Genomic DNA, 72,089 nt, shown 5'->3' with positions numbered 1-72,089 from the left:
CACACAAGTAACTGTGGTCAAATATTTTGATCAAGCTTGTCAACCAGTGTAAAAATGTACAAATACTAAAGCAAACTTATACAACTCATGATGAAGTGGATTTAGACAAGATGAATGATGAAACATATAAAGTTTGCTTAGATCACAAAGAGAAAGGTTTGCTTGTTTAATGTCAATGGGTAGGAATGCAGTAGATGAACTTTATTTTGAATTCTATCGTTTATTGTTGACCATAAGTTGAGGTGACCGTCTATATTTCCTTTAGTATTATAATCTTAGTTGTATAAAATTGAATAAACATAGATCCATAATTGTTTTATGGTATTTTGTTTAATTTGTTTCTACAATTTACGTCTTTATCTGATTTTGTAATAACTATCACAACCCAACACATGGAGTTGCTAACATGGTTTTAGAAACTTGTCGGATCGAGCTGCTATCCTTAGGGTTTTAGAATCAACTCTTCTTTTAGGTGGTCGTGTTTAGGATGCATGTGAGTTAGGGATAATAGGGTTATATGTTGGTAATCGACTCCAAAAAAGAAATAACAAGGAATATGTCAAACTTAAGTTTACTTTGGAGGAAAAAAAAAGTTATAGGCTTAAAATGGGAACAAATGTAAGGTTTTACATGTTGGTAACCAGCTCAAGTAACGAAATAATTAGGAATAGATAAAGTTTTGGTTTTAGTTTAGGGAAAATGACGCAACAGCCCTACTATGTTTTGCGACTTTGGGCATTCAATTGCTAAAATTATTTTCTTGCCTTTAAGGGAATAAAGTTGTTTTCGTTGAGTTCAAAAGATCCCTTTTGAAATTTTGAAGGGATAAACCGGTTACCCATTTGCCATGTTACTAGATGAAATGCCAAATAAGAGCCTTTCTTATTAAATGAGGGTCCACCCCCCCCCCCTCTCTCGCACACACACACACACATAGAGAGAGAAAAAGAAACACGAGGATGATAGCAGGGTAAAGATCTTTGGGAGAAGTAATAGGTTATCGGATAATGAGGTTTTTCGGATAATGGGATTTCGATTTTGAGTGGGTATGTTGGTAAGTACTTGAAAGACAATGATTTCTAAGATTCGTTAAGGAACAAATGTCAATCGTGTTTGGTGAGGAGAAGCAATTTGTTATCGGATAATGGGGTTTTCGCTAATATGGAATTAGGGACCGAGAGTATTAAGAAGTTAATTGATAATCCAGGGACGATTAAGGAATTGAAGATGAAAGCATTGACGAATTCAATTGGGCTTTTAATGATCATTGTTGCTTTCAATTTGAAAGAAGCGAGACATGGCACAACATGTGGAACTCCAAATTCACATCTCTCTGCTTGTGCTCAACTTTATCTATTAATCATTTACGAGCTTGAGAAGAACGATGGAATCTTTGGAAGACATGCACTCCAAGTGTTTTTTGATTCGCCTCAGTTAGCTCGAACTCACTTGCTACCAGATTTTTGGAAGCATTTTTGTCTTCCACATCTCCTCCATATCAAAATTAGGTACCATAAACAAATTGAAAACCTTTCTGATGATTGCTCAAATGATCAAGAAAAACAAATTAACAATTTGAGCAGGCTTTATGAAAGATCATATGGATATAGGTACGATTCAGTTTGCTCTCTACTATAAAGAATGGCATAAAACCGGTGGTCAACCTCCTACTACACTTCTTTGTGTGGCTTTTCCTTTAATCAATTCATTATCTTCTTCCTCCATTTAAAGAAGAACAAGTTCATCCTTTGGTAACTTTTTGTAAGTCTTGAAACCCTCTCCCTCCGGTGGAGGTTTTCTCGCTTGAAACCGAAGAAGACAAAGCAAGGACAACAACAACATCACAACGAATTCAGGGGGCGTTTTAATGGTCCAACCTATAGGGACGGAAGAAAGGGATGAGGTTGTTGCCTCTTTGATCTCACCGGAAAAACAACCACCTCTGGTGGTGTTTCTTTGCAGCAAATCGGAGAGAGAGGTAGAGAGAGAGAGAGAGAGAATGAGAGAAAGATAGAGAGAGAGAGAGAGATATGGGTGGGCCCCAAGTTTTATTATTCTTTTTTTTAACTAAAAAAATGTCAAATCATATAGAGAGTAAAGCCACATCAACTTTAAATGCTTATGTGGCTTAATTAATCTGGTATATTAGATCGTAATGACTAGTGACCAAAAAAACAGATCGACATCAACTTTATTCCCTTAGAAGAAAAGAAAATAACTTTAGGGTATGAATGCGCAAAGTTACAAAACATAGTAGGACCATTGCATTATTTTCCCATTTCAATAAAAAAAATTAAAATAATAATAATAATAATAATAATAATAATAATAATAATAATAATAATAATAATAATAATAATAATAATAATAATAGGTAAATAGCACAAAAGACACTAAGTTTATATCAAAAATTTTAATTTGATATTGTGTTATTTTTTTGTCTTAAATTTGACACTGTGTTTTCCAATTTATTACAATTCTGACCACTTGACTGGTCAACACGATTACTTGCTGATGTGGCATGATGGCGCGGTAGGTTTGATGACGTGACATGCTGACATAACATGCTGACGTGTCAAAAATTGATATTTTTTTTTCCACAAAAGACACTATGTTATTATTATTATTTTGACACTAAGGTTTTTTTTTCAATTTTGATACTCTATTTTTTTTTTTTTTTTAAATCAAACATTATTTTTTCAGTTTTATTCACTGCTGACCATTTTCCTTCTAAAACCATATAAATATTTTTTATTACATTTTAAACCATATAAATATATTTTTTTCATTTAAAACTCATATTTTTATATAAATACAAAGTTTTTTTACATTCAAAGCATATGTTATGTATAAATAATTTTAGTTATATCATGAGAACCAAACTACCCATAAACTTCGAAGAAAAAAACAAAATTTTATCAATTACCACTTATGAAATATTATTTATTTTATTTTTTATTGTAGATTTTACACATATTTTTATTTACGATTAAATAATTATATTAGGTTTATATATTGATGTCGCATCTAACGTTCAGTTGAAGCATTAAAGAAGAGGTGTGAAATATAGAACAAATACCAAAATTTAATGTGAATACTAAAATAGATGTAATAATGGCGATATTTATCCTTCATAAATATTTTTGAAAAAATTAAGCTGAAAATATGATTTAATGGGAGTTACACCATGAGATTCAAGATGTTCCTAATAATATTATCAATATTATATTAGATGTAAAAATTTCCTAATAATATTATGAATATTATATTAGATGTAAAAATTTTCCTGGTTGCAAACCTAACATCTGAGCCTTAGTTAACTACACGCCTCCAAACCTCCAAAATAATGTTAAACTTGTGTAATTAATATAAAATATGGTTTTTTTTATAACTAATACATATTTATATATACCATTATGGTTTGAATGTAATAATAATAATAACCTTATATTTACAAAAAAAAATATGGCTTTTAAAAAAAATTATTTATAAGGTTTAAAATGTATTAAAAATATTTATAAGGTTCAAATAGAAAATGAATAAAAAGAGTGTCAAAATTGAGAATAAATAAATAAATAAGTTTAATGTCAAAAAAAAAAAAAAAAAAAAAAAAAAAAAAAAAAAAAAAAAACTAGTATCTTTTGTGGAAAAAAATCAATTTTGACACGTTAGCATATCATGTCAGGATATCACGTCATCAAAACTAATACATCATCATATCGCATTAGCAAGTAAGCTAATTGACCGGTCAAATTGTTAGAATTGTAACAAATTGAAAAAATACGGTGTCAAATTTGAAATAAAAAATAATACATTGTCAAATTAAAATATTTATATACACTTAATGTCGTTTGTTTTATTTACACTGTAATCTTGGTTAAAAAAACGGAACAAAAGATTGAATGAAAATGAGTTCCCCTAAACTAACACCAAAAAATTAAAGAAAAAAAAAACATACATTATCTTGTAAAATTAATTTGTTTTACCGTACATTATCTCGTAAAATTAATTTGTTTTAATTTAAAATAATACAATTAAATAACGGCAGTAATTTATTGTATAAACTTAAATTGATTAGTGTAAAAAGACTGGTTCCTATATTAGAGTTAACAACATTTTATGCAAACCTTTTTCCTAATATATCATTTTAACACCAGATTCGATTTAAAATTTAATACATACATTAAAGTTATTTTTATAAGAGCTTGCATAACAGAAGCTTCTAAAAAAGATTTAGAAAAGAAAGATGATTTATACACAACAATTTTTTTCCATACATAACAATTAATTTTTTAAATTATTATACTATACAACTCTATAATGCATAAATTGTTGTGTACGGTAAAAAATGTTGTACACGAATCACTTCCCTTTAAAAAATAGTCATTTTTTTAATGATAAGACCATTTTTATTAATAAAAAAAAAGGGATGGTATAGAATTTCATGGGATTGCAAATTTACAATATGTGCCTATGTGGGAGTTGAGTGAGTACGTAAAAAATAGTCATTTTATGGGAATGATATTGTTCCATGTAATAATCATGTTCATTTGGTCCGTTATTTTAAATGTTTGACAAAAATTAGTTAGATTTGAAAATTTGGTAGTTCTTGTCTTCTTGATAGTTCAAAGCAGGAAAATGTAAGTTTGATTTGTATGGTACTTTTTTACAAAAATAATTGTAAACTGACAGATATAAAAGTTCAAATCTTAAAAGAAAAGGAAAAAAAAAAATCAAAACTACTTAAAATACTCATTTAGATTTAAGAAAAAAAAAATTATTAAATTAAGTCATTAACTTTTTTTGTTTATTCCCAATTAAGTTAGATAATAAAAAACAGTAACGTTTAAAATTTTGATATTCATTCCATTAAATGATGTTTTTATTTTTGGTTATTTTGGTATAATTAATTACTCGTTCAATTAGTCCAGCTCAATTCAAACAAGAATAATACGATCAATGTAGATCTGAAAAATATAAATATATTCTTTATAATTTATTTCAATTGAAAATAACTATATTATTATTAAACTTGATTCCTCTAATGTACTATTATTCCGAAAACGTGTAAAAACTGCCACCATATGTATGACTTTAGCGGATAATCAATATGATGTCATGTATACAGTTTATGTATACATTGAACCTAAAGTACGTAAGAACAAGCGTTAAGGCAAAAAGTACAATAAAACATCATGTATAAAAACACATGTTTCTTGCTAATCATGTTGAATCTCCATGATCAATATGATACTTTCAGATCATTTCAATTTTCTTTTTTTACGAAAAAACGTCTTACATAATATTAAACATGTTAAACACCAAACCGGTTGTTATTTTGTCCTCTTTTGGTGGTTGGAAGTAAATACATGTTTCCCACAACCAAGCAGATTCAATTATTAACAAGTCCCGCAGCAACCAAACACGAAACTCGTTTATGTATAGTCATTTTACAAAAATTAAAACTTAATATTTTTGTAAAAAATATTATATGCAAAAATTATATGTAGTTCTTAATATGTAAGCATATTATTGTTGTCATTTCACTCTCTCTCTCTCTCTCTCTCTCTCTCTCTCTCACACACACACACACACACACACACACACATATATATATATATATATATATATATATATATATATATATATATATATATATATATATATATATATATATATATTCTAAAAAACTCGTCATGGCTCCAAAGTTTGTACTTGCCGTTAAGCTTTACTAAAACGTCGCATTAACTCATAAATGTGTATAAAAATAGATAATAGTTGAAGATACATAAAAAAATATTAATTATATACAAATTTGTCGTCTTATGTCACGCCTTACAAACAACGTGGCCCCAAATCACGTCTTACATTATTTAGAACCTTGATGATGTTGAACACGACTCTTTTATATGGGAAACAACAAAACTTTTATTAAGACACTTAAGAAGACCTTACACTTTGTGAGACTACTACACACTTTTCTCTCTTTGAGGCTTTCTTGGATGGTTTGGAGCAAATGAGCTCCATACCTATTTATAGGCCTCTTAGGAAGGTTCTAGATACTAGTATACACTTACTACATACTAGATAACTCTAGAACTATCTAACATACTCTATATGCTTCCATATGTTTCTAGAATATTCTACCATGTTCTGGAGAGGTCTAGGTTGCTCCAGTGTCTTCTAGAATGATCCATATCCTTCCAGGGTCTTCCATGTCGTTCTAGAGTATTCTAGACTCTTCTGGTATATTCCAGAGTCTTCCATAGTCTTCCATAATGTTCTAGAATCTTCTAGAGCATTCTAGAACAAGCTAAAGTCTTCTAAATAATATTTGTTTTATTGGGCTAGTGATGATCTTTAACACTTCCCCTCAACACTAGCCCTCATTCTTCGTACCATGTTAAGCTGACAGCGAAAACCTTCACATTTTCCAGTACTCAGCCCTTTGGTGAACAAGTCTGCTATTTGATTATCGGTCTTGATCTGCCGCATCTCAATTTCTTCCATCAAGACTTTCTCTCTGATAAAGTGATAATGCACTTCCACATGCTTTGTTCTAGCATGAAATACTGGATTTTCTGCCAGCCGAATTTCAGACTGGTTGTCACAGTGAAGTGGTACTGCATAGTCAACTTTTTGATGTAAGTCCTCCATTAGGAGTACCAACCATGTACTTTCTTGAGCTGCTACGGCCGATGCTTTGTACTCCGCTTCTATGGTTGACAACGATATGGTTGGTTGTCTTTTACTACACCATGATATTGGCCTCGACCCAAGCTTGAACACATACCCAGTGGTTGATCTTCAGGTATCATGGTCTCCTGCATAGTCAACATCACAATATCCAACCAACTTGCAGTCTTCTCCTCTTTTATACAAGAGACCATAGTCAATTGTACCTTTGACATATCTCAAGATCCGTCGGGCAGCATCCAAATGAGATTTCTTCAGACTTTGCATGTATCGACTCATAACTCCAACTGCATAAGCAATGTTAGGCCGAGATAAAGTTAGGTAGATAAGACTACCTACTAGTTGTCGATACATCGTTCCATCATCCAACTCTTTTCCTTCATGAGCACATATCTTGGCATTTTGCTCTATTGGTGTTGATATTGGCTTACAGTCCAACATGCCAAACTTTTAAAGTATATCTCTTGTATACTTTTGTTGGCAGAGAAACAACCCTTCTTTTGTACGATCAACTTCTAACCCCAAGAAGTGTTTAAGCTCCCCTAGCTCTTTCATTTGGAATCGTACCGATAGATTTTCTCTTGTTTGATGGATTTCTCTTTCGTCATCCCCGGTGATGATCAAGTCATCCACATAAACCAACACAATTGCCAACTTCCCTTCTTTTTCTTTGATGAACAGGCTTGAGTCTGCATGTGCAACTGAATAACCACTTCGGGTAAGAAATTCAGCAATCTTACCATACCAGGCTCTTGGTGCTTGCTTCAATCCGTAAAGAGCTTTTCTCAGCTTGCACACATGAGTGGGATTAACTGCATCCTCAAATCCCTTTGGTTGGTTCATGTAGATCTCCCGATCTAATTCTCCATGCAAGAAAGTATTCTTCACATCCATCTGCCATAATTTCCAGTCTTTACTAGCCGCAAGAGCTAGCAGCACCCGTACAGTAGTTATCTTCGCCACTGGACTAAATGTTTCATCATAGTCCAGTCCGTATTGTTGTGAGAATCCTCGAGCCACCAAACGAGCCTTGTATCTTTCAATTGATCCATCTGTGCGTCGTTTTAATTTATAAACCCACTTGCAGGAAATCGGTTTTATATCTCTTGGTCTTGGTACCAGTTCCCACGTTTGATTCTGCTTTAAGGTTGTAACTTCTTCTTCCATTGCCTTCTGCCAAGCTTTATTCTTAACTGCTTCTTCATACGTCTCCGGCTCTTTAACACCGTCTTCTAAAATGGCCGCATTAGCATACTTGGGATTAGGCTTTTGGATTCTTTCCGTCCTTCGAAGTTGTGGAGGCGACGTCTCCCTTTCACCGGCATCACTTATTTGAGTTACTTCTTGCTCAATGACATCAGTGTCACTCGGATCTTCAGGTGTATCAACACTTGACCAAATTTGTGCAGTTTGCTCCCCCATCTTTTGTTTTAAAACTTCTTCAATATTTTCCGAGTCTGATAATACTTTCTTCTCTGATGACCACCATGAAGATGCTTCATCGAACACTACATCTCTTGAAGTGTAGCATCTTCCGCTTGTTGGATCACAACACATCCATCCTTTTCTTTGATTGCCACATCCAACAAATATACACCTGACTGCTTTATTGTCAAACATGCTACGTAAATGGCTTGGTACAAATACGTAGCAGACGCAACTAAGTACTCGAAAGTAGCTAACAGTAGGTTTCATGTTCCATAGTGTCTCAAATGGTGAGATGAAACCTAACCTTGGTTGGGGAAGTTTATTGATCACATGGGCAGCAGTTCGCATTGCTTCAGCCCAAAATCTTCCTGGGACATTCTTCGCGTGTAGCATGCTTCGACAAATTTCTGCAAGATGTCGATTCTTTCTCTCAACTACACCATTTTGTTGAGGTGTGTTGGCACATGTGAATTGGTGACGTATACCACATTCTTTCAGATGGCGATTGAATTCTTCCGATGTGTATTCTCTTCCATTGTCTGAGCGTTTACACCGAATCTTCTTTGTCACTTCTCCTTCGACCGTTGTCTTGAATTCTAGAAACTTTGAGAATGTTTCAGATTTTTCTTTCATGAAGAAAACCCACACATACCTCGAATAATCATCAATGAACATCACCATGTACCACATCCCGCTAACTGATGTCTACTTGACTGGACCGAACACATCCAAGTGAATTAACTCTAGTGGCTTCTTTGCTCTAAAATTTGACTCCTTGTATGGTAATTGATAAGCTTTACCATGCTGGCATCCAGCACAAACAATATCTGTTTTGACTTCAAGTTGAGGTAAGCCTTTAAGCATGGATTTCTCCATTATTACCTTCAACTTGTGATAGCTAACATGTCCCAATCGTGCATTCCATAGATCAGATGTCTCGTTCTTTCGAGTCTTGTCTACATATGCAGACTCCGCTGAGAGCACATAAACGGACTCCACTCTCCGTCCTTCCATTGTTGGCTTTTCTGATATTTTAAGATCTCGATAGACCTTCACATCTTGTGGACCAAACAAGACATAGTTGCCTGACGATGTTAGTTGCGATACCGAAAACAAGTTCTTCTTCATACCTAGCACGTGATAGACATTATGTAGTGACACCATGTCAGATTTATTACCAGGCATGATCGTTGTTTTTCCAATCTGAGCAATTGGAAGTCGTGCATTGTTGGTTGTAAGTACCATGCGACTCCCTTTGTACTCCTTCACGTCTTGTAGTTTGTTCTGATCACCAGTCATGTGATTGGAGCATCCTAAATCAATGATCCAGTCATTCTCATAGTTGATACGCTCTCCCATCATTGCCATGAGTGCCAACTCGTTTTTTTCTATGGCACATAATGCCTCAGCATCCCATTCATCCTCTATTTCCTTTTTGGAAGTTACAACATTGCTTTCCACAGACTTTTTCTTTGACCAACAATCCTTGGACATGTGGCCCCACTTTGCACATTTGTTGCAGTTGCCTTCGAACCTCCTCCCCCGAGAACTCTTATTGTCGGTCTTTTGAGATCTCCATGGTTGTGAGGTTCCTGGCTGACTCTTCCCTTTGTCAGCATTTTTGTATCCTTCTTTAGAAGGTGGCTTGAAATTCCTCCGACTTTTACTTGTGTAGAGTGCTTCTTCTTCACTCTTCAGCGTGATGCCTCCCATTTGCTTAGCCATAGCTTCTTGGCTGGCCAACAAATTCTCAAACTCTACAAGTGATGGTTGAACGGGTCATCCTTGTACAACAGTAACAAAGCTTCTATATTCCGGCCTCAGTCCATGGATAATGATCCTCTTCATTCGAGCTTCTGCAATGATGGATTGCGGATCTAGTTCAGTAATCTCCCGACATATCGACTTGACCTTGTGGAAATATTGAGCAATCGTCATGTCACGTTATGAGATGGATAATAGCTCGTTCTCCAAAAGTTGTAGTCTCGTATCATTCTTCTTTGAGAAAAGCGTCACAAACGTATCCCAAGCTTCTTTCGGGGTGTTCTCATCCCGAATATGCTCCAACATCTCTTCTTCGATTGTGGTCTTCAAGGCAAACATTGCTTTGCCTGCTTTGATTTTCCATTTACGTAAAGCGCCATTAACGTCTTCCTCTGGTGGCGTAGTTTCGCTTCCACCAACGACCTCCCATAGATCTTGTCCTTGTAAGTAGGACTTCATACATGTTTCCCACGTTTTGTAGTTGTTGTTGTTGAGTTTCTTGATTCCTCCGATGACTTGGAGATCACCCATCGTGTTGGCAGTACCTCGGTAATACCAAACAAGCTAGTTTCGATACTAAACTTGCAGAGTCACAAACTACTCACGATACAACAAGAATCACTCGTTCTCACTATCAAGAAACCTTGCTCTGATACCAGATTGTTGAACACGACTCTTTTATATGGGAAACAACAAGACTTTTATTAAGACACTTAAGAAGACCTTACACTTTGTGAGACTACTACACACTTTTCTCTCTTTGAGGCGTTCTTGGATGGTTTGGAGCAAATGAGCTCCATACCTATTTATAGGCCTCTTAGGAAGGTTCTAGATACTAGTATACACTTACTACATACTAGATAACTCTAGAACTATCTAACATACTCTATATGCTTCCATATGTTTCTAGAATATTCTACCATGTTCTGGAGAGGTCTAGGTTGCTCCAGTGTCTTCTAGAATGATCCATATCCTTCCAGGGTCTTCCATGTCGTTCTAGAGTATTCTAGACTCTTCCGGTATATTCCAGAGTCTTCCATAGTCTTCCATAATGTTCTAGAATCTTCTAGAGCATTCTAGAACAAGCTAAAGTCTTCTAAATAATATTTGTTTTATTGGGCTACTGATGATCTTTAACAGATGATATATATATATATATATATATATATATATATATATATATATATATATATATATATATATATAAATTAATTCAAAATATTTTTAGTAACACTTTTTATTATCACATAAGTTAACAAAAATCTTGTACAAAAGACAAATCTCCTATAATAAAAGAAGGTTTTTTTTTTGCCAAATATCATCTTCTCATTCATTTGGACACATTGCATTTTCTAGAATTTTTAAAATTTCTATTTTCCACTTGTCATTTTATTGTAGTTTTTATTTTTTTAAATTAAAATTCCACATTTAATGTGTAAGGTAATATATATATATATATATATATATATATATATATATATATATATATATATATATATATATATATATATATATATATAAAGTATTTATTAGAAAGAGTTTATATATGTAATGTATTCGATACATTAAAGTCTCATTAATTTTAATAATTCAATTTTTTTTTCATTTTTCTTTTCAATTCAAACTTGTCAAATTGTTAAAATTTTATATTTGTTTTTTTTAATTAAACACATGTAATACATGGGTTTCACACCTAGTGCTTATTAAGTTAAACAATCCGTTGAGAATGTTGTATATTATTCAAACATAATTATTATAAACACATTCTTATTCTTGAGGGTTATATATGAAATTTTTTGTTAGATTAATTTTGTTATGTAATTTGTTCATAAGGGCCAAAAGTGCAAATTTTTATACTTGTGGACCGCGGCTCGTTTTTTCTCCTTCTTATATTGCAGATGACGTCCGGATTACATTTCGATTGGATATTATTTGGATCCGATATGTATTTGATTGAGTGTGTGTTTATATTCTCATAACTGAGAAATAACACACACACATACACACACACACATAGCTCACTTTTTTTATCGTCGTCTTCATGTTAGGGTTTTGAGTAGGGCTGGCAAAATTGTACCTTGGAAAACCAACCAACATGTTATCAACTGAATCAAGAAACTTGGTAGCCAATATATTTGGTAGCCAACATGTTTGGTTGGTAGTGCCGTACCAATTGATCAATGTTAGTACGGTAATAGTACAAAAATTGGAATACCATGGTAATACAGTACCAACCAATTCATTATATATATATATATATATATATATTAACTTTTAATTGTATTTAGTGTTTACAGTTTTAATAACATTATATTAGTCATTTGGTTGTATTAGTCAATTGTTATTACCACGTTAAAGCACAATATTAAAACGTTACTTTAGTGTTATTTCAATAGAATTCTTTTTTAAACTAAAAGAACTACGTAACTAATTTATATACTACACATCAAAAAATCCCAATGTCTTTGCTTATTTTTAAATCTTACAATAGAAAATTAAAAGAAGTTGGTATATACCATTACCAATTTGTACCAACCAAACTTGTTGGTAGCCAAATAAATTGGTACCAAGTATACTTGATACGGTACCGGTAACAATTTTTGTATACCAATTATAGTTGGTACGGTACACGGTTTAGAGAAAAATGAATTGGTACCCTACCAATTCCACCCCTAGTTTTGAGTATGTGTGTCTAGTAATTTCATAGATTTCTTCTTTGTTGTTCGAATAGGGGAGTCTATTGTAGGGAGTGGCTTGTAGTGAGGATTGTTGTAGAATGTGAGTGATTTTTTGTAGATAGTTTTCATTTGTAAGTTCTTTGAAGCCATCTGGTTCTTCGTTTATAATAAAAGAATTGTTGATGTTGGGAATTTCTCTGTGTTTTTAGTTAGTATCAGAGCCATGTTCACTTGTTTTTGTTTAAGGTTTGGTGTTATTCTCCGAATTTCTAGTTTAGGGTTTCAGATTTAGGTGTCTAGGCAGCTCTAGGGTTTCTATGTCTTAGTCCACTTATATTGGACATGCCCGCTCTGAATTTTCTCTTGATATGTGGAATGAATTATGTGATACTTACTTCTGTTTTCAATATACTTCAACACGTCAATTTTGTTACTCAAAGTGGTTTGTCTGATTACTATAACAAACTTGATGGTCTTTGGAAGGAGTTTGATGGGTTGACTAATTGTACTGAGTGTGCCTGTGAAGTTGTTATATAAACATTATAAACTCGTGAAGTTAATGCAATTCTTAAGTGGTCTTGATAAGTCTTTTACTTAGGTTGTAAAGATTGAGTCAGTATTTTGAATAAATCTTTATGTTCTAATCAACATGAATACTTGTGTGACAAAATGGGTTTGATGGATGGTTTCCATAAAGAATAAATATATTTCTAAGAGTAAATTACACGAATGGATCCTATAGTTTAGGGTTATTTGCACGTTTGGTTCCTAACTTATTTTTTTACTCGGAATGTCCTTACAGTTTGTTTTTGTTATGCGCTTAGTTCATATCTTACCTAAAAAGACTATTTTTCCCTTGATTTTTTAATTTAATTAAATAAGGTATGGTAGGTAAGATAAGGTAATGTGAGGTTGGGGGTGTGTGTATTTAAATAAATTAAAAAATCAAGGATAAATTAGGGGTCGTTTGATAGTTGCTGATTGGGTTAGAGCTGACTGAGTTAGGAGCTGACTGGGTTAGAAATGCTGACTGAGTCCACATCTGATTGAATTTATGCTGTTTGATTATTTATCTGACTGATTGTGCTGAATGATTAAAATGACCATATTATCCTTATGTTGTTCTTTTGTGCTGGATAAAATAATTATACAAATAAAAATTATCACATAAAATCCAAATTAAACATACATAATTAAAAATCCAAATACGAAGTGTAATACAAAACCCAAATACACATTGTCATACATAATAAAAAAAATATATCATTTAACGTGAACCATTTGAAAGTAACTGATTAGCAATCTGGTCACGCAAAGTAGTCATATACTCAACGGCTTCCGAACCCCATTCCATGCCTTGTAAGTTTTGGACCTCACTTCCTCCACCTCCCACATTAGGAGTAAAAATAGTGTTTTGTTCAAAGTTCGTAAATAGGTCATCTTGAATATCGTATTTCTTTATAAAATTATGGACCGCGACACAGGCAATGACTATGTCTCTTTGCACTGGAAAAGGATAAGGAGCCATACGTTTTAAAATTGGAAATCTCGTTTTCAATACACCATAAACACGTTCAATGTAATTTCTAAGTTGTGCATGAGCATGATTGAACCTTTCTTCCTTAGTTAAAGCTCTGTTTCTTCGAAAATCAGCTAACCAATACCTAGTATTGCGGTAAGGAGCCATAAATCCACGGGTGTTGGTGTATGCGGCATCACAAAGGTAATATTTATCTGTAAATGGGTGACAAATTAATCATATTAATAATATAGATAATAAAACTTATAGAAAAATGACAAACCTGGTGGAGGGAATGGAAATCCAGAAGTCGGATTAAATGCAACTTCTTTCAAAACTTTAGAATCATGTGCTATGCCCTCCCATCCCGCCCATACAAAGGTGAATATCATATCAAAATCACAAATTCCTATTACATTTTGATAACATTCACCTTTTCCTCTTCCCCTATAGCGAGTTTGTTCATCAACGGGCACAACTGCATGTACAAGTGTTCCGTCTAGTGCACCTAATGCTCCAGGAAATATGTTTTTTTAGCCGTCTATAAGTTTTCGAGGTATTTCTTGTTGTATTAGAAGATGTTGGTACAATAATTTCTCTTGCAAAGCACATCATTGCTTATAGCACATCATGAAAACATTGATGAATCGTTTGTATGGAGTGGTGAAATCTTTCTTTAACAGCTCGAAAACGTTCATTATGTCCTATAACATGTAAAAATATAGCCATCTTCTCTTCAACGCTTATTGTCCTACTATGTTGCAACCAATTTCTTTGAGTAAAATGATTGCATAATAATACAAATGCATCTTGTGTAAGACATATCATATCAAAACATTGTATAGGATCTCCGTGTATCAAATCTTGTGTATATGCATGCCCAGTTTCTTCCGATTCGTTAGCTTTTATTCTTTCAATTCTTTTTTTTCTTTTTTGAACCAACATCAACCAATAGCATGAGAGTATAAGGAAACCTAAAAACTCACCTTCCTTATCCATATGTAACCTGTTACATGTTAATACAAATCACATAAATTTTATAACATAAACCATAAAATTAATCAATAACATTAAAATGGATGACATATAACTTCATAAAATAAAAATCCATAACAAAAAAGTCAATACCAATTAACAATCCTAAACATAACACATAAACAACCTAAACTTAAAAATCCTAAACATAACACAGAACAACCCTACACGTAAAAATCCATAACATGTACCATAATATAAATCCATAAAGCATAAAGACAAAAACATCCTAAAGTCATACTAAAGTCAACCAAGTAATCCAAAATTCTTTCCCGCACTTTTCACCCACAACTCACAAGTCGAAGACTCAAGGCGTAACCAAATCTTCCTGTTACCAGCATTTTCAGCGAACAACATAAGTGTAGTGATGTACTTCGGATCAGAATTTCTCCACTCGAAGCCTTTCAATTTTTCAATACATTCATCCATCTCCTTGTCAAGATTATTAGTTTGCGCGAACGCCTAAGCCGCCTTCATAATTTCCTTGCCAACCTCTCTTATGTCATCATCCAGTGTGTCTGTGGGTGCATTTCGTTTTCCTCTTTTATTTTTAGACCGAGCAGACGAATCTCCACTTGCATGTGACGCACTTGTAAGTGGGGGTACTGTTGAAGCTGAGGCTGGGATATCCATTTGAGGTGGAGTATCTACCATGTCAATATCATCATAATCTTGTGTAGTAAAGACTTCTGCAGGATGAGGGAGTGTCGAAGATGGTCCCCAACTAGCAGCACCGGTCGAGGTTGCACCGTCAAACAACTGGGCACATAGATCAGGGTAAAGGAGGGGTGCATTTCTTAATTTCTCAACCATCTTGTTCGACTGTTTGAAAAAATGATTTTATTATTAAACTTTTTTAAAAAATAATAATGTGTTTTAAATTAAAAGATTACCTTCGCCTCCGCTTTCCACTCTTCATCCGTCATTTGAAACGTGTTTGTAACAGGATTATAGAGATTCCCAGTTTTGTTTCTTAATTTCAACCAAACTGCATACTTGCTTTTCAAGTAGTCATAATGATATTTCATTTGTTTTTTCTCAACAACAAAGTCGTATTCTTTTTTTAGTTTCTCAGCTATTGTATTCCATGAGGTACCTTTGAGACCACTACCCTCCCTACCATTACTTGTTAGTTCTTGCATACATGCATCTAGAAAAGTTTTGTTCACAAAATCTGAAGACCAACTAGCTCTATTTCTCTTTTCTGCCATGTCTAAGGAATAAATGAATGATAAACAGGTTACACACAATTTTGCACACATATATACAAATATATATACATATACACGTTTAGTTTTTTAGTATAAAAATTTAAGAAGTAAATTAATGTCTTGTTAATTTTTATAACGAATAAAATTTTCAAAGAATACGAAAATATAATAAATATGAAAAAAAAAAAATTATCAAATTTATAATTTTGCTAAACTTTACAATATTGTTATTACTAAAACAAAAAACAAACATGATTATATGTTTCAATGTACAAATTCAACCATAACAGTCATATATATTAATCACTAAAGATTGCTTACAATATTCATTCTTAACTTTTTACTCTATAAAGACAATAATTTGCTTATACTAACATTAATGACATAATTTTTAGCATAGAGTAGGGTACAGCAAGAAAAAGAAACATGCTTGTTCAATCAAGTAAAGATGAATTGTCAGGTTTAAAATGGAACCCATAACTCTTAGATACACGGTTTTCACTACCAAATGATATAATTAAAAAAAGATGAAAGTCACACATCTTCAAGATTTCATGAAAACTTGACATTCACATAAGTTGACTGTGAGTTTCGTTGACAGCTTTAAGAAGATAGAATACCACAAAAATATATGGACAGTTCTGGACTATTTTGCCCCTGATTATGGGGTATTGATAGAAATAACATGCAGATTTTTTTTTCAAGTTCTGGACAGTTTTGTCCCTCACTATGAATACAGAAAAGCAACGTTAAAAGATTATAAACAAACCTGTTATGTGTTGTATTTGATCACGGACTGTTGCTCAGAATGACGATTGTTGCAAGGCTTTTGATCGATAAGGGAAACAAGAGGCTGCGTCGATCAGAGGTTAACGGGGTCAGCAACGATTTTTTTTTTGGATCGATAGGGCAGCAGTAATGAATTGTTAATTAGCAGCAGCAGCAATGTTTTTTTTCCTTATGTGTTTCTCGGTCCATCAAGTTGAAATCAAGGACCGAGTCCTATGTTTTTATTGGACCGAGTCCACATCTTGGTCCGAGTCCTATCCCTATCAAACATGCCAATTGATATTTTACGGACCCAATCCCTCTTTGGACCCAGTTAGATACGCTATCAAACGACCCCTTAGTCTTTTAGGTAAGACGGAGATCAAACACGTAACAAAAACAAACAGTAGGGACCTTCCGAGTTAAAAAAGAAAAAGAAGAAGTTAAGGACTAAACGTACAAATTAACCCAAATCATAGGGGCCATTCGTGTAATTTACTCTAATTCTAATAATTTGTTTGAGATAGGGTGTAGAGAATGTCATATATTATTCAAACATAACTATTATAAATACATTCTTATTCTTCAGGATTATATACAAAATATTTGTTGGATTAATTTTATTATGCAATCTATTCATAAGGGCTAAAAGTCCATTTGTTTTAAAGTGTGGATTACGATTCATTTTTTTCTCTTTCTTATATTGCAGATGGACGCACGAGTTATGTTTCAGTTGAATATTACTTGGATCCGATATGTATTTTATCCGGGTTTTTCTCCGAAGTATATATTGATTGAGTGTGTGTTTATTTCTCATAACTGATAAATATCACACACAACTCACGGTTTTCCCTCATTCTCTCATCGTCATCCTCATGTTAGGGCTCTAAGTCTATAAGTCTTGTAATTTCATAGGTTTCTTCTTCATTGTTAAATTAGGTGAGTATACTATAGGGAGTAGCTTGGAGTGATGATTGTTGCAGAGTGTGAGTATTTTTTGTAAAAAATTTCCACTTGTAAGTTCTTTGAAACCAAATGGTTCTCCCTATATAATAAAATAAATGTTGATGTTGGAAATTTTTTTGTGTATTTAGCTATGATTAAAAAAATATTTTTTAATAACATTTTTTATTGTCACATAAGTTAATAAAAATCTTGTACAGAATACAAATGCTTATTAAGTTTAACGATCAATCCTAAATTTTAGGATGATAATGATGACACGACACAACAAAAATATATATGACGTGAAATGAAATTTGGACGAAATTGAAAATGAGTTTGTATCCGTGTCAATTGTAATAAAACAAGACGTCATGATGTGTCGTGTTTAAAATTCTGACAAAAAAATTGACACAATTTAGCTTGTGTTTGTTGTATTTTTCGTGTTATATATAATTAAGAATAAATTAAATAGACTAATAATTGTATTATTTTATCTTTATCGTGTTTATCCTGTTTTAATCGACTTCTTTCGTATTAATTAAGATAAACATGACATTATATATTGTTGTATTAATGTTACATAAAATTATGCCTTATCACGAAAAAAAGAAAAAAAGAACACGATACGATTGCCAAGTTTAACATTCCTACCAAATAACCTCTCCTACCATCCAAAACAATAGGAGTTTATTACTAAACATTGTGGGTTAAATAAGTTTTTCAAAATCAAACAAATTATTTTGAAACTTTTACAAAACATAGTTTTTTTAGTCTTTTCAATTAAGATAAATATTTTAGGGGACATTAGAAAACAATCATAACCACATATATTTCATATGTCAAAAAAAAAAAAAATAATAATAATAATAATAATAATAATAATAATAATAAAGAAGATTGTGGGTGATTTTCCTATTTTTATTTAAAAATCTTAGAATTTGATTTTTTTTTTAAATCAACATTCTAAAAAATATCCTAATAGGATATTATATAGAAATGTAATATATAAAATATTATATCATAATTATTTTTTATTTTATTTTTTAAATAATATGTGATCAAAATCACCAATAAATATCACAGTTTTTTTTTTTATAAAAATATCAATAAGATATCTAAATGATGTCTTATTACCAGCACCTTTATTATAATTATGAATAAATCATAAGATAATCATCGTCTCCTAAAATCATGATATAATTACCCGGTTAAACATAAACATAGAAATGAAATAAAATCACGTACTATCATTCTAATTTGGAGATAAGAGATTACATAAATAGAGAAATAATACGATTATACAACCAATATGGAAGCATTTTATTATTAAATTTTTCAAAGAAGATCTAAATTAGGGATTCTAGACAAATAAAAAAGAGGAGGTTTTTTTATTAAAAAGTTGGAGTAAGTTGAAAATTGCAATGAAAATGAAATTTGAACAATCAATAATAAAAACATTTGTTTCTAAGTCTATTTCATCTATTGTTATATATTAAACTTAGACATATTGCCATATTGGATTCAAAATATTGTTTACTTTAGTACAAAAGAATATTAACAAGCTCTAATGTCCTTATATTTGTCAAAATGTTTAGCTAAAACAAATTCTTTATTAATCTTACTAATCAAATTTAAAGAATATCTTAAAATTCAACTGAAAGAGTTAATGCTTATACAAGTTTTTACCGTAAATGTTGAGTCATTTTTCACAAGCTCGGAGAGCTTAAACATGCCATAGAAGGATAATCGTCATAATATAGTTGGACTTTAACGATAAACGAAGAACCAGTTAAGAATAAAATATTTTCTTTGATGAATCTCAGATTATTAATAATGTTAATAATATAATTATGAAACTCTAAATAGTCCTAGCTAGAGAAAATATTTTATTGATATACTTGCTAAAATATAAAAACCAATAGTTTATTAAATGCGGAATGTGTCTTTTTCAATATTACTATTATTATTTTCTCGGCCGTTACGTGAAAAAAACCGGTCTTTGAAATTTCAAAATGAGTTGGCACAGCCCACGTGCTGTCTCATTGAAACGATGACGTCATCCATGACAAATATTGCAGTCCTTTCTGCGCCTTATCCGCTAACTTTTCAGCTGGTATGACACGTGGCAGCGCGTCGATTTGTTGGATGGGCCCATTCAACAGGTTAGTAGAACTCTCTACAAATAAGCATATTCGGTATATACGTAGTTACAAAAACCTGTTTGTTTCTTTTGGGAGAACTGCAGTAACAACCCACTACTTTGGATTTATTACAAAATATACCCTTACAATTTTCGATATGATCGCCAACTGCCACAATTCAGACAAGAAAATTCACCGTTGTATCCAAGAGGCCTCTTTGCAACATGTTATTTGATATTTGGTATTATTTTTATAGTAAAGTTTACAATAGCGATGTATATTAAAATAATAAATAATATTAAATGACACATAGGTTTAACTTTTGTCCTGGCATAGAACATCTATTGAAACAAATATCAATTGCTAATTGGTATAAAATTTAGGTTCTGTTTAATTGAACTTGTCAAAAGCTAATTTATAATTATAAACTATTTTATCGTCTTATCAAACAATAAATTACAGTAAGTTAAAAAGATAAACTAGAATTACAAGCTAATTTATAAGCGTCAAACAAAACCATAAGAATGGTGAATCACATAATTATAATGTGAGTAATTTTTTTATAACAATTAACATGTATATTGCGTTGAGTAATATCTTTTTTTTGGAACCGGCAAATAATATAGAAGATAAAAAAAACCAATTAGCAAGAAACTATAGGCCAAAAGTACAAAAAGTTGACAAGAAGGCGTTGAGTAATATCTAATCGTTATGTTTGTCATTTTCATATACTTGTATGACAAGAGTATTTCTATGGTAATTAATAGCTTCTACTCGTACAACTAGGATAAAGTCCAATGTAACAAACTATCATTGTCGATACATATAATAACACCCTAAATAAATAGATTCCTAATGACACCTTAATTAATGCATGAAATGGTGTAACGAAAATGATACATCATGCAAATTGCTGTGTGTGTATGTGTGTGTGTGTGTGTGTATATATATATATATATATATATATATATATATATATATATATATATATATATATGGGCTGCAGCCAAATCAGTTATGGTTGATGTGATAACGAGTGTTGTGATAACCCGAAATTTCCATTCTGAACAAACAATTTGAAGCCAATAGAAGTAGAACAGTTACAGTGAAAATTCAGACTTCAAGTATAAGTTTGACAGTTTTTCAGGATTTACACTTAAGGAGATATCAGGAGAGTGGATGCACTAGGGTTTTGTGGAACACTGTTATTCCAATACTCTAGGATATTAGAGTTCGTTCCGAGAATAAAAATATTTTCTGCCAAAAATATCTCAGGACTATAAATAGAATTCTGAACCAAATAGTTCATTAGTTACATTTCCAATTAGAGAAAAGCCAAAATTCTCTCTCACGGATCTTCGGGTTTTTATCCCAAATTGTGAGTACTTCAATCTAGTTATGTTATATAGCTTAGATTGTGTTTAGAAACATCAATTACATATCAAATCTGTGAGATTTGGGAGTTTACCGCCCAAGAACGTTCTTGGGGAGTAAACTCCATTTTAAGGTCCTAAGGTGTCCCAAAGTCCCTCAAAGCCATGGAACTCGAACTAGAACCCACCATTGCATGTTTAGGACACCAAAACAATTAAAATTCAAGGGGGGGGGGGGGGGGGGAAGAGAGTTCATGGCCAAGGAAGTTCTTGGGCTGTGAACTCCATGTTTTTGTGCCAAAATGCCCTAAAAGCCCTTCTTAAGCCAAGGTACTAATTTGGACAAGTACCCTAATGGGTTTATAGCCTAGAAATCATAAGGAAACACAAGGAAAAAGGAGTTTACGGCCAAGACAAGTTCTTGGGTCGTAAACCCCTATAAATAGGGCAAATGACACCCTACCTCCTTCCTTATGCCTAGAACCCAACTTGGATGATATCCTTGAAATGTTAAGGAGCTAAAGCAACCAAGAAACCATGTTCCCATAGAGTTTATGGCCGTAAACTCATAAGGATTGGTCCTTAGGCCGAAAACTCTATAAAGGGGTGATATTGTGCCCCTAATGCTTCCACATGGCTAGAACTTATCATAGAACAAATCACCAATGAGTTAGGAACCTCAAAACAACATAAACATTCTCCCAAAGGAGATTACAGCCGTAATCTCCATGGGATATGGTCCCAGGGCCATAAACTCCTCAAAGGAGTTAATAGGAAGCCCAAACACTTGATTTAGCCTTGAAACAATTCACCAAACTAGTTGTATAAATGATAGGCTTCATTTAGAGACTTTGTTGTGAGTTTACGGCCAGGAGTTTACTCCCCTGGGCCGTAAACTCCAAAGCATATGGTCATTGGACCATAAACTACCATTAGAGGCTTTGCACTCCTTTGTTGCAACCCATTAGCCTCCTAGCACTTGACCAAAAGTGTTTTCCTCACGTTAAAATGTTTATACTTGTATAATTAGTGTTTTAATCACTAATTATTTATATACATATGTCTTCATATGTAATTAGGATCATTGTGTGTGTCTAAAGTCTTCACTTGACACCAAGCACTTTTCCGATCCTTCCTTACGATAACAGTCCGTTCAATTTCAGTCACTTACTACAGGTGAGTTCATACCCCCTTAATCAATGTTTTAACAGTTTTTTAATGTTTTATTGGGGGGGGGGGGGGATACAAGTAGAATCATGCTAGTTATTATATCAATTACATGTGATTAATAAGTAGAATTATGCTAGTTATTACATCAATCACATGTGATTAATATGCAGCATTCAAATGATTTACTACACTTTAGCCGTTTTACCAAACAGTTTCCTTCAAATGATTTTTATAAACATTTTATATGTTTTAAACTCCTTATTACACTGTACATTTTACTCGGTATGTTTTATTTCAAACTTAGTTACAATTGTGTTTCAAACAAAAGTTTCCTTATACTAAATTGTTTTATCAAACGCATGCCTTCAAACCCTTTTATAGATTGACATCAAGTTGATCTTTTCTTAAGATAATAATTATGTTCAAAGGTTTTACAAAACTTACTTTATGCTTTTATATTATAAATTGCATGCCTATATATGTATATTTATATGAGTAATGTTTAAAAGACTCAGGAAGGCTATCCACCCTATTTCCTTTTCGCGCTTGAGATGTGGTCTGGTGGGATATCGGGTACCCGTCCGAAGGTCGTTTAAATATCAGTTATATATCATGTGTACATATGTAGTCATAAAGGTTCTTCCACTTCAATCAATACCCTTGGGTAGCAAGGGTATACATCCATGTCCATATGTACAAGTTAGATTACTAGTAAACTACCATAGGGGTAGTTTAGGAAGATACTAGAACTATTACTAGAACACAATATCATACTATGAGTCAGTTCATTCATGAGTCAATACTTACTACTATGAGAACATATACAACTATACTAGAGAAGAATATATACAACTATACTAGAGAAGAACATATACAACTATACTAGGAAGAGAACATATACAACGATACTAGAACAAGTAACATTACATTACATATACATGAATACATTAAAAATTGTGATCCACTATATCGGAGCATGCCTTAAATGTCATGGCCCGAGTTGTAGCCAGAATTCTCTTGGAGGGAGAGTGTGAGTTTGCGTATAGATCTATACTGGATTGACTATCCTACACCTTGCTGCTAGCTACAGCCGGACTTGTAGGTCTGCGGGTGCCAAACATCATTCCGTTTTACGACCATTCGTATGTCGTTGTTACTAGTCAATAGTATGGTGCAATTAATCACATGATGCCTTAATATAAATCCAGTTTAAGGTAGTTAGTACAGCAGTAGTTCCTATAATACAACACTACAGTACTACATTTATTTTCCCTTTACATATATTTGGTGATCTTTTCACGTAAACATTTAATGTAAAAACTATATTTTGATAATGATAGTTACACTTGGGAAAATTACACTCTTTTATAAGAAACGAACATTAAGAACAGCTAAGTCTTGGTAGAAGACTCCTTTTGTTACTAGTAGGAATCATAGGGATTTCTAGGGTTTTTCAAACGTTTACAGTCGTTTTACAAACATTTTCACACTTACAGTTCATTTACATTTTCAATACTTACAATTCGTATACATACAAATACTTACATTTCAAATACATACAAGTATTTACATACAAATTAAGACACTAAAATACTTATGATCTCACCAGCTTTAAAGCTGATACTCGCTTTCAAAATTACTTGTATCCTCAGGTCATCATAGACAGGTACCGATGCAAGGAGAAAGGAAGACGGAGCTTATCCAAGACTCATCTTTCATTTTGATTTATGCTTTAGTGTTTATCAAAATTTGACAGAACACTTGTATAATAATTATATTATTAATGCAATTGATGATGTTGTTGCTTGTTTACTAATTTTCATTGTTGTGATACTGTACATGACGTCCTCCACCCCAGAACGTTTCCGCCGTTCTTGGTTTTGGGGTGTGACAAGTGTGCACAATCTAAGGTCGAAACTTGATGAATGTTACTCAGCAAAGTCACTACCGGGGGTATGCAATAACATAGCAGGAATTGAAAATATTCTAAGGAAAAAGGATATCCAAGTCAACACAGTGTTAGATAAGAAACCGGTCAACAACGGACTTACTTGGAGATGTGGGCTTACCCCGAATGGATCTTTCACTGTGAATGCTCTCAGACTAAGGTGGGACTACCGGCCTCCATTGACTAATACAAACTTCCAATGGATAAAAAAAAATCCCATTAAAAGTCTCCTACTTCATTTGGAGAACAAATTTGGACAGAATTCCAATAGCTATGGAGTTAGTAAAAAGAGGGGTGAATATTGATACTTTAATATGCCAGATGTGTAATGAAAAAGAAGAAAGTGATGATCATGTTCATGTAGATTGTTCTTACGCAAAGATGGTCATGAAAGGAATAATGAGGTGGTGTCAGGTGAATATAAACATGGAAGATCTTCAAACGGTGTCGGATGTTTTGAACTTTGCCAACCGATGGAGAACATGCATAAAAAAGCGAAAGATATTCCTGGCAATTTGCTACTCTACACATTGGAGAACATGGACAACAAGGAATGATATTGTTTATAAAAATAAAAAAAAAACCCGGCTACCACCGGATAAAATCATCGATTATTTTAAATCTATGACTTTTATTTGGGTGCAGAAGAGGGGTATCAAGATGGAGTTGATTTGGGCAAAATTATCTCAATGTCCTTTTTTCTATTAATTTGTATGTTTTTTTATCTTGTTTTCTGTTTTGACAATCTCTATTGCCACTAATGTGTGGCTATAACTCTTTTCTCCTGTTTTCCTTCTTATATATGTATTTGCTGGTTCATCTATATATATATATATATATATATATATATATATATATATATATATATATATATATATATATATATATATATATAGGATAGGGAATATACATTACAGCCCCACCTAAGCTTAGGTACTAAACCTCTAAAATATATCGTTTTAACATGCTAAATGTGCTCGGTTTGGCTTCACTTGGTAAATATATCATCCTCCATAACATTTCTTTCTTTCATTATTGTTTTACCATCTCTGTTTTCTTTCTTCAATTATCATTTATTACTTCACCCAAGTGAACATTACTAAACCCTAAACCTAAACCCCAAACCCTAAATTTAAACCCTAAACCATAAGCCTAAACCCTAAACCCTAAATCTAAACCCTAAACCCTAAACCTTAAACCCTAAACCCTAAACCCTAAATCTAAACCCTAAACCCTAAACCCTAAACCATATTGTATCGATCTTGAATTTACATCTTGAAGTATTAACCGTGAATCCATTAACCGTAATCTTTATATAATAAAACAATGTATTTTCAAGAGGTTTAGTACCTAAGGTTAGGTGGAGCTATAATGTATATTTCTTTTTCCCATATATATATATATATATATATATATATATATATATATATATATATATATATATATATATATATATATATATATATATATATATATATATATGCATTATAACAATAATGGATGCAGTCTATCACACAACACCAATATGATCACAAGCATGCATCATGCTACAACCATGACTTTGTACACCAAAAGATACCTTTCGAAACCGCTCACCCTATACTCCAATAACATTGATGAATATGAAATAAGGATATAAAAGATTGTACTTAAAAGTTTAGGTTAAACACTTTTCTTATAAAAAACGGCTCGATGTATTATAGGCGTATTAACAAAACTAAACATATTTTAAATTATTATTAAAGAAAATAACTCATATATATATATATATATATATATATATATATATATATATATATATATATATATATATATATATATGACCAAGAAATTCGGAATGGGTATTTCGGATTAAATGTAATTTTTTGACAAAATATATTTCGGACCGATATTCAGAAGTCATGACTAAAATGTCGTATTTAAAAGTAACCTTCGAATTTCAAGAACAACTCTTAAATTTTGAGAAATAATAATTCGTTTTTTTAATTAGAAAAAAAAAAAAAGACATAGTAAACGGAGGTATGTAAGAAACAATGCATAGGGGTTGAGATGGGACAAAGTGGGCAGCTGTACAAAGCCTAACTTGTTTATATATATATATATATATATATATATATATATATATATATATATATATATATATATATATATATATATATATAGAGAGAGAGAGAGAGAGAGAAGTGAGTTCAATTGAGAAAATAAAAAATATTGAGAACGAGGGAATCATTCTCAGTCACTCATTGAATTAGTCTCTAAACATAAAGGACACGGTGACAAACTTGTAAATATGATATAATAACCTTCACTCACAAATACGTAAGTGTAGAGAATTAGATAACAGCTGGAATTCATTCTAATCGATCGTTTATCATCCAAATTTCTCTTCCAACCTTCAACAATCATCCAGATTTCTTCAATTAAATCATCGATCAACGTCATCATGTGTTAATCAATCATCGATATTCGTTAATAGCACGTGTTGACAACAAAAATTCGTTTTTTGCTCTTTCAATCCAACCTTCAATTCTGCTTGAATACGAAAATATCTTCAACATCTACGATTAATTACCCAGCATCATTAGAACAACATCATCGATAATCAACAAAAAATTCAATTCGTATCGTTCATTCAACATCGATCATCAAATAAAACATCGAAATTAAGGTTATAAAAAGATCAAATCATTTTTGTTTGAAAATTTTCATATATTTCTCTACCAATCTACTATTTTGTAAGATTTAAATAGTCAAAGTATCATATTTATCACATTTTTAAAAAAGTTAACTTGTATGAACTCCAACTGTTTGATGAAATGCATAAGCTAAATTACCACGTTATATTCACATATGAATATGTTTTCTCACCTGAATCAATATGTAATTATTAAAACACAAAACAAATATGCAAATCTGTATGTTATTCATATGTGAATAACATATAAAAGTTATATATTTCTGAAAACACCTTCTAATATTCATATATGAATATACTGTGCAATATTCACATATGAATATACCAACTATTATTCATAAGTGAATATACGATCTAATATTCACAAATGAATATACTATGTACTATTCTCTTGTAATATACCATGTAATACTATATAATATTCACATATGAAAATATCATCTAATATTCATAAGTGAATATATCATCTAACATTCACAAATGAATATATTATGTAATATTCACAAGTGAATGCATCGTCTAATATTTAAATATGAATATACTATGTTTATTATATGTTATATTCACATATAAATGATACTAAAAAAAATCATACTTTTTATTCATAAGTGAATAACGATGTACTGTAGTATAAAACTGATTCTTTTTTATTGACTTATGAATAACGAAAACTGAAACTATGAAAAAAAAATTATTTTATCTTAAAACTATATCAATATAGATATCTATTTATAGAGAATAAAAAATTATGAATTTTAATATATTTATAATTATTTTTCGATAAAAATAATTCCTTAAAAAATAAAAAATAAAAACTATGTTTTTATACATATTAAGGTAATTATTAGCATAGTTTAAGAAACGTGTTTTGTTGGAAAATACATGTGCATTCATTTCCCATTAGGCTTTTACGGCAAAAATAAATGATTGGCTGAGAATGATTTCTCCATTCTCAACCTTTTTTTTTCTCAATTGAACTTATCTCTCTCTCTCTCTCTCTCTCTATATATATATATATATATATATATATATATATATATATATATATATATATATATCTTGAAAGGTTCTAGACGATCCAGAAAAAATACCTTTTTATTATTATAAATTTTTATTTTTAATATATATATATATATATATATATATATATATATAAAGGCATTTTTTCTGGATCGTTTAGAACCTTTCAGGATATTTAATTTCTCAACATTGGCTCTGAAACAATGTTTTTAAATTATCTATTTGATTGAAAAATCATTATACTAGACTTTTCGAAATGAGATTTCAGACAATAGTAAAAAAAGTGTTTTCAAAACAAAATTTTGTAATAAAATAAATAAATAAATAAATAACATGATTTCAAAAATATATCTGAAGTGAAAAGAGTGTTTCAAGTATCTTTTAAAAAAGTGTTTTTATTTTTAGTTAACATCCATATATTATAATACCAAACATGCATAACATAAGAACAATCCTATTTTAGTTAAAAGACTTAATTTTGATATATAGATAGTTTTCAAATCCATGAACTCACATGATATTCCAAATGTAGGTCTAACACTAAATCATTCGCCAGACTCTCAGTTGATCATTTGATCTCTTTATGTGTATTTAAATGAGAGACATGCGAAATCCATTTATAACTAAAATCCGATTTCGTAAGACGAGTCAGTATCGGTCCAACGAGAAGCAACGGGGGTGAGGTGGCACCCCTCAACGCCGTTATGACACGGGGAACACCCCCCCCCCCCCCCCCCCCCCCCCCCGCTCGTTGCTTCTCGTTGGGGTGGCGACGGGAAGAAACGAAGAAAAATTAAAAAAAATGACCGTTTGATTTGCAACGGTTTGAATAAAAAAAAAAAAGTTAATTATTAAAAAAAAACATTTTATCCTATAAATACTCTCATTTTATTTAAAATTTTCACACACTTTCTCTTATCCTCTCTATATACTTTCAATTATCTTCAAAAAAAATATGGATCCTTTCGACTTGTCCGATGATTCAGATGACGATATTTTCTTTAGGATGATGTATCATTTAACACTACCGACTTGCTACAACCAGATCCAGCCCCGCTACTAACAAGACGTGCTATGTTAAACATAAATCGCGAGGAAGGACACGAACATCTATATCGTGATTACTTTGTGGATAATTATGCATACGGGGCGAAGGACTTCAAAAGAAGATTTCGTTTGAGTAAGGATGTGTTCTTACGAATCGTCAACGCCTTGGAAAGCCGGTATCATTTCTTTACTTTATTTTTATAAAAAATAAATAAAAATGTACTACATGTTTCTTTAATTTTACAACATATGCAATATAATTTGTCAACTGTAGTTAATTTATGTTTAGGTACGAATTTTTTCAATTAAGATATGATGCTAGAGGTAGACGCGGGTTTACAACGTTGCAGAAATGTGTTGCGGCCATTCGTTTGATGGCTATGGGGGAGTCACCCGACACCATGGACGACTATATGAGAATGTCCAAAAGAACCGCAAGAGAGAGTTTGTATACGTTGTCAAGGGGTGTTGTTGAAACTTTTGGTGACGTGTATTTGCGGAAACCTTCGTTGCATGATTTGCAAGAATTGTATGCGGCGCATGAAGAACGCCATGGGTTTCCCGGAATGATCGGAAGCATTGATTGCACACACTGGAAATGGAAAAATTGTCCGGTAGCATGGAAAGGGCAATACGCAAGTGGTCATCACGGATCACCTTCTTTGGTGTTAGAGGCTGTCGCTTCTCAAGATTTATGGATTTGACATGCATTTTTTGGGGTTGCGGGTTCCAACAACAACGTCAACGTTCTTGATCAGTCGCCAATATTCGACGATCTTTTGAATGGAAAAGCCTTGGATGCTCCTTTCACGGTGAATAGAAACGAATACAAATATGGGTATTACCTTACAGATGGAATATATCCTCAGTATTCCACATTCGTGAAGGCATTCCGCCACCCAGTTGAAGAACGAGACAAATTTTTTAAGAGAAGGCAAGAAGGAGCACGTAAGGATGTGGAACGTGCTTTTGGAGTGCTGAAGGCGAAGTGGCATATAGTCGAACATGCAGCACGACCATTGGATTTAGAAACTTTACGATATATCATGTATGCATGTATCATAATGCATAACATGGTAGTAGAAGATAAAAGGCGAAATATTGCACACTATATCCCAACGGAGCCCAGACACGTTCAGTTTCAACCAGGAACAACAGATTATTTGCATCGCATTGTTGACATTCAGGACGCAAATAAACACAGACAACTTCGAGAGAACTTGACCGATCATATCTTCTATGGTAACAATAACGATAACGAAAAGCGTTGTAATTTTTTTTTTTTTTTTGAATTTGGATGTTATTTCATTTTTTTTTTGGATATTATGTGTAATTTAGCCTTTATGTTAATTTTAATCTTTAAAAAAATTTAATTTTTTTTATAATTTTTAAACATTATGTTTTATTTATTATTTATATTTAAAAAATATTTGTATCAATTTAAAAAAAATCGAAATAAATAAAAAATAAATTATAAAATGAAAAAAAAAAGTATCAAAAAAACGAAATAGTAAAAAAAAAATTATTTTCAAAAAGTTGGTGTTGCATCTTGTTGCCCATTTCCTCACTTGGTGTTATAACACCACTTGCTTATGTGGCATGTGAGGTGGTGTTGCACCTTGTTGCCCACACCCAATGCTCTAATATTTTCATCCCATTGACTACTACATCCCCCACACAAGCCATAATGTTGGTCCAACCATTCTCTCGAGTATTTAATTACAAGAAACAATATATTCACCAAGGTTCTAAATAATGTAAGACGTAATTTTGCGGCAATGTCAAGCCTCAAACTTTTTTAAGTCATAGCGAGCCATATCGTTTGTAAAGTGTGACTTAAGGCAACAATTTTGTATATAATTAATAATTTTATATGTATTTTCTACTAGTATTAATTTGTATATACATATGCGTCATTTTGTCAAAGCTTGGCGATAAGTACAAACTTTAAAGTCATGACGCGCCATGACGGAGTTGTGGCGAGCTTTTTAGAACATTGATATTCACAAAAGTGACCACGTACTTTCAGAGATTAGAAATAGTTAAAATTAAGTATCGCATTTTCTGATTTTCCCAATAAAATACGATTAATTGTTATTGTTAAAAGGTCAAAAAAGTCAAATACCCTATTGATCCATTTGAACCGCAAAACAGTGGTGCCTTAAGTCACGCTTTAGGTACCAGGTACCTGGTGGTTTGTCGGTTTCAGAACCAAAAAAAGATCATTGCTTTGGGTTCCAATACTCAATTTTCCAGAACAGTTGCATGATAGATACCAGCCGGGACCGATTTCAGATCTAGTTACATGGTACCGAAACCACCAGGTACCTGTTATTTTATTAATTGAAACAAATAATTTTAGTTTTCTAGTATATTGAAATTTGTTTCTATGTTTTTTATATGAGAAATTAAAAAATCCTCCTATATTTTATTCTTGTTATCCTCATACTCACATTAAATTGTAACAAATTGACTAAATATTATCAACTAGTTGTGAGACTCATGTATTATATGAGTTAATTTAAAAATATAATACATATAAATGTCAAAATAATTGAGAATTTTGAATTTATAAAAAAATAAGAAAAATATTGAATTATTATAATAGAAATGTTTTTATCTTTTAAATTTAAACAAATACTAATTTAAATAAATAAAAAAACTAATATGCTTTAATTTTGAAAATTTTGAAATTAAAAAGTAATTTCATTAATGAAATTAATATCCATTTATTACTACTTTTATTGTAATTATTATATTAAAATATTATGTTGAATTTAATAAATTAGAAAAACTTATAAAATGACATGTGGAAAACAAATTAATTCATAATAAAAACAAAATTGACGTTTAGCGAATCGAATGAGAGTGTGACAAATGACAAAGAAACATTTATTTATTCGAGAGGATATTATGTGAAATTTAATAAAATAAAAAAACTCATAAAATGAGATGTATAAAAAATTAATTCAAAATAAATACAAATTTGACATTTGGCAAATTGAATGAGAATGTAACAAGTGGAAAAAAAATCATTTATTAGAGAGGAATGTATCATTAAATATTATATATGCAAACATTTGATAAAATAGGAGGATAGTATATTTTATTTTAGATTTCCGTTTCCTTTCATAATATATTTTGTTTATCTTAAATATTTGACATCCTTCCCCTTAATATCTCATTAAACTTGTTTATATAGTTAAATGGCCTCTATAATGAATTACAAAATCATGAGTTTGAACTCATAACTAAATAGTATCTTGTAAATTACTTACTTAACATTAATAAGGAAGTAAATTTCTTATGGTTTTTCTAGTCTTTTGAGAACATGTTTTGGAGAACATTACGGGGAAGAGACTAGTGTATACTTAAATCTAAATTTTTTAAAACAAATTACATAGAAAAAAATTTAGGATTCATCTTAAATATTTTGAATGACATACCTTAATATTTTTGGGGAAAAAAAAAAGAAAAAAAATGTATAAACTATAAACTATAAACAATAGAAGACATCATATTTTGTGGCATGAATGAGTGTCACATCGACTCCAAAAAAAACGACGTGGGAGTTTCCGGTATACATAAATGTTTTCTCTTTCACACTTTCATACCATAAGTTTGCAAATGTATGGTTCAGACGGGCTTACTCCAAGTATAAGTTGGCTTTAGTCAAAAACAATTAAGGAATGACTGATATGGACTCATTCCTTTAAACACCAATTTTTATATATGTCGAATCGGTAATTTTTTGTATGAACCTGCTTTTCTCTTGAACTAACATGATTAAACTCGATAAGGAAATCATGTGGTTTTCTATTCTAGACTCATCACTGGATAATTATGATGTATGCATTTAAGCATTTGAGAATTTTACTATTGTTTGCGTAATAATTCTTTTTGTAATACATTGTCCGGAATCTGAAGTGGCAGTTCCAAGGTTGGTTCCTAAAATTTAAGAATCAATTATACCAATTTCGGCCCTTCTTCGAACTTTACATAAACCTCCAGAGGTTGGTTCCGGTTTGAGCGAAATTAGACGGATACTCACTTATGCTTACCCCTAGGTTTTGCAACATGTATATGTATAAGTGGAGCAAATAAAAACTTAAAATCTCGATATAACCCATTGGCCAATATTATAGATGTATCACATACAATACAATAAACATATCATGTAGCCTCTAAACTAGAATAATAATTAATCCAATTTTCCTTTCCTTATTTTATACACCCTTGTGTAATAATTATGTGTAATGTCTCAAAAATAATGACAAAAAATTTTCATTTTTAAATTAATAAATTGTTAATAAATATTATTTCCATAAAACGATGGTAATCAAAATTTAGCAAAACAACATCGAATAAGAGTAAATCATAAAATGCGGAAACATGTGGTGTGTGCTCTGCAACCATCCCGAGCTTTTCCATTTGAAAACCAAAGTACCTGAAACATAAATGGAAAACCGTAATCACAAAGCTTAATGAGTTCCCTAAGATACCCCATACCACACATACATAAAATCACATAATGGGCCTCGCCCTTCATCGGGCCTCGCCCGACATCGAACCCCATCCGACATCGAGCCCCGCTCGGCATCGAACCCTACTCGGTAAACAGATTTGCCAGTCATCAGGCCCCATCTGGCATCAGACCCCGCCCGGTAACTGCGGCAATAATGAAGAACTTTACAGCTTCAACTCACTTTCAATCACCTACAGGAAGATACTCGAGTCAATACCCGATCACAGGTCATAGTCACTTGCAACAGTTACTGCTTCTCATGAAATAACGACTAGGGTTAAGTAAGAACACTTAACCCATTAAGAACTTAATACCTAAGGATATGACTGGTTAAGGTTTGACTTAGCCATTCTCAGGTGAAATAATAATCCAATCAACAACCCAATTACGCGCCCGATCTTTATCTAAAATAGAGCTCCTCGATTTTAGGGTTTTTTCACATAGAATGATAACTAGAGTTAGTGTTCCACAATTAACCCCTTAAGGACTTAATCCATTAAGTCCAATATTGCATTAAGTTAATTGTATGGCATTATTAAGTATTACTTAAAGTTTAATTAACATCTTTAACACGGGTCCCGACCAACTCCAAAAACTATGTTTTCTAGATATTAGGGTTTTCTAAACCCTAACTAGGGTTTCCAACTCCATAAGTTAGATCATTAATTAATTAAATAAATATATATTAAATAAATCAGGCACCACTCACTGCCACCTCGGGCAGTGGTGGTCGGCGGCGGACCGCGGCGGCAGCCACCTGCACACGGCGGCGGTTCGAGTGATAATTCCAACAATCCAAACACACATAAAAGTTTTACATCATTCACACACATTAGCACCGAAAATAATATCAAAGTGTCCAATACAGGCACCAAGATGGTGGCAGACGGCGATAGAAGATGGCAGCCACCACCCTACGGTGGTGGTGATGGGTTTTATTTTTTTTCGGCCAAGAAAAGTCCACACAACATCATACCAATAAAATACTCTCTCTCTCTCTCTCTCACACACACACACACACACCATATCACACACATAGCCACCCATCACGGTGACTGGTGGCAGAAAAAGAAGGCAGCATAGCGACAACCACCATGGTTGGTTGCCATGTTGGCCCGCCTTGCTCTTCGGCCAACATAACACCCACACAAACTTCACGGTTTGTAGCAGCAACACACACGAACACGAGTTCTATTATAAAACATGCATCCAAATCAGCCACTTTGTGGTGGCAGGAGACAACCAGAGCACAATAAAAAGGAAGTTGTTCGGAGCTACGATGGCAACAGAATGTGGTCTAAGGTGTAGCGATCGAGGAAAGGAGAAGAAAAGATGCAACTAAGAACAACAACAACAGCAACCACGACGTCGACTTTGCACTTCCGATCTCCAAACTGATGCAACGTCTTCCCGAGGTTCCCTTCAGGCTGCGATATCACCGACAACAAAGGACATCGGTGGACGCTCGGTGGTTCTAAGCAGCAGTCGAAGTTGATGGCGGTGGCTGGAGGTAGGGGAATAAGGTGTTGACTGTAAAATGGCCTTAGGGTTAGGGATAGGTTATGTTCTTAAGGGATGCCAATAGGAGGGTGACGAGTTTTAACCCGTCTTCAATTATCAAACTGTGACAACCCGAAATTTCCATTTGTACGAACACTATCTATTCAATAGGAGCTAGTCCAATTTCTGTAAATTTCAGACTTGTCCGAACAAGTTTGTGTACATTAGGGTTTACGTTTCTGGACGTATCCGGAGAATGGATGCTCTTGTAATCGTGAAACTTGAACATTGTAAGTTTCGCAATGTTATAGTCCGACTTCCGGAATAAAAATATTTTCTGTCAAAATATTCCAGGACTATAAATAGTTTTCTGAACTAAATTAATTCATTATTTACAATTCCAACTAGAGAAAAGCCAATTCTCTCTGACGGATCTTCGGGTTTTCATCCCGGATTGTGAGTCTACTTTCCTAAACATGTTTTAATACTTGTTATATACTTTATAACATCATTTATATGTCCAAAATCAACAAAGTTAGAGGAGTTTACGGCCAAAGAACTCTTGGGCCGTAAACCCCTTTTTAAGGGACAAACATGCCCTAACTTGCCTCCTTGAACCTTAGGACTTTAACCACTAGTACTTGTGCTTGTTTTGGACTTGAAAACATTTCAAAATGATAGACTTTTAGGAGTTTACGGCCAAGGAAAGGATCTTGGGCCGTAAACCCCTCTTTCTTGGGTTAAAAATCATTCCAAGCACACCTTAGGCCTTAAGACAATTTACCTTGCATACTTGGGACTAGAATGGAGAGTAGAACACATCAAAACCACTCCTTGAAAGGAGTTTACGGCCAATGAACATATCTTGGGCCGTAAACTCCAAGTGATGCCCTAAATGTGTGCATCTTGTCCCCATTAGCCTTAGATAAATTCATGGAAGCCATCCTTGATGTTTAAGAGCCTCAAATCAATTAAAATCCAAGAGTTTACGGCCGTAAACTCTAGGGTGAGAGGACTTTAGGCCGAAAACTCCACTATGGAGTATACTAGAGCCTTAAACTACTTCATGTGTTATTCCAACAAAGCTAGGAGTGTTCTAGGATCAAGATAGCACCCTAAAACAACCAAAACCACCCTTTGAGGAGTTCACGGCCATAAACCCATGAGTTTACGGCCGTAAACTCCAAGGTGTGGGGTTTGTTGGGTGGTGAACTCCTATGCAAGGCCATTTGATGTTTCGAACCCCTTTTGCCTTGTCCCGTAGCAACTTAGATGCAACCATTTGAACCTTAAACACTCATAAGAGTGTTTACATGTTCCTAATTGTATTAACTTACTTTGTTAAGTTATTATGTGGCTAATTAGTTATATATATGCTTATTATATGATAACTAGGCTCGAACGTGTGAACAAGTCTCCGTTTGACACTTAGCACGGTACCCGATACCCCAATTCAAACGACTCACCACAAGTGAGTTCATACCCCTTGAATCAACCTTTGAAATGATTTTAAATGTTTTAAATACTTTATGGGGGGGAATACAAGTCAAATACTTATAGTTATTGCTTCAATCACATGTGATTGCATTTAATCACATGTGATTAATAACTAGGAAAACAACGATTTTTACTACTGTTCAAACTGTTTCACTTCAAATGTTTTACAAGCTCTTTCTACTTATCAAATACTTTTATTAAACTTTGTTTTACTTCTTATAAATTGCATGCCCATATATGTATATATATATATATATATATATATATATATATATATATATATATATATAAGTAATGTTTAAAGGGCTTAGGAAGGCCATCCGCCCTATTTCCTTTTCGCGCACTGAGATGTGGTCTGGTGGGACTTCGGGTGACCATCCGAAGGTCGTTTCAACATTAGTTATATATCATATATACATGTATAGACATAAAAGTACTTCCATATTCATATTTATCAGTACATCAATAGTTAGTTACCATCGGGGTAACACAATACATATACATATACTAGAAACAATACATATACATATACTATAAACAATACATATACAATGATGCTAGAAACAATACATATACATATACTAGAAACAATACACATACATATACTAGAAACAATACATATACAATGATGCTAGAAACAATACATATACATATACTAGAAACAATACATATACAATGATGCTAGAAACAATACATATACATATACTAGAAACAATACATATACAATGATGCTAGAAACAATACATATACATATACTAGAACAAGAAACAGTACATATACATGAATACTTTATTATTGTGATATAAATCGGAGCATGACTTAACTGTCATGGCTCGAGTTGTAGCCAGAATTCTCTTGAAGGGAGAGCGTGAGTTTGCGTATAGATCTATACTGGATTGACAATCCTACACCTTGCTGCTAGCTACAGCCGGACCTGCACGTCTGCGGGTGCCAAACGTCATTCCGTTATTACGACCATTCATTTGTCGTTGTTACTAGTCGATAGTATGGTGCAATTTATCACGTAATTCCTTAATATAAATCCGGTTTAAGGTAGTTAGTACCACAGTAGTTCTTATAATACAAGGCTACAGTACTACATTAATTTACCCATTACATATTTTTAGTGATAACCTCACTTAAACGTTTATGTACAAACTATATTTTGTTAAATGATAGTTACATTTGGGAAATTACACACTTTTACATCAAACGAACATACCAAAACAGTTAAGCCTTGGTAGAAGGCTTCTTTAATAGAAAATATAGGTTTTTCTGAGAGATTCAAACTTTTACAAACAATTGCAAACTTTTACATACATTTTACAAACTTATACTTGATACATGTTCAAACATTTTTGAATGACAAATACAGACACTAAAATACTTATGAACTCACCAGCTTAATGCTGATAAACTCTTTCAAAATAACTTGTATTCTCAGGTCATCAGTAGACAGGTACCGAGGCCAGCTTTTGAGAAGATGGAGCGCATTCAAGACTCATCTTATTATTTTGATATACGTTATTTTTTGGTGTCTACAATGTACAGAACACACTTGTATTAAAATTATATATTTAATGCAATGGATGATGTTGTTTGCTTATTTACATTTACTGTGTTGTGATACTTACATGACGTCCTCCGCCCCAGAACGTTTCCGCCGTTCTTGGTTTTGGGGTGTGACAGATTGGTATCAGAGCATTGTTTATAGTGAATCAAGTATATCAACCCATAAAAGATATACTAAACTATAAACCCATTTGGGATTAAAACACTCTGACCAAGAGTCTATACTTAAAATACTAAAATATTTAATTAAGTATACTAGTCTACATTCATACTAAAACCAGTGTCACAATGACAAGAACAGAAGTATTACGATTGTTAAATATCACAGGTAAGCTCGGGGATATATGGTCAGTCCTGGGAATGGCATAGCCTGATCAACTATGCTGGTCCGAGGAGTGATTAGCATATGCCCTAGAATGGTTGTGATGTGTTAACAAGTCTAAAAACTTACCAACAATACCACAAGAAGATTCAATAGAACTTAAACTTAAAATACTATAGGTGTATTTTGTACTACCAACTACTTGTATACTATATCTTTATACCTCTCTTCTCGCGTAGATTTAGATGGCTGGATTCCATCACGGCGACCCGTACTTTCCAAATGAAGGCAACGCAGGATGGCTCGAAGCAGAGTCTGACGATGAACACCCAATTCCATTGGATGATCATCAAGCTGAAGGCTTCTCAGATGGATCAGACTCTGAGCCTGAAGTCAACAACCTACCTCCCGTAGGTCAAGCCCCGAACAACAACCCTCGACCAGCTTTTCTAGGTCCCACTCCCTTGTGGGTAGATAACTTGAATCGCTGGAGTGGCGAATAGGGTCAACCCTTACCATACTTTGGGGACTGAACCTTTTACAACGTCAGCGATGGCAGCTCTGCTGACCGAGCTCTACCTGTCCTTATCCGTAGAATAGCTCGTAATGTCGAGCAAGGTCGAGCAGCCATCGACCGGGTCGTGGAGATTGATGCCAACTCTGGTGTCAACATAGTCCGCATTCGCCGTCTCGAAGAAGATATGGAACGGACCCGGAGAACCAATGAAACTCTGCAGCAACGTCTAGTTGCCTCTCAAGCTGAGGTCATGGAACTTCGAGCTCGTCAAAGGGCTCATGAACGACACCTTCAAGAGGTGGTACGCCAAATGAGAGACCTCAGGGTTCTCCCGAGGAATACTCATCGCCGTTAGATGGTGTCTAGTACATCATTATCTTTTGGGGTTATGGATTAGTCTTTTAACATCTGTGCCCTAAGTAGCACTTATCTGTAAAATATTCCTAACTTTCAGTACTCTAATTAGGAATCTAGGAACTGTCAAACTTTCCGTATGGTATGATGTAAGACCTACTGTTAGGTCAATTTTCATTGAACTCGTTACATCAGTAATACCAGTATTATAGACAACTACCTACTCTGTGGGATAAATCTTTACATTTGGATTTCCCTACACATCTTTCTAGTTGTGAACACAAACACTTATTCAATTGTTGGGCTATGGTTAGTTAGTCCATGTGTCATTCGTACATTACTCACAAATTGATTCTTACCACTTTTCTCATCTTTATAAACTTATAGTTGAAAGATGCCTCCTCGTAAATCTCCCAAGACTAGGAATAATCCTGTACCTCCACCGCCTCCTCCACCTGCGGTCATCGATACTGCAGCTCTGAACGTTGTCGTAGCTGCAGCAGTGGCAACTGTCATGGCTCAGTATCACTCATCAGATGCTAGCAGAGGTGGAACCCCAGTTAACTCCATTCCGGTTGAAACTCCTGTGCACTCGAGAGAGTGCTCTTACAAGGATTTCACCAACTGTAAGCCGAAACCCTTTCATGGGACCGGCGGAGTCATTGCTCTTTCTCAATGGTTCGAGAAGACTGAATCTGTCTTTGAAATTTGTTCTTGCCCTGCTGCGTGCAAAGTCAAATATGCCGCATGCACCTTCGAAGGGAAGGCACTGACGTGGTGGAACAGCCACGTTAAATATCTAACTCTCGTCGTGGCCAACGACATAGGCTGGGATACGATGAAAGACCTCATGATTGAGGAATACTGCCCGAGGGGCGAGATCCAGAAATTGGAACAGGAGCTTTGGAGCCTGACCATGAAGGGCACCAACATTATCGCTTACACTACCCGGTTTAGCGAACTGGTGGCCCTCTGCCCTAACATGGTTCCCACTGAAGGGAAGAAGATTGAAAGGTATGTATGGGGGCTAGTGCCTCCTTACCAGGGGAATGTCTTAGCATCCAACCCTGCTACCTTCGACAGTGCCAAGCGACTGGCACAACGGCTCATTGACCATGGTGTCAAAACCCCTACAACCACAACAACCCTAGCCATCTCAGAACCATCCAAACCCACTGACTCCAAGCGGAAGTTCTGGGATGACAAGAAAAGGCAACGAGCTGCCAAGAAGCAGCAAATTGTGGCTGTACATGCCGCAGTAACCCCTGCTGCTACTGCACCAACGAAGTAGTATGCTGGAAGTTTGCCGAAGTGCAACAAATGCAACTTCCACCACAACGGCCCCTACCGTGAAATGCAGTGCTCAAACTGCAACAGGAAAGGACACACCGTTCGTTTCTGTAAATTCCCGGTGCAACCGATCACGCAAGTCCCTGGCTCTGGCGCGAGCCCAACTTGCTATGGATGTGGCGAAACAGGCCACTATAAGAGGGACTGCCCCAAAGCGAGAAATGCTGGAGGAGCAGGGAGGGTACTAGCTATAGGCCACGGGGAAGCAGTCGCTGACCCGACAGTGGTGACTGGTACGTTCCTCCTCGATAACTCCTATGCATGCATTCTGTTCGATAGTGGAGCGGAGCGAAGCTTCGTAAACCACAAATTTGCTCGCATGCTTAAACCACAACCACACGCACTTAAAGAACAATTCACAGTAGAAATGGCTAACGGCAAAAAATAAAACACTAGTAGCATATACTTAGGATGTATCCTAACCCTAGATAACCATTCATTCCCAATCGACCTCATGCCGGTCTCAATAAAAAGTTTCGACGTCATCATCGGCATGGATTGGTTGAGCCTTCATCGCGCCGACATCATGTGCTTCGAGAAAGCAGTCCGACTAAACCTTCCGTCTAACGAAACTCTTATAGTCTACGGCGACAAACCTGGTGCGAGACTTCGCATTATATCAAGTATTCAAGCACAGAAATGTCTACGCAAAGAATACCACGCATTCCTTGCTCACGTTGTCGACACAAACCTCGAAACGAAAGAACTCAAGAACATTCCAGTAGTGAGCGACTTTCCCGACATTTTCCCAGAAGAACTACCTGGATTACCTCCGCAACGAAAGGTCGAGTTCCGTATCGACTTAGTTCCAGGAGCTACCCCAGTAGCCAAGTCGCACTACCGATTAGCACCAGCAGAGATGCAGGAATTATCTGGTCAACTTAACGAACTACTCAGCAAGGGCTTCATAAGACCAAGCTTCTCACCTTAGGGAGCACCGGTCTTGTTCGTTAAGAAGAAAGACGGATCATTCCGTATGTGTATCGACTACAGAGAACTCAACAAACTGACGGTCAAAAATCGTTATCCTCTACCTCGCATAGACGATCTATTTGACCAACTGCAAGGGGCGAACTATTTCTCCAAAATTGATCTAAGATCCGGATATCACCAGTTACGAGTGCTAGAGGAGGATGTTCCAAAGACAGCCTTCCGAACTCGTTACGGACACTACGAGTTTGTGGTGATGCCATTCGGATTGACCAACGCGCCAGCAGTTTTCATGGACCTGATGAACAGAGTATGCCGACCTTACTTGGATCAGTTCGTCATCGTTTTCATTGACGACATCCTGATCTACTCCCAAAGTAAGGAAGAGCATGGCGATCACCTCCGACTAGTTTTAGGAACTTTACGAATGGAGAAACTCTATGCGAAGTTCTCGAAATGTGAATTTTGGATCCGAAGAGTCGAATTCTTAGGACACGTGGTAAGCGAAGAGGGAATCCACGTGGACCCATCCAAAATTAAAGCCATTGAGAACTGGTCAGCACCGAAGACGCTGACAGAAATTCGTCAATTTCTAGGTCTTGCTGGTTACTACCGCAGATTCATTCAAAACTTCTCCCGAATAGCGAAACCTCTTACAACCCTGACCCAGAAAGGAGTGGCCTTTGACTGGGAAGAGAAACAAGAAAGAGCGTTCCAAACGCTCAAACGAGCCTTGTGCACCGCGCCAATACTATCTCTCCCCGAAGGGATAGAAGACTTCGTAGTCTATTGTGATGCATCGAACCAAGGGCTCGGGTGTGTTCTGATGCAACGAGGTAAGGTCATCGCCTACGCCTCCCGACAGTTGAAGACACACGAAGTTAACTATACGACACACGATCTTGAACTGGGAGCAGTGGTGTTTGCTCTGAAGATCTGGAGACATTACTTGTATGGAACGAAGAGCACTATCTTTACCGACCACAAGAGTTTACAACACATATTCAATCAGAAGGAGCTCAACATGAGACAACGACGGTGGGTCGAGCAACTCAGTGATTACGAGTGCGATATTCGTTATCATCCGGGTAAAGCCAACGTAGTAGCAGACGCCCTTAGTCGAAAAGAATATTCTGGTCGCAAGGTCAAGTCATTATCAATAACCATCCATTCACACTTGTCTAACCAAATTCAGGCGGCCCAACTTGAAGCCATGAAACCTGAAAATGTGACGAGTGAATCCCTTAGAGGAATGGACAAGAGTTTAGAAGCCAAGGGTGACGGAGCCTTATACTTCATGGATTGGATCTGGACACCGAAACACGGTGGTTTCCGAGACTTAGTCATGACCGAGGCGCACAACACTCGGTATTCCGTCCACCCAGGTTCAGATAAGATGTATCTGGATCTTAAAAAGCTATACTGGTGGCCTAATATGAAAGCAGAGATTGCTACCTTCGTAAGTAAATGCCTTACTTGCGCAAAGGTAAAGGTCGAGTACCAGAAGCCCTCTGGTTTACTGCAACAACCAGAGATTCCAGAATGGAAGTGGGAGCGGATCACTATGGATTTCATAACCAAGTTGCCCAAGACAACGGGTGGACTTGATACCATATGGGTCATCGTTGATAGATTGACCAAGTCTGCACACTTCCTGCCTATCAAAGAAACCGACAAGATGGAGAAACTTACGAGAACATACATTAGGGAAATCGTACGACTACATGGTGTACCTATATCCATTATCTCCGATCGAGATAGTAGGTTCACCTCAAGATTTTGGCAATCACTGCAACATTCCCTAGGAACAAGGCTGGACATGAGCACAGCCTACCATCCACAGACTGACGGACAGAGTGAGAGGACGATCCAGACTTTAGAAGATATGTTGCGTGCTTGTGTAATTGACTTTGGAAAAGCGTGGGATACTCATTTACCCCTTGTCGAATTTTCCTACAACAACAGTTATCACACGAGCATAAAAGCAGCACCATTTGAAGCTCTCTACGGCCGAAAGTGCAGATCCCCTCTGTGCTGGGCTGAGGTGGGTGATACCCAATTAGCTAGAGGGCAAGCTTCCGACAGTACTCTCACTGGTCCGGAAATCATTCGGGAAACGACAGAGAAGATCGTTCAGATTCGTGAACGGTTGAAAGCCTCTAGAGACCGACAAAAGAGCTACGCTGATAAACACAGAAAACCTTTGGAATTTCAGGTGGGAGACCGAGTCCTTCTCAAAGTCTCACCCTGGAAAGGCTTGATACGCTTCGGTAAGCGTGGGAAGCTTAATCCTAGGTACATAGGGCCTTTCGAGATTCTCGCAAGAGTCGGCCCCGTAGCTTACAAACTTGATCTACCCGACACACTTCGTAACATACATCCTATATTCCACGTATCTAACTTGAAAAAGTGTCTGCCGACGAGACTCTCGTAATCCCACTCGACGAGATCGAGAACAACGAGAGCCTCAATTTCGTGGAAGAACCTGTAGAGATCATGGACCGTGAGGTCAAGCAAACGAAGCAAAGCCGTATCCCTATCGTGAAGGTTCGCTGGAACGCCAAGCGAGGACCAGAATTCACTTGGGAACGCGAGGATCAGATGAAACTGAAATATCCTCATCTTTTCGCTTAGTTATTTGTAACTTCTTATTTGCTTAAATTCTAATTTCGGGACGAAATTCCTTCTAACGGGAGGATGATGTGACAACCCGAAATTTCCATTTGTACGAACACTATCTATTCAATAGGAGCTAGTCCAATTTCTGTAAATTTCAGACTTGTCCGAACAAGTTTGTGTACATTAGGGTTTACGTTTCTGGACGTATTCGGAGAATGGATGCTCCTGTAATCGTGAAACTTGAACATTGTAAGTTTCGCAATGTTATAGTCCGACTTCCGGAATAAAAATATTTTCTGTCAAAATATTCCACGACTATAAATAGTTTTCTGAACTAAATTAATTCATTATTTACAATTCCAACTAGAGAAAAGCCAATTCTCTCTGACGGATCTTCGGGTTTTCATCCCGGATTGTGAGTCTACTTTCCTAAACATGTTTTAATACTTGTTATATACTTTATAACATCATTTATATGTCCAAAATCAACAAAGTTAGAGGAGTTTACGGCCAAAGAACTCTTGGGCCGTAAACCCCTTTTTAAGGGACAAACATGCCCTAACTTGCCTCCTTGAACCTTAGGACTTTAACCACTAGTACTTGTGCTTGTTTTGGACTTGAAAACACTTCAAAATGATAGACTTTTAGGAGTTTACGGCCAAGGAAAGGATCTTGGGCCGTAAACCCCTCTTTCTTGGGTTAAAAATCATTCCAAGCACACCTTAGGCCTTAAGACAATTTACCTTGCATACTTGGGACTAGAATGGAGAGTAGAACACATCAAAACCACTCCTTGAAAGGAGTTTACGGCCAATGAACATATCTTGGGCCGTAAACTCCAAGTGATGCCCTAAATGTGTGCATCTTGTCCCCATTAGCCTTAGATAAATTCATGGAAGCCATCCTTGATGTTTAAGAGCCTCAAATCAATTAAAATCCAAGAGTTTACGGCCGTAAACTCTAGGGTGAGAGGACTTTAGGCCGAAAACTCCACTATGGAGTATACTAGAGCCTTAAACTACTTCATGTGTTATTCCAACAAAGCTAGGAGTGTTCTAGGATCAAGATAGCACCCTAAAACAACCAAAACCACCCTTTGAGGAGTTCACGGCCATAAACCCATGAGTTTACGGCCGTAAACTCCAAGGTGTGGGGTTTGTTGGGTGGTGAACTCCTATGCAAGGCCATTTGATGTTTCGAACCCCTTTTGCCTTGTCCCGTAGCAACTTAGATGCAACCATTTGAACCTTAAACACTCATAAGAGTGTTTACATGTTCCTAATTGTATTAACTTACTTTGTTAAGTTATTATGTGGCTAATTAGTTATATATATGCTTATTATATGATAACTAGGCTCGAACGTGTGAACAAGTCTCCGTTTGACACTTAGCACGATACCCGATACCTCAATTCAAACGACTCACCACAAGTGAGTTCATACCCCTTGAATCAACCTTTGAAATGATTTTAAATGTTTTAAATACTTTATGGGGGGAATACAAGTCAAATACTTATAGTTATTGCTTCAATCACATGTGATTGCATTTAATCACATGTGATTAATAACTAGGAAAACAACGATTTTTACTACTGTTCAAACTGTTTCACTTCAAATGTTTTACAAACTCTTTCTACTTATCAAATACTTTTATTAAACTTTGTTTTACTTCTTATAAATTGCATGCCCATATATGTGTATATATATATATATATATATATATATATATATATATATATATATATATATATATATATATAAGTAATGTTTAAAGGGCTTAGGAAGGCCATCCGCCCTATTTCCTTTTCGCGCACTGAGATGTGGTCTGGTGGGACTTCGGGTGACCATCCGAAGGTCGTTTCAACATTAGTTATATATCATATATACATGTATAGACATAAAAGTACTTCCATATTCATATTTATCAGTACATCAATAGTTAGTTACCATCGGGGTAACACAATACATATACATATACTAGAAACAATACATATACATATACTATAAACAATACATATACAATGATGCTAGAAACAATACATATACATATACTAGAAACAATACACATACATATACTAGAAACAATACATATACAATGATGCTAGAAACAATACATATACATATACTAGAAACAATACATATACAATGATGCTAGAAACAATACATATACATATACTAGAAACAATACATATACAATGATGCTAGAAACAATACATATACATATACTAGAACAAGAAACAGTACATATACATGAATACTTTATTATTGTGATATAAATCGGAGCATGACTTAACTGTCATGGCTCGAGTTGTAGCCAGAATTCTCTTGAAGGGAGAGCGTGAGTTTGCGTATAGATCTATACTGGATTGACAATCCTACACCTTGCTGCTAGCTACAGCCGGACCTGCACGTCTGCGGGTGCCAAACGTCATTCCGTTATTACGACCATTCATTTGTCGTTGTTACTAGTCGATAGTATGGTGCAATTTATCACGTAATGTCTTAATATAAATCCGGTTTAAGGTAGTTAGTACCACAGTAGTTCTTATAATACAAGGCTACAGTACTACATTAATTTACCCATTACATATTTTTAGTGATAACCTCACTTAAACGTTTATGTACAAACTATATTTTGTTAAATGATAGTTACATTTGGGAAATTACACACTTTTACATCAAACGAACATACCAAAACAGTTAAGCCTTGGTAGAAGGCTTCTTTAATAGAAAATATAGGTTTTTCTGAGAGATTCAAACTTTTACAAACAATTGCAAACTTTTACATACATTTTACAAACTTATACTTGATACATGTTCAAACATTTTTGAATGACAAATACAGACACTAAAATACTTATGAACTCACCAGCTTAATGCTGATAAACTCTTTCAAAATAACTTGTATTCTCAGGTCATCAGTAGACAGGTACCGAGGCCAGCTTTTGAGAAGATGGAGCGCATTCAAGACTCATCTTATTATTTTGATATACGTTATTTTTGGTGTCTACAATGTACAGAACACACTTGTATTAAAATTATATATTTAATGCAATGGATGATGTTGTTTGCTTATTTACATTTACTGTGTTGTGATACTTACATGACGTCCTCCGCCCCAGAACGTTTCCGCCGTTCTTGGTTTTGGGGTGTGACACAAACTTAATGTGATTTGAACACTTTCAGTTCTTCCACCCCCCTTGTTTTCAAATGAAGTCCACTAATTACCAAACAACCACTGCTCCACAAAATCCTTTACATTTCCAGGCTTAATCTTACAATATAGACCCCGAATTCTTGAATTTATATCATTTAACTCCCTACCACTAACACTATAAATTATTACGGGTTTAGGGCTAAAATAAAATAATATATAAAATACATCTCGAGGTTTTTAGGGCTTATTATTTATTTATTTTATTTATTTAGATTTATTTATTTATTTAGCTTTATTTAATTTCAAATGGAATGTTACAATTCTCCCCCACTTAAATTAGATTCCGTCCTTGAAATCATCCCTCGCTTATACTTCAAGTTGCACTCCCCTACAACAACCAAGATGAACGAATATCCATGAAATTATTCGGTCTTCGAGCTTCTCGGCAAAACGCCAACACTCTAATCCCGCACCTAAAGGGTGTCACCACAACACCGCAATTAAAACTAACGAATCACATACTGAACTAGACCACACACTCAATCCTGCAACCCAAGATCTAATACCTCGATACAATGGTCTCTACCAGGTCCCACCTGCGTTGCCACATACACACGAGCCTCACCCATGCGTCCCACCTATTTAGACCTACACAAGCCCGACTCCACCTCAGACGCCAATGGTTGTCAACCTGAAATAGAGAAATGATCTCCAACAATCCTATCTGTCGTGCCTAAGGCACAAACTGATCCTTCTATATACTTATAACCACCTCAACGATGGGCTACCTCAATTGGTGAATGCTACGATCCCATCACAATCTTACAACAATTCTAACTAACCATGATTACCACCTATGGTCTTACCACATCAGAACCATCTCAACCCCAATTATCCTGAATCAAACCGAATCCGACTGAATTCTAATAACGTGTTTCAGTCATGCTTCGAACCCCAAAGCCTTCATCAAACAAGAACAGACAGCAAGGCTCTAACACAACCCTGAACTTGGGTCCATCCACAATCCTGCTATAGATAAGATGCCAACCAGCTGTTGGAAGTTTTCTGAACTACCAATGTAAACAACTTCAGTCCTAATGGCCACTAGGATCATCTTTCCTACTAATTGGGATACAAAACTTACCCTAGTTTCACACCCAATCCCGCTCCCGCTCCCGCTCCCATAATTCTGAATGATTCTCCCCCACTTGGATTCGTCAAAGCTCTCTCATCTCACAAAATTTGGATGGATTCCCAAACCACCTTATCTTCATATATATGGATCGACTATGACTTGCGCTTATCAATACTAGCATTCCATTACTAGCCAAACTAAATGACGACACAACTCTTGAAATCCAGATGGACACTCCTCATAATCTCAGCAGGTTCGACAACCCTAATCTCTTCCCATGATACATTACTAAATCATTACCATTCTTGAAACGCCAAACAACCTGAGCAACACAGCCACAACCTCGAGCATACCCCAGCCTTCCCCATGGCAATCGAAACCAACCCTCACAGGGCTCCTCAACTCGCAGATGAACAAATCCTTTCACTACCTAAAAATAATCCCTTGCAAAACAACCATATCTACTCAAACTGAGACTTGAAGTCTTGAGATGGTCTAACTCCCTGACAGCCACCCATATTGAACCATTGTTGAATCCATCCCACTTAATTTCCTAAATGACTACTCAACTTTTGATACTTGAGATTCCCACTAGAAAACAAAATCATTGACCAATTATTGATGCAGAATACTCTACATGACAAAAGGCTCAGATAATCTTTCGAGTAGAAGACTCATCCCCAGCAATGGTTAGACTCAAACGGGAGCTGCACAACAGGGTCAAATCTTTTACTCTAAGATTATTTAAACCAAATGGCAAGTGAAACCATTCTTACTCATGAACCTTTCGATCGATTCCCTCGGTGTATAGATACCCCAATTCTTATCTCACCGAAAAGAAAATCCTTCACAAAAACACTCGCGATTCCCAACTCGATATCTCAACCAAAAGAAAAAAACAACCTGATACTTAACTCATAACCTGAGATCCACAAATATGCACTTGTATTTCACTCAAAACCTTCTGATTCATGACAACCCCTCACTAGACCGAGATATAAAGGTTCCTAAACCATCACTAAGACTACTAGTCTCACATCTGGTCCAACCACCAGGTTCCCAAGAGTCCAAATAACAAGTCTAGTTAGTCTATAAACCTCTTTGCATCACACACTGACCACCCACTTGATCCCGACAAATACCATGATCAACAACGGAACACACTAAAACCCACTCAACAAGATATGACCCTATGAAGATTCATCGCAGACTCTCGACATGTTGAATGGCATATAACAATCTATGATAACCCAAACAATATCATAGGACCAACCCGTAATATAAATTACCTAGACCCAAGCAAAATTCCAACGCAATAAAAATTCTCGATAACAACCTAGAAGAAAACAGAAAATAGCCTACCCTCAAAAGTATTCGAAGGAATCCTGACCTCCTCTTCTTGAGTTACCTTGACCACCATGAGGACATGGTGCGAAACACCCCTCTAATCCTAGATGATAAGAACTAACAATAGGATCATCCTTCCAGAAAGATTCTAGAGATCCACAAGCTTTGGGCTCCAATCGAGCCCCCAACTACCCTAATACAACCTTGGCCCGAAAGGCCCTGAGATGACCATCCAAGAGCTCCAAAATCCCTTCCTTGACTGAACCAAATACCACCAAGGTCCATTCCAAATACTGCCAGTAATCTCTAATGAGATGAACTCCCGCGTCCACGTATCGATCAACTCAGTACCTACTCCTGAGCCGGAACCAAAATTTGAACCCCATTCCTGAATGCTCAACACCATACTGAAACAAAATGCAAAAGAACAAAATATACCTAAGAATCCTCATCCCACAAGTTTCCTAGATTCTCCAAGACTTTCCTCAATTCGAGTATGGATCTTGTGATTTCAGTAGTACGGGCCCAATACCATATTCCACACCTATCCATACTTTCCTCAAGAATCCTCCCGGATCCTCTAAATCACCTTCTCAAATCCCTACACCAACACTCGCTAACCAGCACAACAAAATCACTAAAGCAAACCCTAAGATTTCCTTTGTTCCCAGCCTCACTCTGACATCAGCTGCTGAAAAACTCCCCATAATGTCAGTAAGCTACCTCATGAATACAGTTGCATATAACTAAGCTTAGATAATCCTTCGAGTAACAGACTTATCCCTACAACGGTTAGACTCAAACAAGAGCTATGCAATAGGGTCAAATCTGTCACTCTGAGATTATCCAACCTTTGCCACATGTGACTTGACATATTCACTCAATAGCTAACTCACATCACCTATCAGTTCCACTAAGCACAAAGCAAGCAGCATTCATGTAGTAACACTTCAATCCATAGAATAATCACAAGCATCCAATCCCACATAGTACAACTCATACTAGGAGCTCCCACTCCCACTACTTATTTCCTTATGCGTGCCAATTATACCTAAACCTAGCATCACATGCTTCCTATGCTACGAGGCATCTAATATCAGGCCAACCTATCACTGGCTAATCTATACTAGCATGCAAGTATACAAGCTCAAACAAGATGTATACAAAGGCATCTCTCCTAGCATTCAATTATGCAAAAACTGAGCAAATCCTTAGTCATAACTAGCATGTGATTCGCATATTTATAAATCAAATCATATTACATAACATGTGTGGGTATTTTTGGGAAAAACTTACTTGAGCTCAGCTGATTGCATGCACCTCGCCCTTTCTTCTTTTAGAAAAATCCATTTCTAAAAATATATTTCTTTTTTTTTAAAAGAGCTTTACTAAATCCCCAGTTTGAGTTCAGACACCCCCGAGAGTATGCCCGAATCCCTCAAACCAAGCCTCTGATACCAACTTGTAACGTCCCAAAAATAATGACACAAAAATTTTATTTTTAAATCAACAAATTCTTAATACATATCATTTCCATAAAACCATGGTAATCAAGATTTAGCAAAACATCATCAAATCAAAGTAAATCATAGAATGCAGAAACATGTGGTGTGTACCCTACAACCATCTTGAGCTTTTCCATTTAAAACTGAAGTACCCGAAACATAAACTGAAAAACGTAAGCACAAACCTTAGTGAGTTCCCCAATACACCTCATACCAAACATACATAATATCACATAGTGGTCCCCTCCCTTCATCGTTCCCCACCCGATATCAGACCCCGCTTAGCATCGAACCCTGCTTGGTAAACAGATCTGTCAGTCATCAGGCCCTGCCTGGCATCAGGCCCCACTCAATATAAGAATATAAACATATAAACATGTAAACATATACAAAGACAACACATGCCATAATCACAAAGATAAATAGCATACATACATATAATAGGCTTCACCCATCATCGGGTTGTACCCAGTAACATAAAACACATAGAAATAATTAGCATACAATATACTCATCAGGTCCCGCCTGGCATCGGTCCCCGCCCAACATCGAGCCCCGCTCAGTAAACATAAAACACATGACACATGCAAGAGTCACACAGACAACAAGCATAATAAGCATAACAAACCATGGGCCAGCATTGGTGTCTTCGACTAGCTAAACATAGCCACCTCGATGTTTATGCAGGTAACCACAACAGTAACGAAGAACTCTACGGCTTCAACTCACTTCCAATTACCTACAGGAAGATACTTGAGTCAATACCCGATCACATATCATAGTCACTTGCAAGAGTGACTACTTCTCATGAAATGACGACTAGGGTTAAGTAAGAACACTTAACCCATTTAGAACCTAATCACCCAAGGGTAGGATTGATTAAGATTTGACTTAGTCATTCTTAGGTGAAATAATAATCCAATCGACAACCCAATTACGCACCCGATCATTATCTAAAATAGAGCTCCCAATTTTAGGTTTTTTTCACATATAATGATAACTACGGTTAATGTTCCACATTTAAACCCTTATGGAATTAATCCATTAAGTCCAATATTGCGTTAAGTTAATTGTATGGGCATTATTAAGTATTATTTAAAGTTAAATTAACAGCTTTAACGCGAGTCTCGACCAACTCCAAAAACTAGGGTTTCTAGACATTAGGGTTTTCTAAACCCTAACTAGGGTTTCCAACTCCTTAATTTAGATGATTAATTAATTAAATAATATATTAAATAAATCGGGCACCACCCAATGCCACCTTAGGCAGTAGTGGTCGACGGCGGACTACGGTGGTAGCCACCCGCACACGACAACGGTTCGAGTGATAATTCCAACAATTCAAACACACATACAAGTTTTACATCATTCACACACATTAGCAACAAAAAGATTATCAAAGTGTCCAATATAGCCACCAAGATGGCGGCATACGGCGATAGAAGGTGGAAACCACCACCCCACGGTGGTGGTGATGGGTTTTCCTCGGTTTTCCAACCAAGAAAAGTCCATACAACATCATATATAACAATAAAATACTCACACACACAAACACAATATCACACACACAACCACCCCTTACAATGGATAGTGGTGGGAAAAAAAAGGCAACATAGCGGCAAATACCATGGTTGGTTGCCATGATGGCCAGCCTCGCTCTCCGGCCAACATAACACACACACACACACTTCACGATTTGTAGCAGCAACACAAACACACAAACACACATACGCACTAACACAAGTTCTATTATAAAACACGCACCCAACTTAGCCACTCCGTGGTGGAAGGAGGCAACCGGAGCACAGCGAAAAGGCAGCCGCTCGAAGCTGCGACGACGACGAAACGTGGGTTGGGGCGTAGCAACCAAGGAATGGAGAATAAAATATGAGACTGAGAACGACAGCAACATCAGCAACCACGACGACAACTTCGCTCTTCCGATCTCCAAACTGATGCGACGTCTTCCCGGGGTTCTCGTCAGTCTTCGATATTGCCGGCAACAAAGGACATCGGATGCCGGTGGACGCTCGGTGATTCTAAGCAGCAGCCAAAGTTGATGGCGACGGTTGGAGGTAGGGGAATAAGGTGGTGGCTGTAAAATGGCTTTAGGGTTAGGGTTAGGTTGCGTTCTTAAGGAATGTCAAGAGGAGGGTGACAGGTTTTAACCCGTCTACAATTATCAAACTTCATGTGATTTTAACACATTCAGTCCCTCCATCCCCTTTCTTTTCAAATGAAGTCCACTAATTACCAAACAACCCTTGCTCCACAAAATCCTTTACATTTCAAGTCCCAATGTTACAATCCAGACCCTGAATTCTAGAATTTATATTATTTAACTCCTTTCGGCTAACACTGATAAATTATTACGAGTTTTGGGCTAAAATAAAATAATATATAAAATATATCTCGGGTTTTTTAGGGCTTATTAATTATTTATTTTGTTTATTTAGATTTATTTATTTATTTACCTTTATTTAATTTCAAACGGAATGTTACATGATGAGACAACCTCTATAATATGTGTTGATTTTATATATCAGACCCTACATGGTATCGGTGGAACAAAAAGTTCAACCTCATTGTAACACTCCAAAAATCAAATGAATTTAAAAAATTTTAAAACCAACCATGAACCATCATTGTTTACAAACATACTCATTGTTTCAAAAGTAACATAATATCAGAGTTCCCCCAAATAAACCAATTATATGAAAATAGGAATATGTGCACGATCAGACCTTCGCTTTCCCACGATCCTCAGAAGTATCTAAAATAATAAACTAAAACTATAAGTCAACACTTCGTGTTGTGTCAAGACATTAAACGGGTTGAAAGGGCTAGACCCTAACCCGAACCATTTAATTACCGTGTCGTGCTGTGTCAACCTGTTTATTGTTGGTGATTTTATATCACTAATATGATTTAAGTGTAATGAGGTTAATTTTTTGATCAATGTCACTTTGACAATTATCAAACAAATTAGTATGGTGTGGAGTTCACATTTGTTTGATTTTGTCATCGTTGATAGTATACTTCTATTTAACAGCGAAGCCTCTGAACTGACAGGGGTCCGGGGGTAGCGCCCTTGGGAAGGGGGTCCAAGTGGCAGAGCCCCTGGATAGGGTCGATTTATAGACCCGGTTTTATGTTAGTTTGTAACAGGTAATATGACAATTTTTAGACAGGAAGTTGTTTTTCTGTAACTACCATATGACAGTTTTAAGATAGGAAGTTAGTTTTTGTTATATGATCAATTTCGGATTCATTTTTGGGTACAAATTTCATAACATCTTCTTCATTCTCCGTTCTAAAAAAACATTGAGTTTCATCCGATTAAAGATTTGGAGTGTACCCTCGAAATTCTTTTATCTGAAAGTGTTTCACAACTCTCACTAATCCAAGTATATCTATACCCCGATTTTCTAACATTTATTTTTGTGTCGATTTCGGGTTAAGGTTTATACCTTTTAAATATGTTGTGTCATTATGGGTTGAAATATTTTAAAGGTTGGAAAGTAGGAGTTGTGGAAGCAAAAAGGAAAAAGTGAAACACTTGAGTTAGGAGATGGAATCACAAAATTTTAGTAAGTTTAGAAGAAAAAATTGAAAAGAGTTAAAGTTGGGGAGCAAAACGGATAGGTGGTGAGGATGAATAAAATTAAGTAACTTTGAAATTTTGAATATTACTTCTAATTCTTGAGTTTGGCCCACTACAAGTCTATAACATATAATATATTTATAAAAATATGAAATTATAATAAATAATATATAATTAAACATGTCAAATATGAGTCGTCTTCGAGTTGAAACTCTTGACCCTAAACATACCCTTTTAATTTTTGTGTCGTGTCGTGTCAACCCGTTTACATAAACGTGTCAAAATCTCTTACCCAAACCTGCTAATTTTGTGTTGGGTTCTTGTCAGGTTTTCGTGTTGTGTCATGTTTTGTCAGGTCTAGTTTCCCCCAAGTACCAATACACCACATAACAAACAATCATACAAAAATATGAGCAACCAATCTGACTGGATTTGCCTCGCATGGATTACGTCCTATTTTGACCGCCTCATAGAGCCTACAATCTATCCAAACCGCTCTACGGTTCGCCAAGATGACTGGACTGCCTTGCAGGGCCTGCAGCCTATCCGGTCATCCCCGAGTGTCTTAACCTACAACACACAGCAGGACCGCCTCAACCCAAATGTAATATGTTGAAATATGTAAAATATAAACGTAAAGACAGAGCCAACAAATACAAATAATCATATGGATCTACTAAACAACCACAAACTAACATAACATTATCCTAACCAGGATAAATAATATAGTGGTCCAACATCGGTGCCTTCGACCCATGGGTGCAGTAAGGAAAACTCATGTCTCAGTCTGAATGCAGTCTGAATGCAATCTGAATAAATTTCGGCTCCGAAAATCAGCTCAACGATCACCTAACCAATACCAAGGACCTAATCTTAATTAACATCTCAAAATACCCTTATTTCAAACTTGGTCAAAACTCTGGTCAAACGTCAAAGTCAATGAGTCAACTCATTCAATGTTGCTGAGTACCCAGGGCGTACTTAGCTTGTACGTTGGGCGTACACGAGCCTTGACCGAGATCAGGCTGTTGACCCCGTACGCGCGGTGTACGCACCGAGGTCCCTTTTTACATAATAAGAGCTTAATGCAATAAGCTCTTACATTCTAATTATAGATTCAAGGCCAAATTACCACTGGAAGTCATAAAGTTTCCAACTTTATGACTTTGTATTCCCATTAAGTGCTTAATACCAATAATTCTAACTTCTTAATACCTAAAAACATTCTAGATCATGCATGGGGAAGAACTAAGCACCAAGATCTCATCTTTATGACTCAAGACACCTCATTTGGTCTCAAAGGATGACTTATTTGGTTAAGAGCATGCCATGCTCAAGAATCACCAAGGTTGAGACCAAAAATGCCCTAAATGAAGGAATAACTAGATCTATAAGAAAATGTGATCAATCTACCAGTTTTTTTATCTCCTAAAGGTTGCTAGCAAGGTGAGAGTCCTAGATCCAAGCTCCAATGTCCTTCCACCACCATCTTCTTCTTCAAGAATACCACCAAAACACACAAATTAGCTCAAGGTGCACTCTCTAAAATTAGAGTTAGCTAGAGGGACGGTTTTTAGGTGGAGGCTGATGAGGGTGAAGGTCTTAGGGCCATAAATATTGGGTGCAAACCCTCAAAACTAAGGTTTTGGTTTGAACAACGTACGCCTCGCGTAGCTACTGATTATGCCCGACGTACTCGTGCGAACCCATGTTCCTCATGCATGAGTACGCCATGCGTACACCCCGAGTATGCACGGCGTACATACCAGAAATGCAAACTTAAAAAAATTTATAGTTAGAAATGAACCTTCTCGAAACGGGTGTTGCACGTTGAACTTACATGATTCATATATAAAAAACAACCATAAACCCAAAAGCTACATAGGTATATGAATACGAGTTTTCAGGGCTATGATATATGTCTTTGGTGTTTATATTGACATTTTCTATAATTTTATCCCAACTAAATGATTAATAATACTAATTAGACAAGTTCTATAGCTTATAATCAATGATGGCAACTAGATAAAGTTCATCTTGTCGTATTGCTAATATATCGCTAATCTTTTCAAATTATCATCAAAATACGATCTAGGAATTTTCTGTTAAAAAATCGCAATTTACTTACCATTTTTGTCAAAACCTTTTTTATATGATATTAATAGTGATAATTACAAAAATGGTGTATATTATATTTTAACAAAATAACTATAATTTTTTGAACATTCTTAATAAAATAACCATAAAATGCAATAACCTATTTTCATCACAAAACACAAGTGCTACAATCATATATATCATAGCAAATCATATCATACTATATTATAAAAAAAAATATTTCCTTTCACCATATCAATTTGAAACGCCAAACTCTTCATACTCCCACATAATATACCTAAATGTATTTACTTAAATATGTTGGTAGCTATAAACATTATCATAAATGGAAGAATTTTTGAATTATCAATACGATATACTTAATTTGTTGAATTTAATATAATGTTAAATACATAACCTAAATTAATATATCAAATAAACTTAAAAATATAATGTAAACTTTGAAACCTAAGGTAATATATCAAATAAAATGTTAAAGGGATTTAACGTATATTTTTTAAGTAGTTAAAAAGGAAAATATTAAATACGATAAATGTAAGAACCTGAAGTTTAGAGGAAGTTAACTTCTAGTCAAATATTGACCAAAATGACAAAAAGGTTAATTATGAGAAAAAGATGAGAATATGAAGTTGTGACTTTAGGAAAATGATCAAAACAAGTTTAAGTCACTTAAAAGAGATGAGATGATTAAGTTTAAGAGAAAGAATGCATGAGAAGATGCATTTTTGGTCAAAAGGGTAAAATAGATATTTTATATTTTTAGGCCAAGTTTGTGACTTAACTATAACATCCCAAAAATCATGACCAAAAATTTCTTTTTAAAACATTAATAAAAGCATAAGTATCGAGTCATTTTATCCATAAACAAAGGTTTATATATCAAATAAGAGTATCATCTCAAAACATGTTCTTTTTATCAGAGTAAAGCATCCCAGGCTAAAGTTTCTTGGTGTGTGCCATGCGATCATCCTGAGCTCTTTCCTCCACTACCGGAAGTACCTGAAACCAAAACTAAAAATCGTTAGCATGAAGCTTAGTGAGTTTCCCCAAATCTACCACATACCATACATATAGTCACATACTGCAAACATATGGCCTAGCCCGCTACATTGGGGCCCACCCGGCACCAGGCCCCACCTGTCTCTACGCCCCGCCCGTCTCCGGGCGTTGCCACTATACATATTTGTATCTACTAGGCCTCGCCTGTCTCTGGGCCCCGCCCCTACTCTGCTACTAATGAGATATGGAACCCCGTCCACACTCGGCTAGTGATAAGATTCGGGCCCCCGCGCACACTCATCTCCCTACCAAGCCTATACAAGTATCACAAAGAAAACAAATATAACTAAACATAAGCCTCGGGTACCACCCGACATCGGACCGAAATCCGAAACATCAAAACTGCATCGAGCTGACCCCGACATCGGATCTAAATCCGGTCTACACTAACATACACACAAACTGGCCGATATTGGTGCCTTAGACCCGTTCCTACCGGAGAAAACTCACATCGCAAGGCTGACTACAGAATCCTGCAAATAACCCCTCGCTGCTAGCTGGCAGATCCCCGAACTGTTGATCTCTCGACTCCTCGAGCTATCAATGCCAAAGATATCACTTAGTCCAAAACAATAATCCGCCTTAGGGTAAAATGACCATTTTACCCCTAAACCAACTTGGTCCAACTAAGAATCATAATCATAATATAAAAAGATCCAACACTAAATAAGCTTCCCAAGCCCACTAATGGTCCAATTTGCTAAATTGGGCCTAATTCCTCTAATGGGCCTTATCCTAATCCCAAAACATATTCTTAGCCCATATTAACCGAATCCTAGTGGCCCATCAAAGCCTAAATACCCAAGCATGCCCCCAAACCGCGACTCAATAACACATAGCCCATACAGACAGTACGCAGGGCATACATCTACATATGCTAAGCATACAGGCAAGATGGTGCGTACAATGGGCGTACCTGCATGTACGCTCAGCGTAACCCTCCTGCTAAGCCTTCTTTCCATTAAGTGCTTAATATTCATATCTAAAAGCTACCATTACAGATCCTGGTCCTTTTCCACATCTTAACCCATAAAGTCACTGACTTGGTGACTTTACTTGACCCAAACAAGCTCAAACTCCAAAGTGATATTCTACTTCCATAAGAGGGGCTAGATCTCATGCATGAACACAAATGGACCATCAGGGTGGCAACTTTCTGCCTTAGGGACTCATTTAGAACTAAAAATGGCAACTCAAGGTCAAACAAAACGAGTTGAGTCATAAAGGTCTAATCTTGGGACCTAAAAGATCAAAAAACTCCATCCTAGAAGATCTAAACATTCACGGGACAAGTTCAAGACTTTATACCTCAAGAAGGTCTGGAATGAAGCAATAACCCCAGATCTATATCTTCTCCTTCAATCCACCACCTTCCTTGTTCTTCACTTGCTTGAGAAAATGGCTTACAACACTAGAGTACGCTCCAAAGTCCCCCAAGCTCCAAAAACACTCAAGGGAGGATTAGGGTTTCGTGGTGGCTGTCCAAGGGTGAAAACGGAGGCTGACCCTTGAGGCATATCATTCCTTATATAGTGTCTGACCCTAAATTAAGGTTTTCTGGACTCTGGGCGTACGCCAAAAAGCACCCGCGACCATTTCTCTTATACGTTGGGCGTAACCCAGCTTACGTTGGGCGTACCCACGCGCCTTCCACTTTGCATGCATGGTCCTCCTTGCCAACTTTTCCATTAAGGGACCATTAATGTCAATAACTTCAAAGTGCTATAACTCATTCATTCTAAGTCCGTTTCCGATGAACTTTATATGTACGAAAAGGTGGCGAGAAGCCATACGCTTCTAGCGGTACACCTCGGCCCAAAAATTCTCTAATAAAAACTTCAAGACCCATAAACGACCGAAAAGCCCCTAGCCTCGGGCTCTGAAATCCATAAACAAATACTTTCACAACAAGGCGTTACATTAATAGATTAAGATCCATATTAAGTCAGTGAGAACAGACTTAACAGAGTTGTAGAGTATGTTCCCACCTCTACATGGATATAAATATCATAGAAAATGGGCTTAAGACAAAGAATATATTAATGTTTGAATATTGAAGAAATTGTCTCAATGCTAGAATGGAATTAACCAAGAAGATTGTTTTCATAAAACCACCACGACACGATGAGGGAAATATTGGTTCAGACGAAGTTCTTCTTCATAAGAAGAGGACAACCTACTTTGCACCTCACCATGGTGAATGCGCACCATGGCGCGATAGGCCAAAGTACATTGTTAGTGTGTGTATATATAAGTGGAGCAAATAAAAACTTAAAACCTCGATAAAACTCATTGGCTATAATCCTGAGCTACATGGACATGAGATTCCATACGTTTTTTACGGTTATAAATATTTGACTTTTGTGTTTATATGGACATCTATTGTAACTTTATACCAAATGAAGGACTAACACCATGAGTTTTACACTTTTACAACACATCCTCAATCGTGGCAACTAAATAAAGTTACTTATTGCAGTATGCTAATCTATCACTAGTCTTGTGAAATTATCATCAAAATATGAAAATTGTTATGGTTCTAGCAATTTCTCCTTAAAGAAAACCCAAATTACTTATTATTTTATCATAACTTATTTTTTTTATATGATATAAATAGGGATAATAACAAAAATGATCAAAATGAGATAGTCCATTTAACAAAACAGTCACATTTTATTTTTAACATTTTTTACAAAATAATCAAAAAAAGGTTATATGATATAAATAGGGATAATAACAAAAATGATCAAAATGAGATAGTCCATTTAACAAAACAGTCACATTTTGTTTTTAACATTTTTTACAAAATAATCAAAAAAAGGCCATAAAGTATTTGTCACAAAACACACGTGTTATAACATGTGTAAAACCTCAATAGAACCTATAGAACCTACTAGTCATAAACCCAAAAGCTACATAGACAAGATGTTGAATTCGGGTTTAAGGGCTACAAGTATATGGCTTTTGTGTTTATATAGACACTTTCTATGATTTTTATCCCAAATAAATGATTAACACGACTAATTAGACGAGGTCTACAACACACCATCAAGGGTGGCGGTCAGCTTAAATGGATTCTTCAAGTGTTGCTAATACATCGCTAGTCTTATCAAAGTATCATCATAATATGAAAAAGGCTATTGTTATAGCAATGTCGCCTCATCACCGATTAATTTCTAATTTTGTTAAAACTTATCTTTCATATGATATTAATACGGATAACACAAAATATCAAGATGATAGGTCCATTTAACAAAATACCCATATTTTTTAACATTTTAACAAAATAACTATAAATATAATAATCATGATTTTTTTCAAATTAAAAAATTGGTTCTAAATGATTCCGAACTCAAAAGTTTAGAAAATAAAAAATATATGTTACCCGAACAAGATAATATTAGTAGGGTGAGAATGGATACATGTAATGAAGTAGGGTGAGTATAAAGTATGCATGGGGTGAGGATGGACATCCACATGGATATGTGTGCATAAACACATATGTGTGGATGTGGTGTGGATATGGGGGTGGGGGTAGAGTGAGTAAGTATGAAGGGTGGGGTGGGTATGTATGCAGGTAAATTGAAGGTAGATGTAGACTAGATAAGATGCGATAGGTGTGGTTATGGACTTGTAGGTCATGAACATAGGTGTATCTGTATGTATAATGGGGGTGGGAGTGCATGAGTGGGGTGTTGATAATTTATTTTGATTTGATAAATCATGACTAAAATAAATGGAGGCTTGATAATGTTTTTGTTTTTGTTTTTTTGTTGTGTGTATGTGTGTTTTTTTTTGTTGATAAAATATTAAGAATAGAATTTTATATCTTTGCTTTTAGCCCAAAAAAATGAAGAATTCCTTCACATACAAAATATGATGGAATTTAGACGAGTGGCAGCGGGCAACGCGGGTGCGCGTTAATTCGATGTGGCACAGAAAAAACGTCATTATAACGCCGGCTACACCTCCCCCGACAAGCGTTTTCCGGCGTTACATTATAACGCATTAGGGTGGTAACGGGTGGAAACGACTGATTTCGATCGATTTTTCAAACAACGGTCATAATTTTAACTGTTTTTAAACGGTCAAAATGAATATATATATATATATATATATATATATATATATATATATATATATATATATATATATATATATATATATTCAAATTTAACTCTAATTTTTACACCTATAAATACACATCTAACTTCATTTTTTACCTACAAATCCAAATTATTTCGCTCATCTTATTTTATAAATCATCAAACAATTTCTCATTTCATTACTATGGATCAAGACCAGAACACTCCTCCTCCAAACACAAACACATCCTCTCCTCTCGGTTTTGCATAGTATGAGGTGTACGCGAACATCCTCAACTCCCAAAGCACACCGCAATTTCGGGCAACTTTTTCAATCCCGCCTCCAATTTCGGGCAACTTTTTCAATCCCGCCTCACCCCACCATAATTCCCTACAATCCTTCCACAAAACATTTACAACACACTCACTACCATGCAACAAAATATCACACAACCACCACCCATGCAAGAAACGGTTCCCGAGACGCATAGGGGGGGAGCCGGAAAAAAAAACCGACCAACAAAGGGAGAGCAAGAAGAAGAGGGAAAGCAGTCGTGGTGGAACAATCGGCAAAAAAGCCTCCAACATGGTGGACTACGGAGAAAGAATACGCATTGGCGGTGTCGTGGTGCGGGACATTAAAAAATCCAACTCAAGAAAACGATATGAGAAAAGTCGTTTTTTTGAAGTTGTGATTGGGAAATTTCGGACTATTTTGAAGAATGATGAAAATTATCATAATCACGCTATGTTGAGTAACAAGTGGACTCAAATAAGCAGGAAGTGCACCAAGTTCAATTCCATCAACAACAAAATTTCCTTGCATAAGCAAAGTGGTGCGAATGATTTTGATATTTATAGAGCGGCGATGGACCAATATCATGTCGAGACGGGTCATGTTTTCGAACACGAAAATATTTGGGAGATTGTTAAGGAAGACCCAAAATAGAATAAAATGGACACATTTTCGGAACAACAATCAAAGAGGTCTTGCGTTTCGGGTTCGGTCGACGTTTCGGACGCACGCACAAACATCGACCTCAATGCAGACACGAATGAGCTATCAGACGACCTCAACGACATCGAAGAGATATCCCCTTCCTTGACGACCGATAGGGCACGACAAAGCGAGGCGGGCTCAACGACATGCAGATGAAAGCAAAAGTAGAGTTCGAAAGCAAGCGGAAATGAAACAAAAATTTAACCCTTACAACAAATTCGCGCTTAAAAGATGTTAATTGCAACGTGAGCATTTGGAGTTCCTTCATCGAGAAGTTGAGGAAGATCGTGTGACGAAGGATTTGATAATTTTTCAAACTAGCGAGGAGAATATGCCACCGAGACGGGCAAAAGTGCTTCAAAAAAAGAAGGTGAATATTGAGCGGACATATTTAGGTGAAGAATAATGTATCGCTTTTATGTTTTTAAAGTTAGGATTATCGTATGTTTTCAGTCAATTTTTTTGCCATTTGTTATTTTGTTTTTATTTTCAAAATGGTATGTTTAATTAAGTATTTAATTTAATTATGTTTTATTAAGTTATATGCTTTTTACAAAATATTATGACATAAATTAAAAAAATAAAACAAATTAGAAAAATAGAAATTAAAAACATCAAAAAAATAAAAATAATAATAAAGAAAATGGTAGGTGTTATCATATGTTATTTGGTGTTGCTCATTTTCACGTTTAATGTTATAATACCAAAAGTGTGATTTGGATGATGAGATGAACATTTTTGGTGTGATAACATTTTCCCACCTAATAGCCTTAAAGAATTTGAGTTCCTCTGATTTTGTTAACAAAACACAACTTTTACCGAAATTTCCATTCCAATTTTTTCAAATTCCTTCGAAATTCGTACGCAAAACACAACCTAAGTTTCTTAGCTTTTTATCAGTAAAATACTCTTGTATTTTATTAGAATTTTGCAATTAGATTATTACAAAACAGGTGATCATCTTATTAAAGTGGTATCGATTTTCTTTTATAAATTTTAGAGTAAATTACACGAATGGTCCCTATGGTTTGGGTAATTTGCACGTCTGGTCCCTAACTTACCTTTTTAACTCGGAAGGTCCTTACTGTTTGTTTTTGTTACGTGTTTGGTCCCTTCTATTTGTTTTTGTTACGCGTTTGGTCCCTATCTTACATAAAAAGACTATTATTTGATTAAGGAAAGATGATGGGATAGGTAGGATAAGGTGAGTGGAGCGGGGTTAGGAGTGTGTTTATTTAAATAAATTAAAAAATCAAGGGCAAAATAGACTTTTTAGGTAAGATAGGGACCAAGTGTGTAACAAAAACAAACAATAGGAACATTCCGAGTTAAAAAAATAAGTTAAGGATCAAACGTACAAATTACCCTAAACCATAGGGACCATTCGTGTAATTTAATCTATAATTAAATAGTGGATTGTTAAAATACAAATATTCCATCAACCTCTATCTATATGATAAAAAGGGGATTGGTCAGCTTTGGGGTGTTTGGTAGACGAATTCAAAGTATGTGGGCTATCCACAACAAAACCTCAAAGATTGGAGTAAGCCAGCACAGCCCCTCATTTATTATTCATTGTTGAGAATTTAATATCACAACTTGTCCACGACTTCCTTGTGTTATTTAATCATCACTAACCTTTTTTACTTTTCACTTCATACACTACCGACATTTATTCACCACAAAGAATGATACACAAAATATATCGGTTGAAGAAATTTCATCTTAATATTTTTGGATATTATTTAAGTTTATATACACACAATAAACTATTTAACATATAATTTAACGCAAATATCAGAACACGCTATTTATATTATGCAGATTACCGAAAAAAATAAGAGTTTATTTCTATAAGATAGTTATTTTGAGTGTTTTTTTTATTATAAGATACATGTACAATATGTTACCTTTTTCTAGCGATTTAAGTTTAATATAATGATTTGTACGTTTAATAAAGGGGGTTGAGTATTCAACTATATATATATATATATATATATATATATATATATATATATATATATATATATATATATATATATATATATATATATATATATATATATATATATATATATATATATATATATATATAGGTTCATGTGAGATGGCTTAATTTTGTGAGACCGTGAGACGTATTTTTTTATTTTATTTTATTTTTTTAAATTTTTTTTAGTTAATTCAAGTTCCGAAAATAATATCTAAAAAAAGAATTTTTAGATTTTTCCATTTATTTTGCATTTTAAAATTATTTTTTAGAATATGTACAGTGTAATATTCTATTAGAATATTTCACGTATTTAAAAAAAAAAAAAAAAAAAAAAACGTGATTTTTTATTTATTTTAGTTAATTCAAGTTCCAAAAATAATATTTAAAAAAAGAATTTTAAAATTTTTCCATTTATTTTGCATTTTAAAATTATTTTTTAGAATATGTCAGTGTAACATTCTATTAGAATATTTCAAGTATTTTTCAAAAAAAAAAAACAGGATTTTTAAAATATATATATATATATATATATATATATATATATATATATATATATATATATATATATATATTTAATTTTTTTACTTAATTCAAGTTCCGGAAATAATATTTAAAAAAAGATATTTTGGATTTTTGCATTTATTTTGCATTTTAAAATTATTTTTAGATTTGGTCTCACGGTCTCACAAAGTTAGAATGATCTCAAATGAACCTGAACATATATATATATATATATATATATATATATATATATATATATATATATATATATATATATATATATATATATAGGGTTGATATCGGTTGATAACTCATATTTTCCCGAGAATCCAAGAACTAAAAGTGAAGCATTCCATTAAAAGTAATTTATTAAGGACATAATCGTCATCTTATCAATCTCATTTAATGTTTAATTTTTTTTGTATTATTTAATATATTAATGTAAATGTCTAAAAATTAACATCATAAATCAAATTTTCATATTTTTTAAATATTGTATTTTTGTTTTTTTAAATGCACATTTTTTTAGAAAACATGAAATTTTGAAAAAAAATATTTTTTTTTAAAAACTGCAACTTTTTCAAAAAATTGCAAATTTGTTTTAAAAAAATTGCATTTATTTTTCAAACAAACTCCAAATTTTCTAATAAAAACTGCATTTTTTCGAAAAAAAAAAAAAAAGAACTGCAATTTTTTTAAAAAAACTGCATTTTTAAATAAAAAAAACGTCAATTTTTAAAAACAAAACAAAAAAAACTGCAAGTTTTTTAAAGAAAATTACATTTTTTTCAAAAAAAAAAAAAAAAAAAAAAAAAACTGCATCTAAAAAGACTTCAATTTTTACAAAAAAAAAAACTGCATTTTTTTAAAATAAAGTTTTAGGTGCATATATGCATATTTTTTCAAATGTATATATGTATATTTTTTATACCATAATATTCGTAAGTAATCCCAAAAAATCTTATTTTATTAATTAATCTATAAACATAATAGTACAAATATTTTATTCGATACAAAATAAAATATAAAAAATAAGAAATGCTACAAATTTTAGAGCGTTTTCATGTCTTCGTGTTAATATTTTCTTATTTTCTTCAATTTATTATTTTTCACCTCTTCAATATTCACCAAAATTTCTTCCAAAACTACAAGAAAATTAAAAAAATGATTGATGCAAAAACACTCACAAAAATACATATGTGATTTTCATGCGATTAAGATATGAATCGCATGCGATTTACATATGAATCGCATGTGATTTACATATGAATCGCATGCAATTTACATGTGAATCGCATGTGATTTACATGTGAATCATATGTGATATACATGTGAATCAAATGTGATTTACATGTAAATCACATGTGATTCATATGTGAATTACATGTGAATCATGTGTAAATGTGATTTACATGTGAATCATATGTGACCAACTTGTGATTTACATCTGAATTATAGGTTATTCATATGTGATTTACATGTGAATCACATATAATTGTGATTTACATGTGAATCACATGTGATTCATATGTGAATAATATGTAATTTATGGATCAAGACATCAAGTATCCAGGCAAGTTTTGATTTAGAAAAAATAAACCAAACACACGAATCTAACATCAACCATAACAGAATCACGTTGTTGAATAAGAACTAAGATTTTTGCCAAACACACGAATCTAACATCAACTAACAGATTTCTGCAGTATAAAAGCACACCCAACTTCAATATTAACACAATAGGACCAATATTGATAAACAATGGTAGCTAAGAGTGACAAGATATAGTGAGAGACTACTAATTTCTGAAAAAGATACCCTAAAATTCTTATTCTCCTCCATAATAACGCATAAATACTGCTCTTTGATCCCTAACAATTGACATCGATTGAGATATGTGAAAAACATAATTTATTAGGGCATTTTGTCGAACACATGGAAGACGTAAATGATTTCAAACAAACTTTATAAAACATACCTAGCTCAAAACAAAGAGATACATTAAACATATACGAGATTGATTGATACCAAAATCGAATGACGGAGAATCAATTATATTGAAAATGAAACGAACTAAAGAAAGAAGTGCAGACTAGTAGAGAAACAAAACAATTAACTTAGAATCAACACAAAGAAGATAGAGAAGAGAAAACAGAGGCGTACCTGAATCGAGTACACGAACTGATTTAAGAAGGTATACATTTCTTATCTAACCATACAAACTCGTTTATCTCAAAATTGATGAAGTAATTACCAAGAGAATAAAGAAGGCGAAGAAATTTTCAAAGCAAAACACAGACTCGGAGATGGCAGCAACTACTTGATAACAACATCTACAGGGACCACCATTAACGGCCTTTAACCTGATATGTGAGGTTTTGTGAGGGCGTTAGAGATTTGTTGACTCTTCGATTTGTAGCCGACAATCTAGAGAACAAAGAGTCGATAGCCGGAGGTGGCATGGATTCCAGACAATGGTGCTTTTGGGGGAAATTAATCGAAAGAAGGAGAATGTGAGTAATCATCGGTGATATGCAATTAAGAAATTGGTTTTGAAGTAAGAAATAGATTCAACATATTCTAATGCCAATAAGACCCCTGGATCCAAAAATCTAGATACCCCCGCATCTCTTTTTTTACCACTTATTTATAGAATTGCCATAAGAAATCTAAGCCCTCTATTTTTTTGATCTAAAGGTCTAAAATTAGTTCTCGGGAAACTATAGGTTCTCAAATGATCCTCCCTATATATATATATATATATATATATATATATATATATATATATATATATATATATATATATATATATATATATATAGCCCCACCTAAGCTTATGTACTAAACCTATAAAATATATTGTTTTAACTTAGAAAATATACTTGATTTAGTTTTCACTTAGTAAATTTCCATCATTATTGTTTATTACTTCACCCCAGTGAACACTACTTTTTTCCACTATCACAAAGATCAAAGATAATCAATATTCTTACTTCCTGATCAAAACTATTGCGTCGATCTTTAATTTATATCTTCAATTGTTAATCGTGAATCCCCTAACCGCAATCTTTATATAGTAAAATTGCGTATTTTCATGACATTTAGTACCTAAGCTTAGGTGAAGTTGTAATGTATATTCAGTTTTCTCATATATATATATATATATATATATATATATATATATATAAATAATATCATATATATATATATAGAGAGAGAGAGAAAGAGAAAGAGAGATGGGGGTTCAATTGAGAAAAAAAAAAGTTGAGAATGAGGGAATCTGTCACACCCCCAAATCGGAACGGCGGGTACATTTAGGGGCGGAGGACGTCATGTTTAGTATCACAACACATGTTTCATAGTAATCATAATAACAAACAGCCATTATATTAATATTAAAGTGTTTACAACGAAGTGATTTACAAAAGATTAAATCCAAAAGTAATTAACAAAACAAGACATAAAGCTACTATACTTCATCTTCCGAATACCAGCGCGTGTACCTGTCTACTAGTTTCTTGAGAATACAAGTTATTTTGAAAGAGTAGATCAGCATTTAAGCTAGTGAGTTCATAAGATTTTAGTGATGTAAAGTAAGTTGAAAGTTCTTTTAGAAAATTCTATCTGTTCCTCCAGAAGATCCTATATCTTTTGATGTGATGAAAGATAAGTAAAAATGACTCTACAATCCTTTCTACTGGTACTAAATGGATACAAGTTATATATACAATTTAGAGTAAACAACCAATCGATTATGGGAATCTACCCTATGCCCACAACCAAACAAGGAACAGGGAATGAGGCGAAAGTCACACATCCTATTGGTTGTTAGATCTTTACTGTATATAACCCTGGTGTATTCATTCGGTACTTATGAAGTTAATTGTAATGGTTCCTTTATATTTGATGAAAATATTCTTTAAGAAAAAACCCTTATTTCCTTTAGTAAAAATAGTAACCACAATAGTTCCTTCAATAAACACTTAGTTTATACTAGTTATATATAATCTAATATCGAACAGATAGTTAATTGTGTGAAGCTGCCCTAAGCCCACAACCAAACAAGGAACAGGAAGTGAGGCGGAAAGCACACATCCAACTGCCTATCGGATATTAATTATATATAACTCTGATGTATAAGCTAAGGTATTATGGAATTAACCACTAAAGGTCCTTTAAGTTATACTGGTTTAATAAAATGGATTAAACCTTTTTTCTAATAAGTTTCTAGTTTAGTCTACTACATGCTCTATCTGAAAAGTATGTTTTTGTACTAGAAATCGGTGTATTGAATTTGTATACTATGACCTGACCCATACCTGGTACTCCTTTTGATTACTTGGTGTATATGGGATATATATATATATATATATATATATATATATATATATAGTAGACTGGGTGCATCTGCTCTAAGCCCACAACCAAACAAGGAACATGAAATGAAGCGGAAAACACACATCCTAATATCTGTCGAACCCGATTAATATATATCCCTGGTGTATAAACTAAGGAATGATAAAGTTAGCATTATAGGTCCCTTTCTATATGGATGTACTAAGACTCGACTGTACTGTTTGTCTTTTGTAATAATGAAAGTATACAGTAGTATTTTAAAGTGACTACTGAAGTACTGACTACCTTAAAACCAATTCGTATTATTAAGGTCAAAAATGTGACGTGGTTGTAACCATACTAATAACTCTCTCCCTCCAGGAGATTCTGGTTACAAAACACGACTTAACAAACAAATCATTAAGCCGTGAAGTAGTCTCACATTTAATGTTATCTTGTTCTTGTTATAGTATGTTCCTCCCTATTTCTCTTTATAGTATGTTCCTCCGTATTTCTATTTATAGTATGTTCTGAACCCCTAAACTATACATATTATAGTTTACTAGTATGTTTACTTGAACTGTTACTAACTTGATGAAAAGACTCATTTATCTACAGATCTATGATTGTACTTTTAAAAACAGTGTTTTATAAACAATAAAGTAACATAACTTGAAAGAGTTCTTAAAATGGTTTTAATCACTTATAAAGTATAAGAAATCCTTGGAATATGATAGTTATCACAAATAACATTTACACAATTATCTTGTGTTCAACTTGTATCCCCCCTAAAAACATTTAAAAGATTGATTATAGGGGTATAAACTCACCTTATGTGGGTGATTCAACTGCAGATTCGTGTAAGGATGAGAAGTTTCACGAATGAATTCCCGAGACACAAACAAGTTCTAAATGACATATAATGGCATATATAGGCATGAAATTAGTGTTTTAAACAACTATCATGCAAGGAAACACCCTTCGGGACTAGGAAACACTTGGACTAAGTGTTACAATCACATGTGACTGATAAAAGGGGGTTTAAGTCCGCCATATGGAGTGTACGAACAAGGGTGGACGGCCAAATGAGTGTACGACCATACATTCATGGAAAACGTGGAAAACAGGGTTTTTGATTCATGGGGAAGCTAGTGTGACAAATGTACAACCAAAGGATGAAAAAGGCTCTCATTTTGGAAGGTTTTGAGGTGTGTACAGCCGTACACACTCCAAGATGGTTGCATTTTTGGGTCTAGATTCAAAGGGGTTCAAGGTTTCAAGGGTTCTAATAGCACCTAGCAAGTGTTTAAAGCCTTAGATTAGGGACTTAACATGGGTGTACGGCCATAGATAGAGTGTACGCCCGTACACTCTTGATGTTATTGAGTTTTGAAGATGTTTCATGGATGAAATCATGGATCCTTGCTAGATATAGCAAAGAATCAACTAAACAATGGAAGGAATGCTTACTTTCTTTGAAGATATTGGTGAAATTTTGATGATAGTTGAGAGAGAATGGAGTTATGTGTGGCCTAAAGAAGAAAGAAGCAAAGAAAATGAGGTGGTCTAATATATATAGGGATAGGTATCCGGCCACCTTGAGTGTACAACCGTACACCCATGTGTGCAG

The 72,089-nt window shown here is 34.6% G+C and overlaps 3 protein-coding genes across 3 annotated transcripts; 1 reads left to right on the top strand and 2 right to left on the bottom strand.

Moving 5' to 3' along the window:
- Positions 1 to 13,833: 13,833 nt before the first annotated feature.
- On the bottom strand, positions 13,834 to 15,549 carry LOC145039663 (uncharacterized). The gene is made up of 3 exons (XM_078987691.1): positions 15,456 to 15,549; positions 14,369 to 14,593; positions 13,834 to 14,300 (listed from the first exon to the last, which is right to left on the bottom strand). Exons 1-3 carry the CDS (start codon positions 15,547 to 15,549, stop codon positions 13,834 to 13,836), a joined length of 786 nt encoding a protein of 261 aa, XP_078843817.1.
- Positions 15,550 to 15,582: 33 nt separating this feature from the next.
- On the bottom strand, positions 15,583 to 16,331 carry LOC145039662 (L10-interacting MYB domain-containing protein-like). The gene is made up of 2 exons (XM_078987690.1): positions 16,014 to 16,331; positions 15,583 to 15,942 (listed from the first exon to the last, which is right to left on the bottom strand). Exons 1-2 carry the CDS (start codon positions 16,329 to 16,331, stop codon positions 15,583 to 15,585), a joined length of 678 nt encoding a protein of 225 aa, XP_078843816.1.
- A 13,134-nt stretch (positions 16,332 to 29,465) lies between these two features.
- LOC145039661 (uncharacterized) lies at positions 29,466 to 34,945 on the top strand. The gene is made up of 4 exons (XM_078987689.1): positions 29,466 to 29,614; positions 29,728 to 30,103; positions 30,197 to 30,707; positions 34,662 to 34,945. Exons 1-4 carry the CDS (start codon positions 29,466 to 29,468, stop codon positions 34,943 to 34,945), a joined length of 1,320 nt encoding a protein of 439 aa, XP_078843815.1.
- The last annotated feature ends 37,144 nt before the right edge of the window (positions 34,946 to 72,089 follow it).

This window comes from Lactuca saligna, chromosome 4 (assembly GCF_052625555.1).
Source record: "Lactuca saligna cultivar CGN05327 chromosome 4, ASM5262555v1, whole genome shotgun sequence".
Lineage (NCBI taxonomy): Eukaryota > Viridiplantae > Streptophyta > Magnoliopsida > Asterales > Asteraceae > Lactuca > Lactuca saligna.
The sequence above is the reverse complement of the archived record's forward strand: the minus strand, read 5'-3'. Positions and strand labels throughout refer to the sequence as shown.

What these genes read in the sequence shown, in the direction of transcription:
- LOC145039663 (XM_078987691.1), bottom strand. Translation starts at nt 15,549, where the DNA reads ATGGATGAATGTATTGAAAAATTGAAAGGCTTCGAGTGGAGAAATTCT. An exon ending in GTTGTTCGCTGAAAATGCTG is followed by an intron (nt 14,594 to 15,455) that starts GTAACAGGAAGA and finishes CTGGAGCATTAG; the next exon opens with GTGCACTAGACGGAACACTT. An exon ending in ATTTCCATTCCCTCCACCAG is followed by an intron (nt 14,301 to 14,368) that starts GTTTGTCATTTT and finishes ACCCATTTACAG; the next exon opens with ATAAATATTACCTTTGTGAT.
- LOC145039662 (XM_078987690.1), bottom strand. Translation starts at nt 16,331, where the DNA reads ATGGCAGAAAAGAGAAATAGAGCTAGTTGGTCTTCAGATTTTGTGAAC. An exon ending in AGTGGAAAGCGGAGGCGAAG is followed by an intron (nt 15,943 to 16,013) that starts GTAATCTTTTAA and finishes TTTTTCAAACAG; the next exon opens with TCGAACAAGATGGTTGAGAA.
- LOC145039661 (XM_078987689.1), top strand. Translation starts at nt 29,466, where the DNA reads ATGTTAAACATAAATCGCGAGGAAGGACACGAACATCTATATCGTGAT. An exon ending in GTCAACGCCTTGGAAAGCCG is followed by an intron (nt 29,615 to 29,727) that starts GTATCATTTCTT and finishes ATTTATGTTTAG; the next exon opens with GTACGAATTTTTTCAATTAA. An exon ending in ATCACGGATCACCTTCTTTG is followed by an intron (nt 30,104 to 30,196) that starts GTGTTAGAGGCT and finishes GTTCTTGATCAG; the next exon opens with TCGCCAATATTCGACGATCT.